The sequence below is a fragment of the Arachis hypogaea genome, chromosome 6, assembly GCF_003086295.3.
Source record: "Arachis hypogaea cultivar Tifrunner chromosome 6, arahy.Tifrunner.gnm2.J5K5, whole genome shotgun sequence".
NCBI lineage: Eukaryota > Viridiplantae > Streptophyta > Magnoliopsida > Fabales > Fabaceae > Arachis > Arachis hypogaea.
In genome coordinates this window covers 3,516,404-3,588,137 of record NC_092041.1, presented here as the reverse complement: position 1 = coordinate 3,588,137, position 71,734 = coordinate 3,516,404, and the positions used below count along the sequence as shown (strand labels likewise).

The 71,734-nt window shown below is 31.6% G+C and overlaps 6 protein-coding genes across 14 annotated transcripts; 3 read left to right on the top strand and 3 right to left on the bottom strand.

The window, feature by feature from the left end:
- The first annotated feature begins 7,105 nt into the window (after positions 1–7,105).
- On the top strand, positions 7,106–15,597 carry LOC112695398 (probable inactive histone-lysine N-methyltransferase SUVR2). 3 transcript variants are annotated; one of them, XM_025747734.3, is made up of 10 exons: positions 7,106–7,252; positions 7,372–7,458; positions 8,124–8,316; positions 9,482–9,908; positions 10,751–11,580; positions 13,682–13,950; positions 14,079–14,145; positions 14,254–14,304; positions 14,380–14,473; positions 15,028–15,597. In XM_025747734.3, exons 3-10 carry the CDS (start codon positions 8,134–8,136, stop codon positions 15,114–15,116), a joined length of 2,010 nt encoding a protein of 669 aa, XP_025603519.1. In that variant the 5' UTR covers positions 7,106–7,252; positions 7,372–7,458; positions 8,124–8,133; the 3' UTR covers positions 15,117–15,597. The 3 variants fall into 3 exon arrangements, 1 of the variants encoding a protein (XP_025603519.1); XR_011862081.1 differs by having other exon boundaries at positions 7,116–7,252; positions 14,079–14,155; XR_011862082.1 differs by having other exon boundaries at positions 7,116–7,252; positions 14,043–14,145.
- A 581-nt stretch (positions 15,598–16,178) lies between these two features.
- On the bottom strand, positions 16,179–17,961 carry LOC112695399 (peroxygenase). The gene is made up of 6 exons (XM_025747735.3): positions 17,571–17,961; positions 17,282–17,431; positions 16,949–17,034; positions 16,754–16,848; positions 16,553–16,678; positions 16,179–16,462 (listed from the first exon to the last, which is right to left on the bottom strand). Exons 1-6 carry the CDS (start codon positions 17,689–17,691, stop codon positions 16,303–16,305), a joined length of 738 nt encoding a protein of 245 aa, XP_025603520.1. The 5' UTR covers positions 17,692–17,961; the 3' UTR covers positions 16,179–16,302.
- Positions 17,962–32,461: 14,500 nt separating this feature from the next.
- On the top strand, positions 32,462–35,592 carry LOC112695397 (peroxisome biogenesis protein 12). The gene is made up of 8 exons (XM_025747733.2): positions 32,462–33,204; positions 33,303–33,543; positions 33,623–33,732; positions 33,975–34,049; positions 34,261–34,347; positions 34,716–34,802; positions 35,000–35,137; positions 35,258–35,592. The coding sequence occupies exons 1-8, from the start codon at positions 32,836–32,838 to the stop codon at positions 35,327–35,329; spliced, it is 1,179 nt and encodes a 392-aa protein (XP_025603518.1). The 5' UTR covers positions 32,462–32,835; the 3' UTR covers positions 35,330–35,592.
- LOC112695396 (uncharacterized) lies at positions 35,553–37,325 on the bottom strand. The gene is made up of 3 exons (XM_025747732.3): positions 37,185–37,325; positions 36,002–37,094; positions 35,553–35,872 (listed from the first exon to the last, which is right to left on the bottom strand). Exons 1-3 carry the CDS (start codon positions 37,271–37,273, stop codon positions 35,792–35,794), a joined length of 1,263 nt encoding a protein of 420 aa, XP_025603517.1. The 5' UTR covers positions 37,274–37,325; the 3' UTR covers positions 35,553–35,791.
- A 2,146-nt stretch (positions 37,326–39,471) lies between these two features.
- LOC112695395 (uncharacterized) lies at positions 39,472–43,054 on the top strand. 2 transcript variants are annotated; one of them, XM_025747730.3, is made up of 9 exons: positions 39,472–39,742; positions 40,018–40,292; positions 40,731–41,104; positions 41,253–41,502; positions 41,615–41,780; positions 41,850–41,952; positions 42,085–42,213; positions 42,328–42,543; positions 42,648–43,054. In XM_025747730.3, exons 2-9 carry the CDS (start codon positions 40,049–40,051, stop codon positions 42,927–42,929), a joined length of 1,764 nt encoding a protein of 587 aa, XP_025603515.1. In that variant the 5' UTR covers positions 39,472–39,742; positions 40,018–40,048; the 3' UTR covers positions 42,930–43,054. The 2 variants fall into 2 exon arrangements, with proteins under 2 accessions (XP_025603515.1, XP_025603516.1); XM_025747731.3 differs by lacking the exon at positions 39,472–39,742 and having other exon boundaries at positions 39,747–40,292.
- A 70-nt stretch (positions 43,055–43,124) lies between these two features.
- Positions 43,125–47,258, bottom strand: LOC112695394 (uncharacterized). 6 transcript variants are annotated; one of them, XM_025747729.3, is made up of 3 exons: positions 46,914–47,258; positions 44,393–46,469; positions 43,125–43,942 (listed from the first exon to the last, which is right to left on the bottom strand). In XM_025747729.3, exons 2-3 carry the CDS (start codon positions 46,055–46,057, stop codon positions 43,937–43,939), a joined length of 1,671 nt encoding a protein of 556 aa, XP_025603514.1. In that variant the 5' UTR covers positions 46,058–46,469; positions 46,914–47,258; the 3' UTR covers positions 43,125–43,936. The 6 variants fall into 6 exon arrangements, with proteins under 6 accessions (XP_025603514.1, XP_025603510.1, XP_072052656.1 ...); XM_025747725.3 differs by having other exon boundaries at positions 43,125–43,916; XM_072196555.1 differs by having other exon boundaries at positions 46,742–47,057.
- Positions 47,259–71,734: the final 24,476 nt, after the last annotated feature.

The following is a 71,734-nucleotide window of genomic DNA, read 5'->3' as shown; positions in this document are numbered from 1 at the left end:
CTCAAGCCGCAATAAACTGGAAAGGTCTATTCCTTTTTGGTTGGGACCGCCCTTTACATCAAACTAGGATGAGACAATAATCAGATTGAAGTCTATTTAGTATTTTCGCATAAGCCTCAGAAAATAGAGATAACTATCCACTATTGATACAAATCTGGTCAAGCCTTTTTGTCACCTCAACATAATTTTTCACCTTTCTGTACCAAGAAAATAGTCTTTAAAGAAAATAGATCACTATCCCCTAATAAGGCAGCAAAACTTATCTGCGCATCGACTCGAAAGAAGACAACCCTTAGATTCATGAGAGAAAAGGACTTCATTAAAATCACCAAGAATGATCCATGACCCACGAAAAGATGAGAATTGAGTCACAAGACAATCCCATAGAAGAACTCCAGTATTAAAATGAGGACTACTAAAAATACCACTACACCTCCAAATCACGTTATCTAACTGAACTTCCACCGTAACACACTGATCAAAAGCATCTACCTACTTGTAGCAAGCATCCGGCATTGTAGAAAGGAACCAGATACCTCCTTATGCCCTGTTGCCTCCACTGTACCAATAGAATGATAACCAAGTTTTTTCCAAAACAGTTTCAAGTGTTGAAAAGGACAATGAGTTTTAACAACAATAAAAAAGACAGGTTTAAATTTCCTAACAAGCTCTTTGAAATTCACATGGACTAACTTATTAGATGCACCCCTAATATTTCAAACTATCCATAATATAAAGATAGAATAATAGAACAGTAGTGAATATAAAATTGGTTCACCAACCTAAAGATGAGGCTTGAATCACAGGACAGACTCCCTCATCCTTGCCTTCCCTCATTGCATCATTCAACGGCAAGACTTTCATCCCTAGTGGTACTGTCGCAACAACAACCTTTGCGGAAGTGTCCACCATTGTGCTCAATGGCGGATCCAAAAATCTTATAAAGAGGGGGTCGGAAAAAAAAAATTAAAAGTGACATATTAAAACTGAAAGTTTTAATAAAAATATAATTGTATATTTTAATATTATTTTAAACTAAAATTATTTTTAAAAAATTATTTATATCAAAATTTTTTTCATAAAATTTTAATTTTTATCCTTATTATAAAAGATATAACATAAATAATATAAATTTGTTTCTCTAATAATTTTAATATATGTATTAAAATAAAATAATGAATATAATATATAAGATATATTTATATTAATAAATAATTTACTTAATATATTTTGATTTTAATATTATACAAAATAAAATTTAATCTAATTTATTTTTATGTATATATTTTCTTATTACAATCAATTAAAAATTATTATAAAAGCCAAAGTATTTTTATATAATAATAGATAAAAAAATTATAAAAAAAGATAAAAAATTATAAAAAAAACTTGAAGGAACATATCAAAAATTTTTTTCATAAAATTTTAATTTTTATCCTTATTATAAAAGATATAACATAAATAATATAAATTTGTTTCTCTAATAATTTTAATATATGTATTAAAATAAAATAATGAATATAATATATAAGATATATTTATATTAATAAATAATTCACTTAATATATTTTGATTTTAATATTATACAAAATAAAATTTAATCTAATTTATTTTTATGTATATATTTTCTTATTACAATCAATTAAAAATTATTATAAAAGCCAAAGTATTTTTATATAATAATAGATAAAAAAATTATAAAAAAAGATAAAAAATTATAAAAAAAACTTGAAGGAACATATCAAAATTTTTTTCATAAAATTTTAATTTTTATCCTTATTATAAAAGATATAACATAAATAATATAAATTTGTTTCTCTAATAATTTTAATATATGTATTAAAATAAAATAATGAATATAATATATAAGATATATTTATATTAATAAATAATTCACTTAATATATTTTGATTTTAATATTATACAAAATAAAATTTAATCTAATTTATTTTTATGTATATATTTTCTTATTACAATCAATTAAAAATTATTATAAAAGCCAAAGTATTTTTATATAATAATAGATAAAAAAATTATAAAAAAAGATAAAAAATTATAAAAAAAACTTGAAGGAACAAAAAAAAATAAATTTTAAATGAATAACATGGGAGTTGAACCCATACTTTGATGTATAGAATACCTCCCTTGAACCACTAAACTAGAAAGTATATTTGTCAAAACTTTTAAACATTATATTTAATGTATTTTAAGTTTCGAAAATTTAGGGGGGACTATGGCCATGTTGGTCCCCCCTAAATCTGCCTCTGATCATGCTTTCAGTCTTCTCCTTCGGTGAGCTTTGCAAGAACGGCGGTTTTAGTCGTTTCCAGAGAGAATAACTGTGGGGCGCTGGGGTTTGGTGAGAAGGCGGCATCGCAGATGCATCTCCATTCCTCACACGCGATCCACGTTGCTGGAGTATGGTTCAAGATCCAATCCAGACTCGTGATGAAGCGGACCCGTCAGCAAAATGAGCTGCAACGTGGGCCTTGCTTTCTTATCTGAATCTTTGCTTGAGTATTTCCTTCTCTGAACCTTAAAAATTTGCTTTTGTCCCAACTTATATTTCTCCTTCCTTAATACTTGATTCCGGCTTACTTCTTCATTCTTGCATGCTTCTTCAACGTGAATCTCATGCAAGTTATTAGTCCATGAATCATCATTCATATTAAGTGCGTGATCCTCGCTAACAACCACGCCTATCACAATATCATCCATTGCATTTGTTTTTTTAATTTTTTTTTTATCATTAATTGACATTAACTTTTCACCAATTTAGATTTTGATGGTGCTGGAATTAATACTCTTCCCTTTTGTGATAATTCTACCCAAATATTATGCCTTATCATGTTCATAACGTGCACAAAAAACACATAACAATATATTATCTTTCATACTTCAAATCTCTAATTAATTATATTATCATTTTTTTCATTTTATTTTAGGATATATGCTTTATTTAATTTTTAAATAGATGCATACGAGGAAAATAATTCAAATACTTGCACGAGAATGCATCTCATTATTAATTTTTCGATCAATCTTACATATTTAAATTTCTATAAATGACTGATTGATTTTCACTATATTTGTATTATATTCTTGAATTGATTATTTCTATAAATAAAATTTTTAACTTTTTACATTTTTATTTTTCAAATTATATCAGTATGAAATAACCAATTTTAAAACTTGTATCATTATTTTTGTTAAGAATAAATAGTATGATCACAATTCAATCAAACATATATCAAATAATTTGTTATTATTATTATGTTAAAATGTTAATATAATAAGGTTCTTGATTAAATTTAGGGATTTATCATTGTGATAGTGATCATAATATTGAGAGATAAATCTTTTATAATTTAATTTAAATTATTCTTGGTTATAAGATTATTAAAAGGACATTAATAATCCGAAAAGATCAATATATATAATGGTTTTTATTGGATGAAGATTAATAGATCTCAATTATTAAATTATATATATAGTACATATAGAGATATGATCATTGAACTGAATCAATTTGAGAATTTATAATGGTTATAATTATCGTATATTTATCGATAGGATATTTTCAAGATGAACATGGTAATAGACATGCGACTGTCATAGTAATTAATAATGTATTTATTATACTTTAATTTCGAACCTAATACCCTAAGGTGCTAGTTGAATGGATATTAGGTATGATTTAAATACTTGTAAAATTAATAATGACTAAAACCTTGGCCAAGAAAATTGAATAAATGAAGAAATTAGTTTCTTAAGTCATTCACAGTTCACTATAATAATGGTAACAAGTTAAAATTTGACAATTAAATCATACTCCAAGGGTTAACTAAGAGCTAAAAAGATAGAAGTAATTATACTTTGTTCTTCTAAGGTTCTTAGTAAAAAATATTACTTCATACTATCAGGTCGTTGAGGAGTGTTGCTAGACGTCAACCTTGATTAGTAAATTTAGTATGACTAATTTACTACCCGTTTAATATTAAACTTATGGGATCACACACTAACAAGTGTTCTAATTTTTGCTATAGAATTATTTAATTATTATTTTAATTTGATTAAATAAATAATTATATTAAATCAGATGAAATATTATTGTATTCTTTGCTAGCACCAAGAATATAATAATAATATGATAATTGAGAATATTAAATAAGATTAGAGAATAATTAATTATTCTATTTCTAAATTTGAATTATAAATTTGAATGAGATCCTAACTGATTTGATTTTAAATTGAATTATGATATGATTTATGAAAGATTTAAGTTTAAAATAATAAGATATAATTCAAATTTAAATTGAGATTTAAATTTAAAATCAGTAATATCATAATATATATATATATATATGTATATACGCCAAAAATAGAGAAAATAAATGAGAATAACACATAAGAGTTTTATTCTTTTACTTCTACACATGTAAATATATGTGAGCCTAATTCTTGGAGAAGAATTTTATGGTGTATAAAGAGTTGGTCAAAAAGTTAACAATAAAAATTGGTCTCGATATAAATACGTATAACATTTTTATACTATCAAAAAAAATAATTTTTATTAGCGTATACAAATATTTAGCTTTAATTTATATATTATTTATTTAAATAAAATTTAAGTACAAAATTTTTAGAATTATTTTCTTTTTTCTTACCGCGTGTGTTATGAGTACATAATAATCTTTTAATTCTCCTATCAAATAATTTTCTGTCAAATTCTACCTTTTCAAATGTATATATCTAGTATTGATTTTTATTAAATCTTAATTATATCTTTAGTTCATTCTTCTCTGAATAAAAACTACGAATTAATTACATTTTTTATTTATATCTTATGATTATAATTCTTTTAATAGTTACACAGAAGAAATTGATTAAAAAATTTGCATAAAAATAAAAAAAATATGCCACGTTATCAAGTTTCATTCTCAACCCTACCTATTAATTCTCTAAATCCAACATTGATTTTTGTGATATCATGGGAACCTCTTTAATTGATTTTTTTAATATATAAAATCTTGAATTTATTATATTTTTAATTATATATTGTGATTGATTCTTTCTTGGTTAATTTTATTATATCTAAATTAAATCACATAAATATATTTTATTTCTATTAATTCAAGTCTTTTTAATTGATTATATATATTCTCATTAATTGCATATTTTCTTTAATTTTGAGTTATACTCACGGAGTTAAACTTGTTTTTGTCTTTATTAGGTAGTGTTTGGTAGAGAGACAGAAATTAAAAGACTGAGACTGAGAAACAGAGACTAACAGACAGAGATCAAAATAAATTTCAGTATTTTGTTTGGTGTAAAGTAAGAGACAGAAATTGAAACAAGAATAAAACTCTAATTTAATTTGCAAAAAGAATAAAATTGGAATTAATTAATTGAAATGAGTGTATTTTAGGTATAAAATGTTCTTAAAATTTCAGTATCTGTCTCTAAAAATTTCAGTCTCTTGTGTCCCTACTTTTTAGAGGTACTGAAATGCTGAAATGAGACAAAAATTTTAGTACCAGTCTCTGAGCCAACAAATATGATACTATATCTTAATCTCCCAGTCTCTATCCCAATACCTCAAAACAAACGGTACCTAAATGTAAAAATCAACGCAAGTCTCGTTTTGGCACAACCTGATACCTATTGACATAGTGTACATATGATTTCTAAGAATTAATATTTGGAATTTTAAAATGTCCCTTAGGAGTAAGAGCTTACACATTTTTATTTTTAATATTGAATTAACAATAGTGTTTTTTTAAATTGTAATCTATTATGATATTTTTTTAAAATATGGGATGATTTAATTCACGGAGTATAAATTTAATCGTCTAATTTTTAAGAGGTATAAAAATACCGTTCGATTTATGTATTCAGACTGTTCGATTTGTGTTTAAAAAATTAAAAAAATTTAGAGTACACAAATCGGTCCAATTTGTTGTACTCCAAATTTTTTTAATTTTCTAAACACGCACCCCAAATTTTTAAAATTTTTTAAAATATATTATTTAAATATTTAAAGAAGAAAACAAATGAAAAAATAAAACAAAATGCTCATAAATGGTTAAAAAACACTTGATATATAATGTAAAAAAATATGATATAATTTTAAAATCATTGATAAATCTTAGTATAATTAATTACTAATATTATGCATTGGGCAATATTGTAATGGTGATATTTCATCGCTAATATATTACATCCTCTAAAATACACATTTTTAATTTCGTACATCCATTATCTTGCAAATATCAATAATTTATCTCCATTCTATAGAATGATTTTATTATTCAATAAAACGAAGTTGACCCTCAAAATTTAACTTGATATATTTTTTCTTAAATTATGAAATACTTATAAATGTTAGGTTATAAAAGTTAAAACAAAAAATTATACGGTACAAACTACATGAATCATTTTAATATATTTATACTGCGGTTGTATGCTAATTATAATATTTTAAAAAATATTATTAAAATTAAAATAAATAATTTTTTATTATTTAACAATGTTTTTTAAATAATATTATTAAAAATGTTATAAAATTATAAAAAAAATACAATTTTAATTGTAATAACACTTTATAATCACGATGAATTTCAATTCTTTAAATTTTAAATTTTATTTTAAAAAATAAAATATGATCTATTATTATTTATTTTATAAATAAAATTTAAAAAATATAAAAAATATTTAATAATAATTTTTTTTATTTTTTTTAAAATAAAAATCTAAAATTTAGTAGATCAAAATTCAATCACGATAATAACCCAAATCAAGTCCATAATAACCATTGGACTGGACGGGGCCAAGGCCGCCAATTTGGATAAAGTATGAAATCGATATTCTAGTAAAAAAGACAAAAAGAACGAGTATATTTTGAGGTGCAGCTCAGGTACAGAGAAGGGGGTGAAGTTTCAGAAATAGTAACCAAATGAGAGGCATACCAAGAGGCAGCCATCAAGAGATAGCATTGAAGAGCGGCATTCATATGTGCGTCTACGGTATTCCCCAAGTCCTCGCCATAGTGAATAGAAGCCCCTAACAAACTACCCAACCATTCCGCTTCCTCTCCTATAAAATTGTGTTGTACACACTCACGTTCATCAAGCCGTCACAGACTCACAGTACACATTATTCGAGAGATTTTGAACTCACCATTCCCCTTCCCCTTCCCCCTCCCCCTCCGTAACCAAGTAGGGCCGCTGGGCCACCACTCCGATAATCTCAGGTCTCACCTCACCCCCCCTCTCTCTCTCTCTCTCTCACTCTCTCTCACACACACACGCACATTCTGTGTTTTTTATTCATTCTGTTAACGACATTCTTCTTTATGTATAACTAACTCAGAATCAGAGGCATGGTTGATACTTGACGGTTCTCTCTCCCTCGCCAACACCATCACCAACACCACTCTCCCTCTCTTCATTTCTCCACGTAAACCTCTGTTCATTCTCTAATACGATTGTTTTCATAGTTTGCGAAAGCTCTGCTTATCTACTGTTTTATTCAGATCGATAATAATTTACTCGCTTTCTGCTATCAATTGTTCGTTCTTGTGACTTGCATTGCCACATTCTCTTTTATCAACTCGTGTTTAACTCTTTCCGTGCTTCAACTACTGGATTAAGTAATTCTGCATGCTATTTCCTTATACTACTCTGCATTATCGTTACTTCAAGATCAACTTATGCTAATCTCTACTTAGGTTTGCTGAAATTTATTATGATTCCTTATTATTTCTTCAGATGACATTTACTCACCTTGAACATAAAAGAGAGACTAGTGTTATGCTTAGAAAATACAATAGTGCAAAATGTATTATTATTATTATTATTATCTAATTTTGAAAGAAATCAATCTCTATCTTAAAAAATAGGGGGGAGTCTAGTTAAATTTTACTGAATCAAGTGAGTGTAGTTTTCATATATTATTCAGTAATTTCATTGGCAGGTTAGCGGTTAATATGTTTAATAAAATGAGCCTATATATAGGAAATGATTACTTTTTGTGGCATATAAATTTCTTGACCACAGTAAGCTTCTTAGAAAACATTTAGAGGATCTTATCAAGCATTTTTTTCCCTCTGGTTCTTGTAACAGTGTTGATCATATGGCTCCCAATCCAAGAGTTGTTCAGGCCTTTAATGCTATGAAGGCATTAGGAATTTCAGCTGAAGAGGTGAAGCCGGTGTTGGCAGAGTTGTTAAGAGTCTACGATAAAAATTGGGAACTTATTGAAGAGGACAATTATCGGACACTTGTAGATGCATACTTTGACTTCAAAGAAGATAAGGTTCCTCCAACTATGTTAAAAAAAATTTTAGAAATGAGCTTATTTGTATTGTTTCATTCTTTTTTTCTTCTCTTATTTTTTAAATTTTATTTTAAGTAGTATTGACTTACCTTTCATTTCTAAGTTATACTATGACATAGAAAAAGTGGTAGTTGAATTATTGGAAGTTGTCACTGAGAGTGTTTACATCTTCAGAAACAAACACAAATGAACTGAATAAAATTATCACCACTAGGGATCCAATTAAATACTGATGTGAAAAATTTCAATTTATGACCACAACAGTTTATCTCATCATGTAGCTTCCTTACCTGTCAAAAGGAAGGAGAAATGAAAGTTATTTTTAAGGATAAAATACTAAATTAGTCTCTTACGTTTGGGCATAAGCCTGTTTTGGTTTTTAAGGTTTAAAGTGTCTTATTTGAATTTAAAAAAGTTTTATTTTGCTTCAATATAGTCATACCGTGAAGTCAAAGTTAAATAATCAACAGAATGTCCTATATAACAGTAGTACAAAAACAAGGTTGATAATCTGGAGAACAAGTACAAGCTCCAAAGACACAAAATCAACCTTGATGCATCAATATATTTATTTATCATTCTCCTTAATTCTATAGAAAATATTTTATTTAAATTGTAAGAAGAATGATAAATAAATGTATTAATACATCTACGGTTGATTTTGTGTCTCTAAAGTTTGTACTTGTTCTCCAGATTATCGATCTTGTTCTTATACTGTCGTATAGGATATTCCGTTAATTATTTAACTTTGATGTCACGGTGGAACTACATTGAAATTAAATGAAACATTTTTGGATTCAAATAGGACACTTTAATCTTTAAAGACCAAAATAGGATTATGTCCAAATATAGGTGACCAATTTAATACTTTATCGTTATTTATATTTCCATACTTGTTCTTGCTGAGATCATTGTTCGGTAATAGGCTTAGGATAGATATACTGAGATATTAGAAGAGGCAAATATAAAACAAAAATTTTAGAACATCAATTACTTTAATCAACAGTTGATTTACACATCACATTCTTAATATTTCATTAATTTTTGTACACATATAATTGTTTGAAGCAATATATTGACCTTACAAATCCTTTCTCAAACTTTTGCTGTATATTTTTATAGTTACCTTGTTATATTCAAATAGGGAACAGATGCTAAGAAAAAAGTGTCTGTCAATTTTCATGCTCGAGAAAGACCAAAACAGAAGCTGCACTTGATAGATGATGATGATGATGATAACCAGGTTTTGTCAACAACAAATAAGTCGAGCCAAAAGTTATCCATTGCAGATAGGAAAACACCTCCAGGTAATTCTTCACAAGAAATCATTGAGCCATCTCAAGCTTCTAAGCAAGATAGCAAGCCCAGAACTAGTTCAGAAGCATCACATGCAAGGTTGATGAAGGTAGAAAGGGTTTCCAGTTCACCTTGCAACGCACCTAAATATAGAAAAACGTATTACGACATAGCACCATCTTCAGGGCACTCTGTTGATTATGAGAAAGAGCTAGTGAAACCCAGAACTAAGAAACCAAAGTTACAGACTCAGCCTATTTCAACAAATCATGACGGTAATCATGTTAATCTGTTAATTTTTCTCATTTCTAAATTATATTAAAAGAAATTGCTCGAGGTTTTCAGAGTGGTATGTAGAATGTAGGTTTGAGAGTTAAAAGTAGGAGGTCACATATCACTAGTTGCGTGGTTTTGATTGTCTCCATCTTGCAATGTTTTGTGGAGATGATAGGTGCTTTACAGATTTATGAGGAGCAGCTTTCTTCTGTCTCTCTAATGAAGCTACACATAGTAGGTCAAAATTTATGATGCAAGCAAGGGACTAACAGTGCACTTCAAGAGCAGCTGTTTCCTCAAAGAGAAAATCTTAATGCTTGCTATAGAAATATTCATATTCACTCATTGTTGGCTATTGAGTAAATTTACATCTTTCATTGTCAGCACTCAAACTTTCATTGTTAGAAATAGTATTTAGTATCAATTCACAGCAGCTGTAGAGAGGGGACGAACACCAAAAGCTGAAAGTGTTTTCTATCATGATGATATTTTGAAACGTTAAATGGTTCAGTCAAACATATCAAACTATTTAACAGTTAGCAATTCATGGAAGTATCCACCTTCTACCATAAGTGAATAAGGAGGCTCAACTAAGCAAAGTATATCAAACTGAAGATTTCTAATTAAAAGCGATGAAGAAATCTTCATAAAACTTTACACGAACAATTAAGTAGGAATTAGCTATGTACAATTTTTTTTTAATAAGGCCACCTACATCAAAGAGTCCTGTTGCCGAACTCATACAATGAGATGAATTTTGGCTGTTATTGTTTCATGTGTTCAACTTGGTTTAATATATATATAAAACAAAGATTGTTATTTAACTTCTTGCTGATTTTAGGATTATTTGATGCTTCCTCATCATGCAATAATAATGCCACAACTAGCACGGGAAATATCACTATTGCTTCTTCACCCCGTGGAGAAGTTAAATTGTCTTTAAACTGCAACTCTGCCTTGGCTCAACCGGACTTCTGTAATCCTAATTTGGATACTGTGATGAAGTTCATGGAGGAGAAGTACCTTAGCTCTTGCATGACTCAGGATCCTCAGTTTTCAATGGTGAAGCTACTAAATGGTTTATGCAGGAGCTATCTGATGTTGGGACATAAAAAACGTTCGAATTTCAGGTCTTCTTCCAGCAACTTGGCAGTTACTCAAGATGAAAGGAGTTCCTCTCAGTTTATCAATGACATAACAAGAGGTTCAGAAGAGGTGAAAATCCCATTAATAGATGAAAATGGCAGTGAGGACTTGCCAAAATTTAATTATATACCGCAAAATATAATATACCAAAGTGCTAATGTAAATATTTCATTGGCTCGAATTTCGGATGAGGGTTGCTGTTCTGATTGTTCAGGCAACTGTCTTTCTGCTTCACTGCCTTGTGCATGTGCCCGTGAAACTGGTGGAGAGTTTGCTTACACTCCTGAAGGTGTGTTGAACGAAGAGTTTCTTAAAGCTTGCATTTCCATGAAGAATGAACCTCAAGATCGTCATTTCGTGTATTGTCAAGAGTGCCCATTGGAGAAGTCTAAGAATGAGTTCATGCCCGAACAATGCAAAGGGCATATGGTTAGGAAGTTTATCAAAGAATGCTGGAGGAAATGTGGCTGTGACATGCGATGTGGAAATCGAGTAGTACAAAGAGGTATAAGATGCAAATTGCAGGTAAGTTAATATTCTCTAGCTATATGTACAGATTTTACGCATACATTAATCATGTATTGTGTCGTACATACATGAAGTAACATATACTATTGCGTAAATACTCAAATTAGTCATAACATTAAATTTTTTTAAAATTAAATTGGTCCTTCAAATATTGCGAATTAATCATATTTGTCTTTCAGTCACTTCATAGATTAATGTTGTAAAGCGTTAATTGATAACATATATAATACCTGATATGTTTAATTAGATATTGACCAAATATGTTTATGAAAATTTATTAATTTAGTCATTTTTTCCAATTACAAAAATCTTATATGACCTAATGACTAAATTGATAGATTTTTATAAACATATTTAGTTAATATCTAATTGAATATATTATGTGTTATGTATGCTATCAGTTAACATTTTACATCATTAATTGTTGACGAAATTGTGAGTGTAGTAACGGAAGGACAGGGACTAATTTAACTATTAACTCATATACTATCTATCTATAAATATATGTTATTCAACTTATTTTTAAGAAAAATACTAGAGGACTATTAGAATTTATTATTTTTATCTATCCGTTAGTCATCAATGTTTAAAAGTATAGGATAAAATATATTGTTGAATTACTAGACTAAAAGAATTAAGTTGATGATTAAGTAATAGCTAAAACTAATAAATTTTCATAGCTCTCTAACTAACACTTTTCTATTTTTAATATGTATTTTATATTTCAACATATATTTTGTGTGAATTGTTAATTTGGTAGCTAATTTTTAGTATATACATAATATAGTTGTTGATTGAATTATAATATATGCAATTTTAGAAATTTTATGTATTGAATATTAAAAAAAATACTAGAGAATTAGCATAATTTAGCTAATAGTTAGCTAGCAATATTCAAAAACTGTAGGCTAAAAATATATTGTTAAATTGTCAGACTAAAGGTATTAGACTGATCACTAAAAGTGTTATCAAAAATAATAAATTCTATTGGTTTAAATTTTTTTTTATTACAATCATGCTATGTATACACAAAAATTTAGTCACCAAATTAGAATATATGTTAAAATACGAAATACATATTGAAGATATTATATAGTTATAGTTTAATTACTTTATTAGTTCCTATAGTTTAATTAAATTTTCAATTTGATCTTTATACTTTTTTTATTATGTCCCTATAACATATCATATTTTATAATTAAGTTCCTGTCGTGACAAAAATGTTGGAATGAATGGAATATTATGTTAAACAAATGAATATGCCTAACACTTTTCTGAATTTCATTGATTCTAACGTTTTTGTTACGCTAGGGACTTAGTTACAAAATCTGATATGGTATAAGAACTCAATTAAAAAAAGAAGAGTGCTAGAGAGTCAGCAACTTTTGTGTTTTGTAACTATCAATTGGCCATCATTAGTATTTTTAATGGTGTGAGATTATATTCAATGGTAGGAGATCACTCTTCTCTTGATGATTAAGTGCTGGTCACAAAACATAAAAATTGCTGGTCCCTAAACTTTTCCTAAAAATATAAGAATCTAATTGAAAATTTAGTAAAATTATAAAGACTTAGAAGATAATAACTAGTTGATTTTTTGTATATACATAATATTTTTGTATTACTATAATGGTTATTACTATACAATTATTAAAATTAATGTTTTTTTTTCGCTATTTGAAAATATTTTTTTACTATAAAGAGATAGAAAAAAAGTAAAAAATATTATCAAAATTATATAGTTATTGTAACTACTATGATAATAGTTCATCATAGAATCCACCTTAAAAATTATTCTATGAATACTGAATTAATCACCAATACAATTTACAATGCATACTCTTATAATTATGAATCTATTTTACTATAAATGTAAATTTGATTATATTGTTTTTTAAGTTTGATTATAAGTGTCTGGTTTCATTATAAATATGAATTTGGTAGGTGGCCATTGGCCGACATATAGGGAACACTTATAGAGGAGGTGCAAAATATAATATTTCATATGTACGTTCTCTGTCAACGTATATGCAGAAAAGCTTCTGTGTAATGTAGATGCAAATTAGGCTAAATTTATTGCTCATTCTTTGTTATTCAGGTGTACATGACTCGTGAGGGAAAGGGCTGGGGCCTTAGAACACTTGAGGATTTGCCGAAGGGTACTTTTGTATGTGAATACGTTGGGGAAATATTAACCAATACAGAGTTATACGAAAGGAATGTGCACAGCAGTTGCAGCAATGACAGACACACATATCCCGTAACTCTTGATGCAGACTGGGGATCAGAAGGGGTCTTGAAAGATGAGGAAGCGCTTTGTTTAGATGCAACATATAATGGAAATGTTGGAAGGTTTATCAATCACAGGTATACTTCATATTGATTTCAAGCTTTATATAACGTGAAATTCAAGACAACAAATTTCTTTCCATGTCTCTATCCTTTTCATTTCTATGTAGATTTTTCCGATGAAATTTATTTGCTCGACATTCCAGATGCTTTGATGCAAATCTCATTGACATTCCTGTTGAAGTGGAGACTCCTGATCACCACTATTACCATGTAATAACTAGTTGAGTTTGCATTCATATAGTTCTCTATTTACCTTATTTGTTGTAAGGCAATGAAAACTAACTTCTTGTCATATGTTCATGATTTTTTGTTCTACAGCTTGCTTTCTTTACCACCCGAGATGTGAGAGCCAATGAGGAGTTGACGTGGGTAAGTTGATTCTGGTAACACTCTCTCCTTGTAAGATTTTGTTTTTCTCATTGACACGTGATAAATTTTCTACAGGATTATGGTATTGACTTTGATGATCATGACCATCCTATTAAAGCATTTCAATGTTCTTGTGGAAGCGCTTTCTGCGGTGATAAGAAGAGAAAAGGTAACTGGATAGCAGATAAAATGGACAAAAATACATGTAAAAAAGTTTAAAACACAAAAGAACACATTTATAAATATTAAAGTTTACTTTCGAAATTATTTTTGCGAACAAAAGTACACACTAAATATTCGTAAATATCAAATTCTTATTTACGGCATAACACTTTTGTCCACCGAAAACATTTTTGAAGTGTATTTTTATATTTCAGGAATCTTTAGTTATATTTTTTTCCACTTAAAATTTTTTTATGTATACTTTTGTCTATCAGTAATATTACATGATTAAATTATTTTAATAACTAAATTTAACTTAGTTGGTTCAATAGCTTAAGGATTGATAATAAAAAATTTTAATTTAAGAAAAAAGAGGAAAGGCTTAAAAAAATGACTTATTTGAACTTAGTTAAAAAAATAACTTCTTCACTTAGTATTTTTCTTTTTCCATTTACTCACTTTGGTATATCGTTAATTCGTTATATTGTAGGCGTATTTGTTGGATTATGCTGTTATCGGAACCAATATAGGAATTTTTTGCATTGATGTCTCATCTTGTAGGGAAAGGGAAAGTAGAAAATCAGGTCCATGTATCTGCAAGAACAAGTGTGTCTGAATTTGGAAGCAGCCGAAGCAATACCTGCAGCTAGTAGAATAGGGAGTAAACAAATTTCTTGAGGTACATGATTATCGTGCTTCTAGAATTCAAGTTCCACCTCCACCTGGTGGGTTGATGCAAGGAAGCATTGTCATATACGTTTCCTTCGAACCGTAGAAAGTAACTAGTTGATTCTCCTCAGTCCAGCCATTTTCCCTTTCAATCATGCCTTGTGAATCCGTCACTTACCTCAATGCTGCATTTGGTTCGGTTACGGTTTACAGATTTGATACATCCGAATTGACCATAAAGGATAAAGGACCACTTGATCAAATTGGTTTGATTTTTACACATTTTTTCAAAGTCCAGTTACCTGAAATTTGGGTTGGTCTAGTGATTACAATAGTAAATGATTTTGATTTTTGAACACTAACTTTTTGTACTCTTTGACAACAACTATTTTAACACACATGGATTTTAATGTGATCTCAACATTAAACTTTTCACATTAAACAAAATTTGATGTCCATGAACATATTTTGAGTGTAGAAACTAGAAATGTTGTAATTCAATTTTTTCCGGGCATAAGGCTAGTTTATTCCAAACAAAAAAACTAAGGTCTCTGTATAAAGACTCTGATAACATAAAGTTTGTCAGCATTTTTCCACAACAAATCAAACTTAATTAATTTGTCAGCTAGTTGCCACTATATGTTAACATTTAATGACAGCTATAGATTTGATTTCCCTTCTCTCTTTCCCAAAATGGAATCAAAAGTTCAGTAGCTGCAACTATTTTACCCAAAATATGTTTTGTTTCTGAAAGGGGGAAATTAAAACAGGAAGGTAATGAAATTTGTTCATTTAGCTTGAATGCTGCCCCGACCTGTAGCCACACTCATTTTGTTGAACAAGAACTGCAGGCTTTATTCGGTCTAGAACTAGAACAATATTGCAGTCAATTATATCCTAAAATTAATTAATATGCATCCTCTCTGGTTTAGTTTTAGTAGACCTAAAGTTGTATTTAGATTTGATATCTCAAAAGTGTATGAATATCATATACACGCCACACCTGAAATCAAACACGCAAATAGAAGACCTTACGCCTAAGAAGTCAGAACTCGAGATAGATTATTTCAAAAGTAACACCACATTTACTCTACCTAAATTGTAAACATGCACACATATGTCCTTATTATGAGGTAATTGGACCTTTACAAGAGGCTAGAGAGGGTGTCAAGCCATCTTTCCTGTATGATTATTACCACTACGCTTTTTAGCACAGTAGTCGAATAAGCTGCCATCAAAGCACCGTCTCACAGCTTCTTTTGCTAGAAAGCCTTCTTCATCTCTTGCTAGCAGATACAATACACTCCACTCAAATTTTGCCGCAGCCCTGCAGTAGCAAAAGGTTTCATTCACCCACTTTTTCTAATTGAGGGATACCTGTGAAGAACTAAAATGAGAGGGTGTGAGAAGAGAGGACCAGCCAAATACGTCATATGCAACAGCGTTTGCTTGTGTCATGTGCCACATCTCTCTTAACGTCAATTTATCAGGCTCTGTCTGTGCATACTTGCTAAACATGATTTCCAAATTTGCAGGAACGAATCTGAAAACCATCTTATGTCACCAGGCAATAAGAGGTTTATATTATTAATCTTAAATCTTAACCACACTTAATTACCTTCCCTCTGTGTCGTAGGTGCCTGTATCACTACCATGTTTGGCCTTGTGTATGTTTTCTATGTAAATTGGGAAGAAAGGTGAAGGTAGCCATGTCTGTGTTACATACAAGTCACAACATGTGCAAGTAAGTTGAAGTGGTAATTATACTAAGGTAACATATAATTGGATGGGATCCTTGTTGAAAGTGTCTCACCGGAAGTGTAAGATAACTGAGAGCTATATGAATAATAATCGCAATCACGAAGGAAGCAATAACATTAAAGCCTATTTTGCGTAACCCTGCAACATTATTAAAACAATAATCAAAGCTACAATCCAAAAACCCCAAAAGCAGGAATAGTCAAGGAGGCGTGCAACACAATAAGAGAAATGTTTTGTGTATTGATAGCATAGTGTACAGAGTGAGATTCACATGGGACGAGTATCACACCCAATACAATCCAATCCAATAATAACAGAGGAACGTGTGTTAGCTTAACATGAAGAAATCGCAGTAAGACTATTAATCTGTTATGAGAGTAAGTACCTCTGTAAGTCTCCCATGGATAGATGATACCATCCTTGTCAAGATCAAAGAAGGTAGCATGTTGTTGAAGCACGGACATGTTGTTATGCTTGTGACCCCATGTCCCATTCACATTCTGTGTGTCAGGTGCAACCAGTGCTCTTGGCATATCTGGACAAAAACATGATCCAATCAATAAGGGAAAAAAATAAAAAATAAAAAACCTTGATCAAACCCCATTAAAGTTTCCTACGCTATAATCTCATTTCAAGTGAAAAAGAAATGAACTTGAAAGAAAAATAGAGATTACAGGGTTTGGGGAGCTTAGTTTCCAAGTCCATAGGAACCTTCCTTTCAGCCGTTACCGGTGCCTTTTCGGCCACCGTTGCCATGGCTTCATGGGATTGGGATTGTTCCGGTGTTGTTGCCATTGTGGAGAGTGTTCTTCTCTGGAAGGAGAGAAGGAAGTTACTTTCTTTCTTCGTTTGGAGTGTGGCGGTGGCAGTTGTCAGATGCTCAAAAATAGGAAAGGAAAGAAGGCAAAGTGATTACACAAACAATAAAATCAAAGTGTGGGGACACAGAAATAGCAACAGATTCTTAGGGACTTGTGTGGTTGGTCCTTCCACACTCTCGACTGTTCTTGATTTGACACGTACCCTTGATCTAAACATTACATTAATTTGGTCCGATTCTGAAAGAGGCGTCACTAGAAGAAGCAAGGAGTTTTTATTTTAATAAATAAAATAATATATTAGTTATCTAATTAAATAATTTTAAAAATTATTATCGAAATCTGTCGCTATGCTTTATCTTGTGAATGAGATGATTTTACACGTATTTTGTTTATAGTGTAAATGAAATAAGACACATAGACGTGACACATGTATATATTGTTCACACTGTAAACGAGAACGAGACTTCATAATACGTCGGAGCAGTCGACTTTGCGGTTAGTTGTAATTTATTGAATTTGACGCAATTTTATATAGATAAATATGTGTATGTAGCTATAGTTAGGGTAGTAGTGAAGAAGTAGAATATAGTTTGTATAGTTAGTATGGAATAAGTCACGGGTGAAAATTTAGAACTCTCTTTTATTTCACTTGTCTTAAGTTGTTACTACATAATTATTAGTTTGAAATTCTATCTAATTTAGTTATTTTATCCCTTTTAATTTTATAATTAATTTTTTTTATATCAAATATATTAAAACTAATAGAATAAGATTTTTCTCAAAAATATGCAACTAAATATGTAATTACGTTCTTAATTATAAAATCTATAATTTATAAAAAAGTATCTATTTAAGTTTAATATTTTTTATACTGAAAAGATCTAATTATAAAACTAAAAATAGTGTAAGAATTAAAAAAATATAGACACCTATTTAAAAATTTAGTGACATTATAAGGACCATTAAACTTAAAAAAATCAATAAAAGATTTAAAATTACTTATTGATAATTGTGAACATATATTTTTTCTTCACAGGCCTCGCCTTTTACTGCCCCGACGAGTGAGTCATACCCTTCCTCCACTGGACGCCATCGTCCCGTATTTGAGGGAGGCTGGATTCGGTGACACGGTTCCTTTCAGGGACTTCACATTCAATAATGCCTTGATTACGATATTCGTGGAGCAATGGCATCCGGAGACACACACGTTTCATCTCTTGTGGAGTGAGGTTACTATCACCCTACAGGACGTTGCGTACCACCTAGGGTTATGCCCCCACGAGGACCCTGTTGGGGCGGTGCTTCCGTGACTTTAGTAGGTGGTACCAGACGGAGACGTGGCAGTTGGTGGAGCAGCTCTTGGGTGCCAGGCCTCTGGTGGCTCCACAGCAGGCAGCACAAAGGAAGGAGTCGTTCACGCTGAAGCTCGTATGGCTGCGGGATCGTGTCTGTCAGATGCCCGCTATAGATGTCGCAAAGACCCTCCGACAGTACGCTAGATGCTACATCATGTTACTGATCGGAGGATATCTGATGACGGACAAGTCGAACAACTTGATCCACCTGCGATGGCTCCTGCTTCTTCAAGACTTTGGGCAGTGCCGGGCGTTGTCTTAGGGCTTGGCCGTGCTGGCCTGGATGTACCAGTCACTATGCTTGGCGGCACACCGAGGCGTCACAGACATTGCTGGCTGCTCTCAGCTATTGATGTCCTAGATATACCAGCGATTTTTTCAGTGGTGTCCACTGGATCGAGCGATCTACATGTATCCTATGGCTGCGAGGTAACAACTGTTTATGTCTTTATTTAGTTATAAGTTTATAATTTCTTACGACCTTCTACATAATGAACTGCTTTTATTGTTTTGATTGGTGTCAGGTTGGTTGTACTGCAGCAGCAGAGTAGAGATCAGCATGAGGCCAGGATCCTGCATTGGAGAGTATCGATCGACAAGTTACGATTCGATGAGGTTAGTACCATGCTTGACTTAACCACAATTTCATTTTAGTCCTTTATGTTGCATTCGTTTATAAGTACTAATTATTTGTTATGTCACAGTTCTTTCAGTTTGTATGGAGGTCGTATGATGACCCTGCTCTGCAGGCTCTATGCCCTCCTTGGTTCATCGAGGAGGAGGAGTGGGGGACATGGATGTCAGTCATTTTTCTTGTCTGCTTCAATGTTGTGCAGTTTCACTAGGTTGACCGGGTGAAACGGCAGTTCAATGGAGAGCAGTAGGTGCCTGGCACTCCAGTGAACCATGACAGGTATTGCTGAAATCTTATTTATCTTTGCTTTACTGATTTTAAAGTTAAATCATTACAATATACATATGTGCCCCCAGACAACCCCGTCAGACTAGTTACTTATCTGTGTTTGTTCCGACAGGTTCCTGACCTCCACTGGCCGGGGTGAGGATGTGTGGTGGTCTGATAGACATCACAATTGGTACGAGGGATGGCGTACCAGTTTCCGTCCACGTCACAAGATCTCCATTATGAACACGTTCAACACCAAGCCAATGCAGGAGTATTACGATTGGTAGGGGTGGAAACAGGCCAGGCGGCCTGCCAGGGGCCTGCAGCCTGGCCTGTGTTTGGCCTGGCCTGATAGGAAATAGGCCCTGGCTCAGGCTATTAAAAAAGCCTATATTCTTTAAAAGGCCAGGCCTAGGCTTTTGATTGAAATAGCCTGTTGGGCCTGTCAGGCCGGCCTGAGCCTACAAATATATATAGAGAGTTTTATTATACTAGTAAAAATGCTATTGAAAGAATTTGAACTTGGATCTTCTATCTTATGAAAATACCTTTATCCACCCAGCCATTTGTCTCTTTAATTATATATGTGTATTTGTATTTTATAATTTTAAAAATTAAATTATATCTTAAATTTAATTATTATTAAAAAAACAGGCCTATTGACAGGCTTAAGGCCAGGCCAGATTTAACAATAGACCAGACTCAGTACTCATTAAAAATCCTATACCAAGCTACAAGCCAGGCTAAGGCCAATATACTCTATTACAGGCCTGGCCTGGCCTGGCCTGTTTCCACCCCTAAGGATTGGTAGCACGGGGCTTGCCGTGTTAGGTACCTGTCAGGCGAAGAGGTATTGGAGAATCCGAGACTTGTCGAGTTACCCACTGATGTACAGCCCACTGCCAGCCAGTCGAGGGACGATCTTCACCTTCCTCGGGGTGTGCCAGATCGGCGTAGCCGCGTAGGCGGGCGACTGAGGTTAGGACGATACCCGGTGACCTGCTCGGAGGGACAGGGGTGCTAGAGATCAAATACCGAGTGAGGGGGTTAGGAGGGAGAGGGTCAGGCCTCGTTGGGCGCGGCTGGATGTAGAGTCTAACGAGGAGGCAGAGTACGATCAATAGGAGGAATGGAAACCTCCCGTTAAACAGGTAGGATACACCTGCACCTCCACCTCCACCAGCCCACGCACCGCATCTTTCATCTGGTTCAGGAGGACCGCAGCATTGGGCCATCTGGGACACATCACCACTCAGCTGGCATGATCTAGGACCATCCTGTAGCCATTAGGAGGAGCAGATGGTGAATGAGATATTCTTTGACAATGCCTTCTAGCTTCACACCACTGATCCGGCATTAATGCAGCGCCTAGCAGAGTCATTCCGAATTGGGAGAGAGTAGGGTGTCAGACAGTACTAGCATCCATCTGTTCCCGCGTATACCTCGGTGTGGATGCCACAGATATCTCCTGCATTTGGATCATCATACGCGGCGGGGTTCATGCTGGTGCCCAGTATGCCACACCACTGTTGTACGACTATGGTATGTTGCTGACCTCATCACGGCCTCTAGTTACCCCTCCGTTAAATCCACCGTCAAAAAGTGTACCTTGTTCCCTGGTGTACTCTTTTTTCTGACTTCATGATTTTTTCCCAAAAAAAAAATTCCTGGAGGGGGTTTTAATGAGGCACCACAGCAAGGGCTAAGGATAAAAGAAATCCTTAGTAGCAAGAAAAGGTATGTAAATATTTTTCTCTTATTAATGATAACTCATTTTCTATCAATTTTCTCATTCAAACACATTAATTTGAGCTCAAAAAACTACGAAAATCATTGCCCGACCTGAGTGGTCGGTAAGATGAAGCGACGAGTTACAAATTAATGTAAGAAGTTATGCAAGCTTCGTGGTCCAACCTTAAAAGAGTCGAGCCTAAAAATGAAATTCAAGAATAACTTGATAAACTCGACTACTTAAAGTCGGAATGCAAACAATTAAGGGAAAATTAGATTTACAAGAGAAACGTCTAAAGAATGGCCGACTTACTTTACCGACGTCTTTTTCCACTTAATAAAAACCCAAGATTTTCAAGGCAGCATCTAAAGCTACCAAAATTATTTACAACTAAGTCGTAAAAGGCAAAAATAAATTAAGTAGAGGATGATAAAGAAATACTCATTCATTCAAAAGAACCACCACATATGCGAGTAGTGAAAAAAGGTATTTAAGCAAGGAGAAATAAAGTATTCCAACTACGACTATTACAAAACAAAAAATTGTTCATAAAGACCCACAAGTCGGGTCATTCAAAGCAACGAATTACAAAGGAATGAGCTATTTTCCATTAGTAGCATCTTCAGGCTAAGTGGAGGAGGTCAGAATAGCTTCAGAAGGAATAGGGAGTTTCTTAGGAGGAGGTATGATGGGCTCATCTTCCATCCGGGTTGGAAAGCTTTGAGAAGCTCCCTTAACTCGGACTTCTAAGGTCTTCAGGTCAGGCATGGAAGTGTCCTCATCGTCTTTAGGTGCAGGAATAATTTTTTCATCAACTACAATGTTGTTGGGGGTAATAAAGGAGAGGTCTGCCTCGGGAACAACAATCCGAAATTGAACCTTCAGGTTCTGTACCATCTCATCTAGGGGTGGCAATGGGTAGGGTAGAGTAGGGTTTGAACCCAACCCTAACCCTACCCGCAGGTTGAGTTTTTAACTAACACTCAACCTTACCCTACCCGCGGGTTGAGAAATACCCAACCCTAATCCTACCCGCGCTCAACCCGCGGGTATCCGACCCTACCCGCGAGTTAACAAAAAGAAACATTATAATGACACAAATATCTCATAAATAACACAAGTATCCTTGGTTCAGTGGCTAAGAACTTTTTGCACATACTTAAAGTCCTTGGTTTAACTCCCATATGTCAACGTCAGAATTTGCTGGGCATATTATTAATAATAAAAAAGAAAATAGGATTTATATTTTTTAATTATTAATTTTATAATTATTAAGGGTAAATTTATCGTTTTATTGACAAAAAATAATTTTAATATTAATGATAATTTTAAACAAAAATATGTTATAAACAATTTTAATTTCGACTATAAATTTTAGAAATTAAAAGAGTACCTATCCTAAAACTAAAAAATTACATACATTACAATCAGTACGAAGATTATAATACAATAACATTTTTGTTAAATAAAAAAACGGTAGAAAAAGGTAATATGTGGTCTTGAAGCCCTCTATATGGTGATTGGGTATCTTCATCCTTGCTAAATCAGATATTGAGTGTTTCGTTTTTTTTATTCTTTTTATAAGTAGGTGTTTGATATAACAAAGCTAGAAGGAACTGGCAAAAAGGCCATTTGTATACATACATCCCATCAATAAAATGAAAATATCAAAATTATACAACTAACTATTCATATAAAATACATATTAAAATATATAATAAAAATATATAAAATAATATGTATAAATATAGTGAATGATTTTTGTATGTTTTATAAACAAAATGGACTATGATATAGTATTGAGCCTACTTAATTAATTACAGGTTACGCTATAAAATTACAAATCAAGCAATTAGATTTGTTATTAGTCTGGAACACTAGCCACAAAACATTTTACCCAGTGATTATGTAGCACTTAGCACATAACAACAATTCTTTTGTATAAGGGTCAAGAGTTTGAATTAATGTTTAAATTTATAGTTAGCATTTATCCTTTTAAATTAGAGTAAACATCCAACTCGATTTCTGTCCAAAAAAAAAGGTACATTACGTCTTCTGTCTTTGTATTCCATGAGATATGGCGACTCTTCTGTGTTTTCCGGCGTTAAAAACAAATAGAATATGTATACGTGTCACTTAACGGTGATGAGCTAGCTGTTAGGTGTCCATTAAGTGTCAAGCTGTCAATTTAAAAATAGACAGGGATCAATCTGTCCCTGCCTCCCAAACAAAAATGCTGTCGTTTTAAGTGAGGGATTGGAGGTTCAAATGTTGCACTGCTTCATTATATACTCTGAAAATGTATCACTGTGTTTGACTGTAAACCCTTGGATAGCATGGTTGATAGTGAAGAACATGGGTCGACATCAAATCGGTGAAGTGGGAGAGTTGAAAACGAATCAGGTTGGAGTTTGAAAGCTACTGGGAGTGTGGGATCAAGGTGGAAGAAGAAGTGGGTTGCCCCAGAGTGTAATTGTGGAATTTATGCAATTTTATTCATGTCCGGAACCGATATGAACCTAAATAGACTATTCTTTCGATGCTCATACTTCAAGATAGGTTTATTAACAATTAAATTTTTGTTCACTTTGTTTTTCACTGATACTCATATTTTAAGGTAGGTTTATGAAGAATTAAAATTATGTTCACTTTGTTTTTCATTAGATTCATATTAAAGAATATTATTTTGTAGACTCCAAGACCTCATTACAAATATTTTTGTTGGCTTGATGATTATGTTGCATCATTCAATGAAGATGCTACAAAGACTCTTTTGTTTGGAGGTTTGAAGCTGAATTCGAATCATAAAGAAGATCATTCTTCTACAGATGCTAACAAAGTTAGGGAGCTAGAGGAAAGAGTGGTTAGCTTAAAAATTCATTTAAAGAAAGTTAGATTGAATTTTAGGCAAATTAGATGTACTAATGTTGGATGTGTTATGTTGGCATTTGTTGCTGGAATTGTAGTTGAAAACCTGTTTAGTGGTGTAGTTTAGAGAGATCAAATGTTACTTCTGGAGTATTGTGAAACATGGTGATCATGGTTGTTAAGTACTTAAATTGTTTAGGCTATGACATTTGTTATTGTTGATCACTTTTGATGAATGAATATTAAATATAATTAAGCTGCTTTTGTTTTTATATGTTTGTTTATTCAATTTTAAATAATGCAATAATGTACATGATTTTATAATAAAATAAGACATTATGAATTTGTTGAACAAAGTAAGAAGCCATCTGTTGAAAGTTGAAACTTAACACATGATACCATAATAATAGAATAAGGGAATCATCATAACAGTCCTTACTGATATAGTTATCCAAAAGAGTATTCAACTAACTATGTCACTGGTTGCATGTCTTAGCATCTAATTATATTATAACAAAAACAAGGGCAATACAAGGTCCCTAATCAACATAGTTGTCATAGCAAGTAATTTGATAACCAAAATAAACACAAGCTATTGTCCAAATTATCTATTATTCTGAGTCCCAAACTTTTAAAGCTAGGTCAACTACTCAATTCTTGTTGGAAGGCCTAATCCCTGGAGTGGGGATGAACTTAAAAAGTCTTGTTGCAGTCCCTGAAGTTACTGCAGCCATGGTCTCAACTGATACTGCTGTTGATACACCTTGGTTAGTTGAAGTAGATTGACCTGAACCAACAGATGGGGTTGGCTGTAGGCTCATTCGACTTGAGCCTTGTGCTATTGGAGCAGTGGGTCTCACAATTGGTTGCTTCTCTCTAAAGTATGGTGCAGAGTTAGTGTTGAATTTTGTTGCATGCTATCCACAGAAAATATCATAGTAAAGGTCATAATTAAATTAAATAGACATTACAAATTTAACTTAGGAACATTTTTTACCTCATCTGCTTAGGGTGCAGACTGGGAGACATTAATTTTCTCCCATTGACTATGGTTCATTGATTGTCCTCTTGCAGATGTTTTGGGAAGCTTCTTTTTGTTCTTCTTTGCCTTAGCCTATCATAAATGGTAACTGTTAGGGCAACAAATAAATTAGTGTTATGCCAAATAAAGATCCTAAATTGGCATAAACTCACAGCAACATCTAATGTAGTTTCCTCAGCATTGGCAGTTGAGTTGTTCTGTCCTGTTTTCTGAACCTGTTTTATCATCAAAACACAAGATTGGAACACAACAAGGCTCAACCAATTAGGTTACTTAATTCCTTAACTATATATTTATAGGACAGTTATCATATTAAATATATTTTGAAAGTAAATCATCACTTGTTGAATTATATCTGCTCAGTGTTAGCCTGACTTGACTCTACAAATTGCAAAGGCCATTTCTTTGCCCTTCTCTCCTTCTTTGTCATGAGTTTTCAATTCAGATCTTGGGATGCATTGGTACAAGTTTTGTAGTAGTGTCCTAACTGACCACACTTTGAGCAAGTGACTTGAAAAGTTTTTCTATATTTGTTTGGATTCACCTCTTTCTCAACCGGGTCTGATCTTCTCTTCGTTTTTGGCCTATGAGCAGCTCTTTTAATTGGAGGAGGAAGAGTCTTAGAGGCATTCGATTGTACCCAGTACTCTTCACTATTAACCAATTTGATGCAATGTGAGTATGTAGCTCTTACTGCTTCCATTGTAAGCCACTTATGCACAAAATCTTCAGGCCTAAGGCCCATCTTAGATATGGCTGCCACTGCATGTCTACAAGGCATACCTATAGACATGAATTCAATTTATCACATGCAATGAATTTTATGAAACAAGTATATAGTTTTACAAATGCAAAATAATATTCAAAACAAGTTTACCAGTTAGCTGCCACAGATTGCATGTGCATGTTCTTTCTTCAAGATTAACTCCAATCTTGTGATTTCTACAGTGCACTTCAAAAAGAACTCTTTTACTATATATAGTCTATCAAACAAAGGGAGAGACTCTGGCTGAGGTATCACATCTAATATTGCAGTTAAACTTGGGTTTGTCTTATGCAGTTCCATCAGGTAATTCCTAATCTTACCATATTGTGCTCCTTCATCGCCAATTACCTCCTCCCTAGCTGCCTTTAGTGCCTTGCTTATCATTTTTCCACTCATTTTGATGTTGTAGTCTTGGACCATATATTTCGTAGCCTGCTTTGGCTTCATGTCTGGCTGAGTAAGAAGTCTCTTAACTAACTTCGATGTTACCCATTGCCTATCAGCAAGGTTGCTGCTAAAATCCCTCCCACAATTATGCTCATTGAACAATATTTTTACTTGAAAACATCCATTTGCACTATTCCATGATGTCAATATTAGCCATGAACAATTTTCACTAGCACATGCTATCCTGACCCTTTGTTTCTCATTCTTTAGATACATAACATCTTTACCCTCATATACGAAATAATCCTTCAATGCACTCTTGAATGTCTCCATTGTAGTGAAGATTTATCCAACTTTAAATTCAACATCCCCTTACTCAATTTCTTCATTAAAGGCATCGTATGCAGTCCTCCCTTCGTCCTCAGATGACACTGGACTGTTAAATGCTTCACTTTCATAATCATATGGTTTGTCATAATCCGAATTCAATTCCTCAATAGTTGGCCCAACATTCCCAGATGTGCCACCCAAACTAGTTCTAATGCCACTTAAACCACCACCTGTAGTCTTAGTCTTACTTCTATTATACCTTCTATCTCTCAGAATATGTCTTCTTCTAGTGCCCTTATACTTCTTAGAAAGTCTTTTTTGGACAGACTTTTTTTTAGTTGTGTCCATACTATCCTTTTCACCTGAACCGGCCCAACCTCCACATTTAGGCCAGTGCCAACTGTCATATTTAGGCCAGTGCCAACCTCCACATTTGGGCCAGCCTTATCTTGAATTTTTGGGCCATGACTAGCTTTCTTTTTAGGTGAAACTCTCTTCTTCTTCTGAATATTTTTTTTTCTTTTCCAAACTCTCATCACTGCTGTCTGTATCCTCAAAACCAGAAAGAGGAGGATTATAAGGCTCATATTCTTTGGTCTCATATCCATCATCTGAAGATGATAATGATTCACTCAGCATAACAGTATCACACTTCACACCATCATCAACAACTTCAGGAATATCTATCGGGTGATCAAAGTAAAGATAAAATTCATTATTGCCCTTATTTCTCTTCTGAGCATCCCTCAGTTCATTTATATCAGCATCACCTTTAATAACATGTAGCCAAACTTCCATGTCATCAGCAATGTTGTCAAACTAATACATCTCCTTATATGTTGTATACCCTAACTCCTTAAATAAAATTTTAGATCAAAGAAGTTAATATAGTCTAAATCTATGGGTAGATACTTATGCAATTTTCTAATAAGATAACATAATACCTCCTCTGAATTTCTCTTAAAACTTTTTCCATAATGAAATATAGGAACAACCATAAAATCATCCATCTGAGACAAACAAAGTAAATAATATTTTATATTACAACCTTTATATAAATAATTGTGATTTTAATAGAGTACATGTAGTTAAAGTATGTATACATTTTAATAGAGTACATGTAATCAAAATAAGTAGGTATATATTTACTGCCTTCTTTTTTCATGAGAGTACATAAACATTTGCTAAGGTATATATTTGCCTTAAACTTTAATAGAAAGTTGCTGTGAACTCTTTTATAAACACTAATCATAGCAATGTTTATATATAATATTGAAATTTGAATAAAGATAACTATATCTGTTGGAGTTTGTGATTTTAATACAAGTAAATTGATACATTCTGAACCCACTTGCAAACTATATATGAATTCCATTGAACCCTACTTTCTATATATGAATTCCGTTATAGGAAGGGAAAACATCTTTATCTGTTGATGGCAAAATGCCTCAAAATTAGCCATAATAGCCTATATATGAATTCCGTTATAGGAAGGGAAAACATCTTTATCTGTTGATCATAATTGTCTGATTGATATCCAAAAATCTAACCATAATAGCCTATATTACTACCATTAAAAGCAAAAAGAGGGACTTAACAATGAAACCAACCACAATGTTTTTAATGGCAATAAGAGAGTCCTATACAAAAAAATATGGCATTAGCCCTAATTACATAAGGATCAGAAATCAGCATCAAATAAGTTTATCCTTCTTCTTAGGAGGGTTGAATCCTGAAGTAGGAACAAAAGTCATATAATCAGCAAGTCTCTTGATAGTGGTAGAGCTAGTTTCCCTAATGGTTTCAGCAGAAAGAGGAGTTGTTGATGCTGCAACAACTTGGGGGAGGCATTTCTTCTGGCGCTTCCCTTTGACAACTTTCAGTTTTACGGACCTTGTAACACTTTCCTACATAATTTCAGCAACAATTTCATCCAACATTGAAAAATGATTTCAGTTACAAATATAAACAACAACATTTAATTTTTTCCAGTTACAAATGCAACTTGTTCTGAGTTTTGTGTGTATTATGTTAATGGGTAGGCATCTGTCTAGCTAAATTTTTTATCGTAGTGAAACACAAATGTCATTAGAGATTCTTCCATCTACAAATGAATAAAGATAAAACTTAAAATAAACTCAAAATCATAAACAACTCTATACTGTACATTAACTTATTACACGAGCATTAACTCTATACTGTACATGAGTAATAGCATACAAGGAAACTTATCTATTTTGTGTTTTTCTCTGCAGCTACTGATCCTCGTTTATTTTATTCTATTTACCAATCAATTCTAAACAATGATGTAATCTATTTTATAATAATAACAATAATATCTACCAGAAAACTTATTTCAGAAGAAATTAATTTAATCTACTTTATTCTGAAAAAATTTTTATGGATGGAACTTACTTGACAGAGATATTATACATTGTTGTTTCACATAGTTCTGAACAAATCTTGGAAAATAGGTGGTTGTGCCAAGAATTGGTTTCATATTACTTAAAACATGAAGAATTTTTTATCTCCATTTTTAATCTAACCACAATGCATGATCTTATTCTTAGAAGAGCAACACAGGTAATTAGAAAAAAATTGAGGCCTTTGTAAATATGATTTCAAATTGAGAAAAATTAGCATTTATATTCTCTACAGTACGTAATTAGAAACAATACATTCCATTAACTCTGTTTTCAAAAATTTAGCTTAACACATGTTTCACTTTGTGGATCACAATACGTAAACCCTAAACCGTATACCACCTACAAAATCAAACCTTAACACATTCAAAAGAGTCTATTCACCACAACAAACACATTACTATCAAAAAACAAAAAAGAGTTATCTACCCTTTTGCAAACCAAATCACTAGGGCACAAATAACACTAGGATTTTCATTCAAACAAAAAACAAGCAGAATCTCATCCTCTCTTTTGCAATCAAAGATAGCATATAGGTGAGAAAGAAAAAAGTATTTTATACTTTGCAGTAGCGCCGAAAATGCTGCCTTCCTTTGAATTTGGTTTGCGAAATAAGAACCTACACTCGCCGAAGAAGACACACACGACACCCGCTGTATAATCGCATGTCAGAATTCTTCCACGGAGCTTTGTCGATGGGTTTAGGGAGGAACAAAGATCAAGGGATTTTGTTGGGTAAGGATTCGATGGTCCCAAAACGTTTGGATTATTAAATGATTCCATAACAAAATATGTTTTTTAAATTTTTTTAATAACTGATAAATAGTTCTTTTCTAATTTTAATTACAAATTAATCTCATATATTTTATTTGATTATAAAAATTATTTTTTATTTTATAAATTATTATTTTATCATTCATCTATTATATTTATTAATAATCAAAATAAAAAATAATAACGAATTAGATCTTCTATTGATTGTAATAAATTTTTTGGTTATTCCAATCGATTAAAAGTTTATATTTAATCCGTAACATTCGTCCAAGACTATGAAATCGTGTTTTTTTAAAATTCAATCGATTGAATGTTTCAAAACAACCTGAGGTCTCAAAGCTTTAAAGCAATGTGGATTTGCCCAATTCAATCGATTGGTTGTGTTACCTAATCGATTGAAAGCTTTTATAATTTTTCTCTATTTCTATGCACTATAAAGATATCTTAGTTTAAAAAACTCATATTTTTATGATGAAGTAATGTCATTTTCATTTATTATTTCAAAAACAATGTCATACAAATTTTACGTCTTGTGAATTATATTTTATTTTATATAATTAATTTATATAAAAAATTTCATATCTTTTTATTTGTTTGCATTCTATTTTGTTCTTTTCATTTGTTCAAGATTTGACCTCTTTATTGAATCTTGACAAGAAAAAAATACCATGCAATATATATCAAAGCATTTTAATAATCTGTTCATATATTGGCATATTGCTAAGACATATATAAAGTATATATATTACAAATTTTTAATCAATTCTTCCTAGATTAACAATGGAAGCCCCTTTTCAATCCTCCGTTAGAGCGATAGGACTTTTAGACTTATCATCTTCAGATTTTACAGTTTCCTCGAGAGCCGTTCTAATAACGTTACTTTCATGTTGTGCTCTACATTCTGAGTCTCCAATATATCGAACATCTGTTTCACAGCTTCGGAGATGACACCAGCATCACTCGACAATTCGCTATTCTGCACGATGAAGAGCACAAAAGGATAATTAGATTTCAATACAAAATATTTGAGCAGACATAAAAAGCAATTAAAACAGGGGAATATTGAATATTTCCTGCACCGTCGATATTCCCTATCCCACCGGTATTTTCAGTTGGGAGTGTTTGATATAAATTTCTCAAGAAGAGGAACATTTCAAGCAACGGTTAAAAATAAGAACATTCATTACCAGTCAACATGATTTTAAAAAACGGTAAGTCAAGAGACATTATAATTACCAAGCATTGAGTCATAAGCCTGCACCACTCTCTCATGATACATAAAGAGATTGATATACGATTCTAATGGTGGAATTGAATAATTGGTGATAGATTATTCACCAATTTATAATGTTAATATTAAAGAAAAGATAAGATTAAAGTATTTAAATCAAAATAAAGTCTTAAAAATTGAAGATAAAATTTTAAAGTTAAGATAGATGAATAATAAGATAATAATTTATAAAAATAATAAGAAAATTGAAAATGGCGTAGTACACAATTTAATTGATTGGGTAACACAACCAATCGATTGAATTGGCAAATCCATATTATTTTGATGACTTCAATCGATTGAATTGTGAGACCTCAAGTTGCTTTGGAGCATTTAATCGATTGGGTAGTATAAGAAATCGATTGAATTTTAAAAAACCAACATTTTAGTCATCGTTCAATCAATTGGGTAATATAACCAATCGATTGATTTTTGCGAAAACCATGCTGCCTTACAATTTTCAATCGATTGTTTTGTGATAACTTGTAGTCCAATCGATTGAGTTATGAAACCTGAAATTCAATTTATTGTTTTGATAATCCAATCAATTGATTTTCAAATAAACACAATTACGAATGTCACGGATTAAATATAAACTTTTAATTAATTGGAATGGCCAAAAAATTATTTTTTTATTGTTAATGAACATAATAGATTAATAATAAAATAATAATTTATAAAATAAAAAAATAATTTTTATAATTAAATAAAATATATAAAATTAATTTGTAATTAAAATTTTAAAAAAATTATTTAATAATTATTAAAAAAATTTAAAAAATATATTTTGTTATGAGAATATTTAATTTAATAGTCTAAATATTTTGGAACAATCGAATATACTGCTGAGTTTCTTTGACTAAGAGTGAAGAGAAGTGTGTTTGAAGTGTGAGGGATTAGTGTTTTGTCTTCCTTTCTAACAATCTAAACGGCGTCGTTTAAATTGGTTACGTGTATTTCTAACGTGCCAGTTCAGCTTCCATCAACAGTGTTAATGAGAAAAATGACAAAGAACTAACGCCAGGATTAAAATAGAGATCGCGTGATCTTTTAGAACCATTTTAACTATTTACTCAATTTGATTCGGTAGCAGAATCACTTTTGCGCAAACGCAAAGGAGGAAGGATCCTTCCATCCCTACCAAGAAACAATCTTCGAGCATAGAGTCAGTAATCACGAATGAATTTTGAGTAAAAGCTGTAAGCTCAAACATATATGAACGAAGACGCAAGGCGGTGCAAGAGTAAGAAAGAAAGGATAAGAAGATATGCTGTTTCAGGTGGGGGGCCAAGGCAGCCGCCCCACGTTCTTCGAGATGGCGGCGGCCCAGCAGCTCCCCGCCAGCCTACGCGCCGCCCTCACTTACTCTTTGGGAGTCTTTGCCCTCCGCCGCCCCTTCCTCCACCGCCTCCTCGACTACGAACATGAATCCTTCGCCCTCCTCATGCTCATCCTCGAAACTCACAGCTTGCGAACCACAGATGCTTCCTTTGCTGAATCTCTCTACGGTCTCCGAAGAAGACCCGTCAATGTTGCCCTCAAGATTGATGCTTCCACCGTTTCCCCCAATTCCGATGACGCTGCTCCCAATTCAGGTTTACAAAGGCGCCAGAAAGTTCTCTCTGTTGTTTTTCTGGTAACCCTAGTTCTCTCTTTCTTCCTAATTTGCTTCAATTGGAGAACATTGCTGTACTATAGATAGTGGTAGCTAGCTGAATCTGCGTGTGTTTCTAGGTTGTGTTGCCCTATTTGAAGTCTAAGTTGCATTCAATCTACAACAAAGAAAGGGAAGCTAGGCTGCAGGCTACCCTCTGGGGTGATGATCAAAATGAAGGCTTTGATGCCACCCTCGGCTTCGAAGAGTCGAGGAGAACATTGGATTCTGATGCCAATGCATCTATTAGGGAGCGCGTCAGGAAGAGAGTTCAAAAGATTGTGGGGTTTTGCTACCCTTGGCTACATGCTACTACAGAGGGTATGTGTGTTCTGCTGTTTGTTATCTTGCTGAGACTTCGGATTCACTGATTCTTAATATCTTAACAATGTCACTGCAGGTTTGCAATTTGCTTACCAGCTATTATACCTTTTGGATGCCACTGGATACTACTCATTTGCATTGCATGCAGTTGGGATACAAGTGTGCCGAGCTACAGGGCAAGAGATGGTACATATTTAGGATATTATAAAATCTGTCACACTACATTACTTTTATGTAATCTGGTTATCTGTTATTTCTACTTTCTTGTTTGGATCAATTGTTTCCAAGCTTGCCGTATATTAGCAAACATTGTTACTCGTGTACTTGAGTGCTGTTTTGTGGTGGGTGAATGAGAATAGACATGTTGTTTGCATTTTTTCATTTCTTGTTTCACTGAATTGGGTTTTGTTCCTTTCATGGGATTATAGATGGATACCTCTTCAAGAATTTCAAAGATACGTAGCCGAGAACGTGAGAGACTTCGTGGTCCTCAATGGTTGAAGGTATTTATCAATTAAATGCTAATTTAGATCAGTTTATTTCGTATTTAAAACATCAAAAGCTTTTTTCTTTTTTGTTATTTTATTCATATTGTTCTGCCTATCCAAAGTCAAGATTCATTTTAACATTTGCAATCTTGACTTTGAATAAATGTTATGCTTTTTGTCCACATGAATCACCTTATATGATTATGTGATATATGTCACAATGCAGACCTTGCAAGGAGCACTGCTCAGCTGTATGTACACTGTACTGGATTATGCGCAAACTGGTTTGATTGCAGCTGTGTTCTTCTTTAAAGTGAGATGTCTTTTTCCCTCTTGATAAGTTTTGTTACTTAATATAGTAAAACAGTAAGCCAAAAATAATACTCAATCTTCTTAAACTTTGGTGTGTGTTGTAGCTTGTTTTATATATTGTTTGTTGGCTTAGTTTTCTTCAAGTCAACAAAATTAACAACACCCACTATGGTATAGCCAACAGAGTTTTGGTTGGTACTATTGCCTGGGTGGTTCAGAAATCTTTTTGAGTGGTCTGTGTTCAACTTCTTCTGTCAAGTGGTACTTAAGTAATCTACCAGTGATGTGTGGTTAAATATGTTAGTTTGAGGAACATACTAGTTGAGACAGAGCACAATCATTAACACGTAATTTATGTGGAACATATAGATGATGGAATGGTGGTATCAGTCAGCCGAGGAGCGAATGTCAGCCCCGACAGTATATCCTCCACCCCCTCCTCCTCCTCCTCCAAAGGTAAAACGTTTTGTTTTTCATCTTCTTTCTTCGTCAGTGTACTTCTATACATGTAAAATTGGTGTTTGAATCATACTGATTGAATAGGTCTACTTGCATCCTCTCTATGAACCGTTCAAAAAATTGTGTTGGGCCATTGGCTAATATATATTCATACAACCAGTGGGCCATTGGCTAATATATATTCATACAACCAGGTAGCGAAAGAGGGAATCCCGCTGCCATCTGACAGAACAATTTGCCCCTTGTGCTCACAGAAGCGTGCAAATCCATCTGTAGTTACAATTTCGGGCTTTGTCTTTTGCTATGCTTGCATATTTAAGTATATTACACAGGTGAGAATTCAATCTTGTAAGAGTTGGCAGGACGTAACGTTTGTGATGTCAAGTGTTAAATTCAACATGTATCACTTCTATTCCCTAATTTGTTTTGTTTATTGTGGTTCCTCATTACAGTATAAGCGTTGCCCAGTTACGCTGATGCCTGCAACAGTTGAGCAGATAAGGAGACTATTTCATGATGTCTAGGTCTCACGTGGCTACAAGATTCTCAATTGTGGTTTTAGTTATATGTACATCTCTCTTAGTCTCTTCTATGTAGGGATGGGGGGTTTCACCTTTAGTATGGTAGGTACACGATGCAGAAGAGGAATGATTTTTGTTATTTTCCTCGTATTCATCCGCATAAAGTTCCAGCTATAACGAGCATGAATGTATGTATGTATGTTACTTATAAAGCAATAAACAATAGTTACTGCAAAAAAGCAAAGGCAAGATTTGCTTGTCCTTAATTATAGTTGCGCTTATAATATATCATTAGCAGCAGCAAAACTGCGGAAGTAATAATCTTGAAACTATGTACGCATCAAATGCTCCAAGAGTACTCATTAAGATTCCTTTTTTTATTATTAAGAAAAATGAACCATATTATTCTAAGGCTAACCACGCTTCATGCACAACGAAAGAACGCAAGAACCATGGGACGCGAGCTCAAACTTCACAAACACTTTCTTCGAACGCTCTTTCTAGTCTTGTCTTACATGTTGAAGAACTTGATTTCAGTTTTGCATCCTGCAACACCAGCAATTCTCTGGTTAAGTTTAATAAAACTTTAATTCAACTAACATACAGGTTTATTATGCACTATTGATATATCAACTACCTAACCTAATTATCAACTTATAACACTAAATGTAGTACCTTTCTTCCACTGTTGTTCAAGCTTGACTCCATGTCCTGACCAGTATGAGTCCAGTAGCTGCCAACAGTACCTATGATGGGGGTCTCGTCGGGGCTCTTGCTTCTAGTCCTTCTTGAAGATCTTGATAGGGAATGCATCCTGATCTCTTCAACTGTCAATGCTCCTAGAATTGGTCTATCCTCATTACTCCATGAGGATCCTCTACCTCCCTTTGGTGTCTGTTCTCCCACTGAACTTTTGTTCACCGAAACAGGCGTGCCTTCGGGTTCAACCAACCAGCTGGATAGGCTGGTGTCAACGCCAATCTCTAGCTTGTTATCATTCGCCTTCTGCCTTGCCTTGCATTTTGAGAGCTTCATATTTGGCTCTGGACTGAGGGATATTGCTATGTCCTCCACTGCTGAATTGTTGATGTTTTCTTTATCATTGTTCTTCAGTGACTTAAGCAATGTGGATTTGGCCACCCTCCCTTGTGTATCAACATTCTCAATTGGATTCAACACAGAGGAAACATCATAAACTCTTTCTTGAGTTTCTTCTTTCTTGTCCTGCCTCAGGCTATTAACTTCGGTCTCCGCTATTTCAGCCGATGAAATTGGTTTCCTATAATCAGTCGACAGCGAAAACAACGACTCTGAAGACTCTTCTTGAATTCCATTGACATCACCACCTTCTTCTCTGGCAATGCAATTTTGTTGCTCAGCAGGTTTTTCTATGTCTGCTTCCTTGTCGGATGAAAAGAATCCAGCCGGCTTGGACGAGTTCCCTTGAACCTTTTCCCGAACAGTTGGTGTGCTTGATCCTAATGCTTCAGAATCCTCGTCTCTAACTCCAAGAAGAAGTTGTTGCTGCTGCTGCATTGGACTGTTAACTTCAGTAGTGTCAGCATTTTGAGCAGCAGAAATCTGTTTAGCGGAGCCAATGGAGAGAGAAAACAACGACTCCGAAAACTCTTGTTCTCCTTCTCCTTCTCCTTGGCGTTCATCTTTCTTCTCACCTCTTCTTCCAAGTCTCTCTTCTTCATCCTTGGTAGGTGTTGCCGCATGAGCTGCTTCAGCACTTTGATTCAATAATTCATATTGCAATTCGATTCTGATATGAAAATGACGGATAAAGAAAGTTCAAAATAAATAAAGGAATAAAACAAAATAAACAAAAAGCATGGAAAGCTAGCAAGCTTACTTGGAATGAAGGGACTGTGTAGCAGTTGGATTGGAGCGTTTAGAGCGTTTGCAAGAACCAAAACAAGTAGGTAGAAAGCACCTCATCATGAATGGATATAGTTGAGAAAAAGGTCACTTTCTAAAGAGAAAGAAAAAAGCGGAGAGGGGATTGAGGAACTGAAATGGAAGAAAAGAGGGAGGAAGGTAGCGAGCTTTTGAAATTTGACCGTTGAGATTCTCGTCTATCTCTGGGCCCACCCATTTATGTGGACTCTACTACTTGAACAGGTTTGACTTTGACCACTCACTCCACTTCAATTATTTATTCATAATCATACATCTGTTTTTGACACAAATAGTAGGTATTAATAACTCATTTTCCATCAAGGACAAAAGGGAATAATTTTGTAGCTCTGGATTTTGTTAAGGGAAGAAATGTTTCTCAATGACTTATTTCAAGATGGACAACTGATATTTAACACTATTTAATAATGTTATTGACAATTTTTATATGAAGTTAATTAGAGAATGGAAATTTTTTTAGTAAATAAATTTTAATTTTTTTTAAAAAATTAAAAATTGTAATAAAAAATAACTGATATAAAACTAATTCTTTATAAGTCAAAAAGAATTATCTAGCACCGGAGTCTTTTTTTTTTGTTGGACTACTTTTTCGGTTGGTGCAACTTTGCTAATTAATATGATTTTCAAATATGCTTTCATCTTCTTTCATTAAATTGAATAATAATAATGAGTGACAAGTTATATATTTCAGTGACACAGTTATATTCACAAGTTAAATGTACAAGATTTACCAAGGGCCCTATTGCGCACTATCCTGCAAAAGCCAAAGAGGAATTTTAGATGACAATTTTTGGGACTCCAAATCCATGCAGATTCTCTCGCTTTTCTCTCATACGTCCATTCCCATCTCATTTCCCAATGAAAAATGACGAAAACAAAATCACCCATCATGTTATTTGAACTACTTTAATCAACTCAGTTAATATTATATTCTGCTCCTCATTTATTAATAATTATATCACACCTGATATTTTGTGTAACTATGGTATGCTTATTACGTAAAATAAACATTTAATTTGAAGTAAAAAAAATACAAAATTAATTTAACCCCAAAATTTTCAATATTATTTTGAAGCAAAAGAAATACTATTATATTATACATTAATATGAGGGGGTGTTCAAATCTAAATCGATCCAAATTAAATCGTCCATCCAATTCAATTCAAATCAAAAATCGATTAAAACCGCACTAATTCGAATTTGATTGGATTCTATTTTTTACAAACTGCTGGATTAGATCGGATTTCGGATCTATTTTTTATAACCGATCCAATCCAATTCAAATCGCACAATGTACTATAATATTATTATTTTATTATTATATTTACAATTATACTTATAAGATGTTCAATTTGTTATACATTTTTCTATTATTCATGTATTATTATTATTTAATAAAAATTTTATGTTCAAAATGTTATTTATTTATTTATTTTAACTAACCTATAATTTTATTTTTATTGTTATGTTATGTTGATTTTTTAAGATATTGTTAAGACTTATTATATTATTGTTGGTTATTTAAAATTTGATGTTGAGACTTGTTATATGTATTTAATTTTTTTATTTAAAAAATCACAAATCTAAACCGCTTGTAATCGGATCGTATTTTCAAAAAAGTTCATCCAATTCAAACCGTCACATAAATTAAAATATTGGATGGCTTTTTTCTTTAAAATCGAAGCAATCCGTAAACACCCCCTAATTAATATGGTCTTTGGAGTAGTAAGGACTAGGAGTACTATAATTGATAATTTTCAGTTCAAGATCCAAAACCAGCATCCAAGTATCCAACCCCCTTTTAAATGAATTTTATTATAAGCCAGAATAAAAATATTTAATTAGAAAAAGAATAAATAACCATAATTGAAAAGCAAAAAGAAGAAAGGAAAAGTGTATCACAGCCAAGAGGCTCTCCAAAAAGAGAACAACTCTATATTCGTTTTGTTTTAACTAATCACAATTAGAGCTCACATAATTTTCAAAAAGAGAAAGTCAACATAGCATGCATGGAAAGTTTGTGTGTGGTTCCATTCCTTCTGTCCATATCCAAAAACCACCATAACAATTAGATGAATGACTGTTGTAATTAATAATAAGATTAAAGAAAAAAAAGGATTAATTAATTGGAGGCTTAGCTTTTGGTTGAGCTGAGGGAAGTTCATCTAGAAATGTGAGAGGGGACCAGCCATACATTGCAACAAAGCATAGAGCCATAGATTGAGTGAGTGATAATCATCAGAATATATAAATCAAGTGGCAACTTCACCAGCTGCCACCAAATCTAACCTTCTTTCTTTCTTTCTTTATTTCTTTATTTCCATTGGAGATTGGTGTTACTAACTCTTACTATTAATAATAATAATATTAAAAGCACAAGAAAGAAAGGGTGTGCAGGTAAAAATCAGGCTCCACAGACACTGTTTCTCTAAAAAGTTGTTGCCACTCACATTCTTATCTTGTTTCACGGATTGTGTTTTTGTTTTTTTCATGGTACGTCACCTTCTTCCTCTTCTTCCCCTCAAAACTTTGCTTGCTTATGCCGTATTATAAAAGTATTCTCCTCTTCTTGGGTGATTAATTATTTAGTGATTATTAGACATTGTTCTTTAATCTTTACACTTAAAGAAGAAAACTATGCATGTGAATTCTATTTCCTTATTCCTAGCTCCATCCAAAAGTAGCGGGGATGCTTTTCTTGCTCCATCAACATCATTGACCTCTTTAGTCTTTCCCTCTCTTCATAGACTTTTTTTCTGCCTTTGAAGCTTCTTGAAGGAGCCTAATTGCCAGAAAACCATGGAGGCAGTGAATCAGAAATCTCTTGAGAGAGCGGTTTCAATGAGAGCCTTGCAAATGGGAAACTCATTTCCATGTATGGTTTGTGTTGTTGGATTCCTCTTTGGAGTGTGCCTTGCCTCTTTCATCTTGGCTGCTCTTACTTCCACTGGAACCTTTCAGCTTGGCATTGGTCGCTTCTCATTCTCAATGCTTAATTTAACATTCCATTCTGACTCTCTTTCTCACTCTAATAATACCATAAGTAAGTCAATCTTCTTCTACTTTTGATTATCTTTATTTCTATGTTTCTGTTTTTGTTTCTACCATTTGATGATGGTTCTTAATTGAAGTGGAACATGACAAATTCAGTACACTTTGTTAATCTTGTTGAAAAAGGAACAACAATTATTGGCTAAATTTAAAGCAAAGAATATTGGATTCTTCAATTGATGATTAGATGAATGAATGAATAAATTCTAAGGCTTGTACCTGAAGCAACTTGAAATCATACCAACACTTTCTTTAGGCTACTCTGTCCGAATATGGCACATTATTTTGCATTGCATAATCAATCAATATTAAATTTTCTTGGGACATTCTTGCAGTTATCAATTTGGATATGATCAATTTTATAGGGGTCTTAGATTATATAAATGTCAAATGTCATAATTTATTTTTTCTCTTATGGTGACAAGAACAGACTGCAATGTTAATGCTAAGGGAACACAGAGGCTAACAGATTTCAACAGCAGAAAAGATAAAGAAAATGAGGATAGTGTCTCTATGCTTTATTCAGGTTGGAGTTGTGTGTTAACTAAATCTGAAAGTGAGGCAAATGAGTGCTTGCACAAACTTGGAATCAGTAGGTCCATTTTGCCTTATGCCCCACATTTGGAAGACTGCAAAGCCAGGACACAGCTATTCGAACGTCTCGATAAGCGAACAGGAAATGAGAACTTCCCTCAATGGACAAGTTGGAAAGGATTTTTGGACATGCACCATGTTGCTACAACCAGTGACCAGACTCAAAATTTCAGGCATCAAGCTGTAACTAAGGGTGCTTATCCACCTTGGGTATGTCTTTTTAGTATTTGTGCCATATTGTTAGATTTCTTCGGCATAAGGTCGAATCGCGTAAGCTAGACTCACCAATTATAATGTCAACTACTTGCCGGTTCAAACTTCAAACTTAAACCATTTTCTTATTATAAGCTTTTGGCAGATTGCAGGATCTGATGAAGAAAATTACCCATTGACTAGGAAAGTGCAACGTGACATATGGATCCATCAGCATCCCTTAAACTGCAGCAATCCGGATGTCAAGTTCCTTGTAGCTGACTGGGAAAAATTACCAGGATTCGGCATTGGTGCTCAGTTTGCTGGAATGAGTGGACTCCTTGCTATTGCAATCAATGAAGGCAGAGTTCTTGTAACTAAATATTACAATAGAGCTGACCATGGTGGCTGCAAAGGTATAATTAAAAAGACCAATACAGTTGCTTGCTTCATCTCTTCTGATTTAGGTTCAATTCAGTTTTAACAACTTTTGCATACAATCATTGTGAACATAAAATGTGTATGCAGGGTCTTCCCGGTCTAGTTGGAGTTGTTACTTCTTTCCAGAAGCCTCCCTAGAGTGTCGTCGACGAGCATTAGAACTAATGAAAAGCGAAGATGCTTGGAGTAAAGGAATTTTGACTGTGAAAGAAAATTACACATCAAAGCATATATGGGCAGGGCCAACTCCTAGGTAGGTTCCAACTACAACTGCAGTTATACATTAATGATTACTTAAAGAATTTTAGTTTTTATGGTGCAGAATATGGGGTGAACCGTGGAGGTATCTGCAACCAACAACTGATATAAATGGCAGCTTGATTACTTCACATAGAAAGATGGATATGCGGTGGTGGAGGGCACAGGTAGGGTACTCATAAGAAATGCATAAAAGAGTTATGTCCACATTTTCCCAATTTTCTTCAGTGATCAGTTTCCCTCTTATTTTGTGTGACTGCTTCATGAAGTCATGTTGATGCCACAAATATTGTTTCCAGGCTGTGCGTTACTTAATGAGGTTCCCAACTGAGTACACATGCAGCCTATTGAATGAAGCTCGACATGCTGCATTCGGAAAATTAGCTGCGAAAATGGTGCATGAAGGTCTTGCTGGAGACTGGACAAAGGTTAACTTACTAAAATACTTTTTGGGACAAAAAAGACTGACTTAGAGAAGAATATACATGACCATGAAAATTGCTTTTGATTTTGTTATAATTTTGCTTCTGGTGGTATTTCAGGGAAGTAATAATAAGCCAAGATCTGAAATTGATGAATATGTGTGGTCCAATCACAAGCCATGGGTTCCTAGGCCTCTTCTAAGCATGCATGTAAGGATGGGAGACAAAGCATGTGAAATGAAAGTGGTTGAATTTGAAGAATACATGCATCTTGCTGATAGGATTAGGAGGCACTTCCCAAACCTCAACAACATTTGGCTCTCCACTGAGATGCAGGTACTAGTACTACTACTACTACTACTACTACACATCTACTTAATTTTTCAAACGTTGTTCTTGTTAAAAGTGTCTGACATTACTAAGAACCTAACTTGATTCAGGAAGTCATTGACAAAACCAAAGAATATTCTCATTGGAACTTTCACTATACAAAGGTAAGACGCCAAGACAGGATGAATGTGTCAATGGCTGAGTATGAAGCCAGCCTTGGGAGGGAGACCAGCACCAATTACCCACTGGTTAATTTCCTCATGGCTGCTGACTCTGATTTCTTCATTGGAGCATTGGGTTCTTCATGGTGCTTCCTCATAGATGGTATGAGAAATACTGGGGGGAAGGTAATGGCTGGCTATTTGAGCGTTAACAAAGACAGATTTTGGTAGAATAATTCTACCTCTTGTAAATTAATATATAGTTATTAAGTCTTTTATTTTTGTTGATATGACATGGATTCTTTGTAGTATGTGTCAAAAATAGTTCGTGGAAATAAGATTAAAGTTCTTTACTATTTCCGGTTTATGATGTTTCCTTTTCAAAAGAAGATTCAAATTCTTGATGACAGACAGAACAACAAACAATGAAGAGAATGCCACTCTCAAAAGTGTAATCTAGATAATCATTGACATAGGTGTAGATACAAATATTGGTGACTAATGAAAATTAGAATGAAGCCACGCGATTGAAGGAGGAGTATAAACTCTTCCTCTTCAATTTTCACTTCACATGACAATACAACAATTTCTAGAAGAAAAAGCTTTCTTCGCCAAACTTGAGAAGAAATAAAAAAATAAAGGCACATTTTTCTTAGCTAGTAACAAACAATTGGTTGCCCAAGAAATCTCTAGTAGAATATTCTTGGAGAAACAATCCAATGCAGAATGAGAAAGTCAGCTGTGGCTGTTTGCACAAAAAAAGACTCTTTGTGCAACAATTATCAAAGTGGAAATATACCCAGAGACCGTGAATCCATGTTGTTACTATTATTCTTCAAGGTCTTCAGTTCCTTGATGCAAAGCACCACCCTCACTACCTCTTGCTGCTGTCTGCTTCTTATTTTTCTTACTTCTGGCTTTCTTAGCCTTCATTCTGCGTTTCTTCTCATTGGCATCCACCCATTTGTAGTCCGAAGGTATGTTGAAAGGGTCAACTTCATCTTTGTATCTGTGACTATCGGAGTCGCTGGACTGCCCTCCGCGACTTCCTTTCATCCATGAAATCCACGATGTTGAACCCTCCGGTTCCTTGGATTTCGCATCCTGGAAATGTGCTGGGCTGGAGAGTGGAGTTGAAAACTCCTCTGTTGGCTGAAGCTCCTCAAACTTTGTAAAGGTGACGAGAACCCGAATGGTAGGGACTATTGGGATAGCAACCTGAGTGGCACCAGAGATTATTATCGCTGACAATGACAAACCAATTAACCATCAGGTTAAGACCCAGACAGGCAGAAATCAGGCACTCCACTCGCATTTTAGTAACTTATGTTTAGTATAGTATAGCTTGAAATCTAAATCAAATTAGCAAATGAAATCCATGAAGTGAGAAGTCAAAACATGGCCAGAACTACTTGTCAAACAATTAATCAAAACGAAACGAAAAAATGAAAGGGGCAAACCGCTCCAATTCATTGTTTTACTCAGACTATGATAGATAACACTAACAGCAGTATCATGTCATGTCATGCACAAATACCAGTACAAGAATAACCAAACAATAGAAACAGAATCAAGTCACATGAATCTCCTCAATATTCTGAAGCTTTAAGTTGCCAACTCCAAAATAATGCAATGTACAGAAAAATGATGCCTAAAAAATTAAAAACCTATAGTTATTATGGTAATATGATTACCTTGACGGGAAAAGTTCCAAGAGGAAGCTTAGTTGTCAAAAGCTCCCTCAGTCTTCTAACAGCCTTAACCTTATTTGCTAAGATGTCAAGTAGAGGCAAAAGCTCATCCGTTTTCAAAGGGAAATCTGGTGTTAACCACAAGACAGGTCTTAAACCTTTTTTATACTCACTCTCATTCTTAGACTCAGCAGCTGTTCCTTTCTTCTTCTTCTTCTTATTGCTTTTGTCTTTTCCCTTCCTAGTGTCTCCACTATCTTCCTTCAAGTCAGATGCTGACTTTTGCTGATCACTTGACTTCTGGTTGCTACCTTCTGAGCCAAACTTCGAAACTTTCTTCAAAGTTTTTGACTCCTCAGGATCATCACTGCTACTCTTGATGTTTTTCTTGTTCCAACCAAACCAACTCTTCTTCTCTTTAACCACACCATTGCCTTCAGGATTCTCAAAGGTAGCTGCTGAGCCATTTTCTTGACTGTCTCCATGTTCCTCATCATCACACACCATATCAGGATTCCCCATACGTAGTGCAGAATCCAGTTGCATTCTTTCCTCAGCAGTCAATACATCATCATACTCATCATTGTTTTCCCCATTTATCATACTTTCTCCATCCTCCACAGCAAAAAGCTCTTCGTCTGACATAGCACCTGGCACCCGTCTTGATTTCACACTAACCATCACATGAAGCATGTCATAAACTTTTGCCTTCCAGTTCCCAACCATCTCAGTCTTCTCTTGGCGCCTCCAATTTAAATGGGGAATAAGCTCAGCCTGCGTAACATCAATACCCGGCCTATACATATTTGTCTGAGACATCAAGGAAACTTCATGAGCAACTTCAGCTTCTGTTGGTTGTGTACCAGCACCTTCCAAAGCATTTGTTATTTCCTTTTCTTTATGAGAAAGAGCAATCAAAGAACCAGGTGGCAGAGTTACATTACCATCCTCAGAAGCATATCCATCTCCAAGAAACAAAAATGTCTGGTCTGATCGTTGGATGCGTAAACCGTCAAAACCAGCAAGTGTCATATCAGCACGAAGATTAGAACCACGCTTCCAGATGCGATATGTGTCTGAAGGAGCTATGCGTCCAATAAAAGGAATGACAGAGCTCTCAAAATGGAAAGTTATCTCCATATAAAAGTCACGTATGCGAGCTGCCGAAGCAATGATGCGGGGAAGTCTACGACACCATTTAGCCCAAGCCAGAGGTTGATAATGCCGCGCGATAATCATGGCAATTGCTTCCTCCCTGGTGCACACTGCTTCTTGGAGAGCACTCCAACCATTCTCATTCTGAAGACTCCAATCTGCGCCTGCAGCCATCAATATCTCAGCAGAGATTGGATCTCTGAGACGTACTGCAAGGTGAAGAGGGGTCTCCCTACCAGGAACATCACGTCGATCAATAACTGCAGAGACCTCATCAGCTCGAAGCTCAGCGGCAAGAGATTCAGCCTCTGTATTCACCTCACCAGCCTTGGCAAGCCTAGGCAGGGTGGAAACAATGCGCTGTAAGGCAACATGGTCGCGCCTGGCAACAGCCAAGTGGGCAGGACTATGTGCATATTTAGCTAAATCTTCCACTGATTTGTCCCCTATCTCTCTCTTTTCTCTCCTAGCCCCTCCTATACTACCATCATGAACAATTCCATTTGTTTCCATGGTTGGTCAATCTTGTGTTACGATGCAGAATTGCCACAGGCCTCACTCACACCATTGCTTTGCTTTTACGATTCACAAACAGTAAGCAATTGCCATGGTTTAAATTGACTAGGGAAGACCACCAAAACGGGGTAACTTGTGCCTACTTGAATAGTAGTATAAATTTGTTGCTCTCCCCTGCCACGATGAAGCTCCACTATTAAATTGGCAGGGACTACTTGAACTGGGCAAAATTTTTTTGAAGAAAGAACAACAATAAATATAATATTTTGGGGAACTGTGCTTTGCTTCAAATTCCTTCACCATTCCTGATTCTCCCCCCAAAATTCGAACTCGAACTCCCAAGTACAAGCGTGCAAGGGGGTGATCTTGCGGTCCATGGAAAAGGAGCTCCAATCAAATCAAATTAAATCTGCAAAAAAAAAAAACAAAAAAAACTGAGTCGAGAACCACCGAACAGTAACAGTAACAAACAAGGATTTATGCATAGTATAAGCTAAGATCAATTCCACCCACTACGCGGTTCTTAGCAGCACCCCTCCAATTGTAACCGCAACGAGTAACATGGGGTAAAAAATATATATAATTTTAAATAAATAAATAAATTATAGAGCAGGTTGATGAAGTTGAAAGCAACAAATTTGAGAAATTGACAGGGGGGAGTTGGGAAGATAGAGAGTAAACCTAGAAAATTTGGTAGCATTTGGGAGGGTAAAGTTAAAGTGTCTGCATCAATGGAAGAGGAAGAAGTGAAAGATCCGTGAATGATTAGTGTCTTTTAGTTTGCATGAATTTCCGAATGAGTTTTCAGCAAACAAGAATCCAAGAGAAAAAAAAAAAAAAAAGTACTACGTACCTGACTCTGAATTATCACAGCAAAATTGAGAGAGAAACAGAGCGATCTAGTTCAGTGTGAATGATTGTAGTAGCTCCCGCTTCAGCTTCTTAGGGTTGTTCCTCTTCCTTCAACTTCGAACTTCAAAGTTCCCCAAATTGTTTGAAAAAAAAAAGAAAAAAGAAAAAGAAAATAAGAGGAAAGGAAAGGTGATCGGACGGTGGATATGAAAGAGGAAGATGGGATCTGACGGTGAGGATTGGATGGACCATTAAATGGTGAAAAGGGACAACACAACTCAAAAGGAAAGAGAGGGGGACTCCCGCTGGACTCGCCTCCTATATTTTCTCTGACAAGGGTCTTCTTAAAAGTTAAAACTGTAATCTAGGAGAGTTATTTAAAAACTTATTAATTAATTAATTAATTAACTAATATAATGTAATATACTACTGTTATGCCATTAATTTAAAAGTTTTACTTTTACACTCAAATTTTAGAAATAGTAAAACAACTTTTATATTACCATTAGACATTGTAATAATGTGGTGGTGGTTGTTGTGCGTTGCATTTGCAGTAGTGAAGAAACGGGATTCTCCCTCTACTTTTAAGGGTGTGTTTGGCAAACCCGTTTGAGAGTCTTTGAACGCTATTTTTTAATGTTTAGCGATCTTTTTTCTCTAAACGCAGAAGTGATTTTGCAGTTTAAAAACGCGTTTACTGAAAGCAAAAAATTGTTGCTTCTGCATTCACTTCAACGGGAGTTCACATTTGATGATTATTATTGGTTTTTTCCAAAAGAATTTTCATATTTGTTTCAAGTCATTTCAAATATTTTAAATTTTTTTTTAATTTTTAGTTTTTTTTTATATTTTAGTTTTTTTATTAAATTTTTTATTTTAATTCTATTATAATATGAATTATTGATCTTATTAAAAATGATAAAGTAAATAAAAAACTAATCATACATAATAATGAAATCATAAGTAATACTTAATAATAAATAAAAGAATACCGAAAGTACTAATAAAATTATAGAATATTTTTTGTTTGATATTGTAAAATTTATTATTATAATTCTTGTTCATTGTTTATTATTCTAATTTGTTATAATATGTATTATTGTTCCTATTAAAAATGATAAATTAAATAAAAAATTAATTATAAATAATAATAAAAGCATAATTAGTAAAAAATTAGAATCTAAAACAGTAAACAAAATAAAATTACTGAGAGTACTCATAAAAAGTACTAAAATATATTATTTTATATGTTATTTTTAATTTAATAAATAAATATTAATTTTTATTAAAAAATTATAATAAACTAAAGTAAAATTTTATAAAAAATATTATATAAAAAATATACTAAAAGAAGTATAAAAAAAGATTAAATATATTAAAAAACAATATTATAATTTAATATTATATTTTTTTAGTAATTAACTAATTATCTATCTAAAAGTGATTTTAATTAATATTATCCAAACAATTTCATTTTATTAAAATCAATTTTAATATAAAATTGCCAAACATAAATCATGTTGGGACAAACTCACTTCTATCCAAAATCAATTTTACAAAATCACTTTTATTCAAACTCCAGTTTGATCAACTCTAATCCAAACACACACCAAAATTAACAAAATTTTTCCTGTAAATGATTAAATATAATTCCCTGTTTTTTATTTATAGAGTAATAATCCCATTTACTTTTATGCCTTGCCATGTTCGGTGGAACTAACTCAATTTAGTTTACTTTGTTGATGAGTTAGTTACTTTGAAGAGGATCCCCTGCAAGATTACTTTTCTCATGGCTATTGATTGTAGCTCCAGCAAGGGTAAATCATTCATGCTTTCTTCCTCTCCTTTTTTTTTAGTAAAATGGTAAATAAATTTTTTAAAATTTATATTTCGAATAAATTAGTTTTAAAAAAAAATACTAGTAAAATTTTTATGATAATAAATGTGAATAATTTATGTTCAAATTAAATTTTTTCACATTGATTATGGGAGTTAATATGATAGTAATATATCTATATTTGCTATTGTAAAAAACTCCATTCATATTTTTTTTAATTTTAATATGTCTAAAGTGTAGATCTTTAAAAACTTATTTGTTATTTTACTTTTTTTTTTTGTTCAAGCTCTCTTTTTAGTAACATCTGCTTTAGTTTGAATAATTATATAAAAAATAAAAACTTTTAACATAAATTTAAAGTTACTTTAATTTTGTAATTATAATAAAACAAAAAACGATATCTAAACTTTAAAAAATGCTGTTTATACTTTGTAGTATTTACAAATAGGAAAGTTTAGGAACTAACACTTTTACTAAATTTTAACCAATATTTAACCAGTAAAAAAAATAAGTAATCTCACACTATTAGATGTAATCTCACACAATTAAAAACATCAATAATAATAATTGATGGTTACAAATTACAAAATCTGATGGCCTCCTAACATTCCTCTAAAATAGGCTTCTATTATTTTATTCACTTCTTAATAATTAAGAAGAAAAAGTGAAAAACTGTGTCCCTCAAAATTGTTTTAGGACTAACTTTTTAATTAAAACAAGTGAATATAATGAGAAATAAATGGTCGAGTTAACTAGTATCAAAGAGATTAACAAATTGCAGTAACTTAAAGCGATAATTACATGCATACCTAGCATGATTTCGTTTCTAGTTACTGGCTTCACAAGAGTTCATCATGAACCATCATTGTTTACGTACGCGTACGCTGAAATACTTGTTATTGATTGCAATGAAACTTCAAATGAAAAACTTTCTTATGTGCAAGAATTTCGCTTGAGAATATATAGCAAATATTCCAATGCTATTTGTGAGAGACTAATTATAACCCTATAACTAACTCTTTAAAGCAGGGCAAACAAATAAGGCAGAATTATAATAATTGTGGGAGAATACTCGAAAGAGATTAACGTCAAGTTAGACGAAAATTTTCAAATTTTCCAATAAAATTGTAGATGCGAAATTATTAGTAAGGGTCAGTCTTTGTTCTTTTGATTTGATAAAATTAACGATGAATTATTAGTCCTTTGGAGGCATAAGTATTTTATAGCAATGTGTTTTTTTTTATTAATAAAGTGATAAATAAATCTCCGAAAATTTAAGTACATTTTGGATAAATTAATACTTAAAAAAAATATTAATAAAATTTGTTAGAATGACAGATGTAAATATATTTTTTTAAATTAGTTCTTTATAATTAAAATAAAAAATTTAAATTTAAATTAATTTATTCACGTTTGTTAATCTAGAGAATTTTATTTAGAATAAAATTAAAATATCTAACAAGAAGCTAAGATGTGTTTGTCTTTGTCCTTCACTTTGCAGTCGAATTTCCAAGTTGTGGCGGTTTAGACGAAGTCTTAGTATGCCGTGGGGTTTCCTAAGCACTCTACAAGGAACAAGCTTTGTCATGCGTTGATATTTTCTCCATTATATGAGTTCTATCTTACATTTAAATACCATTTGATCATAAACTTTGTTAATTGCAAAAGCATACTACCATGCATAATGCATTATTTGGTAATTAACCCAATCTCGTTATATACTTGAAGGATAAATTACTAATTGATTATATCTTTACATTAGCACTGTTAAAATGGTGAGGGCTTATATTCACAGGGCTATTTATTTAATTTTGGTTAACTAGGATATGAGTTTAATTAGGAAATTAATTTTTTGTAATTATTTTAGTATTTTAAATTTTAAATTCTAAATTTTATACCTAAATTTTAATTCTAAATATTACACCCTTCAAAAAATTAAGAGTTAAAAAAATAATTTTACAATAAAAAAGTTGATTAATTAAAAGTTCGATTATATTATGGAGATAATAGTCAAAATTATCTTATTTAACTTAATATATATAACATCTATAATTACATACTTATTATATTTATATAGAATATTACTCAATTGTTCTAATAATAATTAGAATACAAAATAAAATAAGTGATAATTAAGGAATGCAAAATAATATATCGTTGAATATTTTTTAAAATAAAAGAGTTCAATTTACTAAAATAGAACAAGAAAAAAAGAACAATAAAAAAACATAAAAGTGATAAAATTAAGGATTTAGTTAATATGTATCTTTAAAACATATAATAAACTTACTACTAGTAAAAGATTTTAAATATTTTCATTTAATGAATACAAAATAAATATATTAAAAATTTAAATTTATTATATTTTCAATGAAAAATTTCTCTTAAAGCACATAATAGATAAATCTTAAAACTAAAAATGTAAAACATATTGCTCACTCTTGGGTTATCTCTGTCGTTATCATCAACAAGTATTAAAATTGATAATTGTTCACTCCTGCATTATCTCTACTATTATTATCAACAAATATATATTAAAATTGATAATACTTCGCTTGTAATTTTTAATCGATGTAACAACGACTTTCATAAATATTTGTTTTAAAAGATCATTTGATTTCTTTTTAATCAAACACTTAAAATGCCACAAAAAAAAAATCAAACACTTAAAATGACAGAAAAAATAAATCTATTAACCATTTTTTGCGGTCTTCCTTTAAACTACTTTACGTTAGTCTTTTATTAATTTTTTATAATTATTAAAAATATATTTCATTCCTAAAAACCAGGATTAAATTTAAAGCTAAAAAAGTGAAGTTTAATTTTTTTTTATAACCGTTAAATTTTATTAAAGGCTTTTGTGAGTTTGTCAGCTTTGTGGACCATACTAGGGGTGCCATATCCCATATGCGTTTATATTAGTGAGTTTATGATAAAATTTAGAAGACATTCTGGTCTTGTGTTTGTCCTATTTTTGCTTGAGACTCACATGCAATGCATCGTAAGTTGTTCTTGGTCCCCGTTGCTGTTGTGGGCCTAATTAAGCTCACTAATAAAACTTTGTTTAGCCTCTTTTAATGTTTTCTTGGCCTTCTTTTTCTTATTTACTGCCTTGAATCTCTCGCTCTAGCAAGTAGCAACTATAGTATAGGCAATGGAAACAACTCAAGATCTTAGGACTTAGGAGTGCTTGCTTTCACTAGTCCCCACCTTAATTTGTCCACAATATTCTTTGTTATTATTTTTTGTACAATGTCACTGTCACATTGTAGGATCTATCGGACATGTTACAAGTTACAACTTATAACTCTGTTAATTAAGGCTGCATTTGTTTATAGAGATAGGACACTGAGACACAAAATTGTGTTTGACAGAGGAGACATAGATAGAGACAATGTGTCCAAAGATACTGAATTAGTGTATTTTGTGTCCATCCAGACACGGAGACACTAACAATGACACAATTTTTTTTATTATTCTTGTTAATTTTTCATAATTATATTTTTTATTATTATATTTTTCATCTCAAATTTTTTTAAATAAAAAAATGAGAATAAATTAAATTTTTATACTTTGTTCTAGTTTATCATCAAATAAGATACAAAAACACAAAATTTTGTATCTCTATCCATCAGTGTCTTATTATATCTTATTCTCAATCTTGTCCTGTCTTATTTTTGAAAACAAGCGCATCCTAAGGTACACAGAGGCAAAGGCAGAGCTTAATACTAGAAACTATATATGAAGTGACAATAAAAACATCAATGTGTAATTTGGGGTCACTGAACCAACAAATTTAGTGTGTTTTGATTAGACTTCTACCGAGATTCAAAATCAATATTTTGGTCAAAAGGTGATGGTTGTAGTTCCTGCATGTTCCAGGCAGAGACTCATGCAGTAGACCTGTTTGTATATTCTTGAAAAGTCTTTTGCGCATGCAGAAATTTTCTGTGTGTTCTTGAACCTTTTTTAACAGATTTTGAAGACTCTATGGGGGTGTTATATAATTTTATCAGTACTCTTATACATAAGGGGTCCAGTAGTTGTGTTAATGAAGAAAAATGACAAGACTTGCTATTACTCTACTTCAAATCTTTGATTTGACACAAGAAAATACCCCTTTTTAAGGGTAAAGTTGTTGAGGATGATAAGGATGACGTGTACAAGGATAAAATAGGGAAAATTTGACTGTTTATTGATTTACAAAAGGTTAATAATAGAGATAGAATTAAAATTTATTTTAAATAATAAAAATAAAATTAAATCAGATTAACCGTAAGTTATATTTTTTAAATTTTAGAGTAAATACTCAATTTGATCTTTGTCTATTTTCATGAAGAATAAGGTAATTTTTGTCTAAAAAAATGAACACTTCAGACTTCAACCTTTTTATTTTAAGACAATACGATCTCTCTATTAAAAAACGTTAAATAGTAATAAAAATTAATTTTGTGAGAGTTTTATTTGTAATTTGTGAAAATTTTAAACTTTCACAAACTATTAATAATTTTGTTTTTGAAAAATTCTTTTACTAATAGTAGGTAAGTGGAGAAAGATTATTGATGGAAATGATGTCATAAGAAAAAAAAATAATTGTGGTACGAAAACTTAAAAAAAAAACATCGAATAAGGAATAAAAAAGAAAATATTAATGTTGATGATATTGGTATTAGTGATGATGACGATAAAGGAGATAACAATGATGATAAAATATGATTACACAATAGATATATAGAAGTAGAAGTGATAATAATGAAGATGAAGAAGATGGTGGTCAGGGGCGGAGTTAGAAATTTTTTTAGAAGCGGCGAACATAAAAAATATAAGTTAAGAAGAGAGAAAAATTAATAATTAAAAGATAGTTAAACTAAAAAATTGGAAACTTAGGAGAAGCCACTAATGATGGTAATAACTAATAAATAATGGCCTATGGTCATAGTTGATCATATTGTTAAAAAAATTTTGGGGAAGGGGAGGTTAAACCTCCACAAAATACAAAATAAAACCTTCCATAAAATATAAGTAAGATTTCTACAAGAGTAATTATCGCAAACTTTTTAATAGAAAAATCGTATTGTTCAAAATAAAAAGGTTTATGATTAAAATGTTTTTTTAATAGAAATTGCTTTATCCTTCATAAAAAATGGATAAAGATCGAGTTAAGTGTTTATTCTAAATTTTATTAAAAAAAAGTGAAATTTATTTACACTAAATAATAATAAATTTTCATGTTTTGCTTGCTTACTAACTACTTCTATCTTCTCTTTAGCCTCAACATAAGTAGAAGAAACTGGGTTTGCTCTAATTAGGAAGAAATTTTAAGAAACATACTACCAATCAGTATTATTATATGATATTTTATTATGTATATAACAACAACAACAAAGCCTTGTCTTATTAGGTGGAGTCGACTACATGAATCAAACGGCGGCACGGCGCTATTGAGCTATGTCATGTATTATGTTTACAAAGAGACCATTTACATGTAGATCTCGTTTGACCACCTCATGGATTGTCTTCTTAGGTCTTCCTCTACCTTTCACCCTTTGTCCATCTTCCATCTCATCCACTCTTCTAACTGGGTGTTCTGTCAGTCTTTTTCTCATGTGTCCAAACCACCTGAGACGCGATTCTACCATCTTTTTCACAATTGGTGCTACTCCAACTCTCTCCCTTATATTTTCGTTCCTTATTTTATCCAATCACGTATGACCACTCATCCATCTCAACATCTTCATCTCTGTCACACTCAACTTATGTTCGTGCTCCCCTTTGGCCGCCCAACACTCCGTACTATAAAGCATAACCAGTCTTATAGCAGTGCGATAGAATCTACCTTTAAGTTTTAAAAGCACTTTTTTGTCGCATATAAAACCAGATGCACTCCGTCATTTTGACCAACCTGCTTGGATCCTATGATTTACATCCTGTTTAATCTCTCCATTATCCTATATGATGCATCTAAGATACTTAAAACTTTTAAATTTTTGTAGGATGTTTTCTCCAATTTCACCTTTATATTAGGATTTTTCCTTTTCAGACCGAACTTACATTCCATATATTCCATCTTGCTTTGGCTTATGCACAGATCATACACTTTTAGAGCTTCTCTCCATAAGTCTAACTTCTTATTTAGGTCTTTCCTTGACTCTCTCATAAGGAAGATATCATCGGCAAAAAGCATGCACCATGGCACAAGCTCTTGGATGTGTGATGCGTGAGCATCTTCTCTATCTTTTTCCTAGTGAATTTGCATTCAAATTGTTGAATTTAATCAAGATTTAATTACCTTTAGCCACTATGAATGCTACTTTGAGTTGTTTGCAATTTCTGTTTATTTCAGGTAGCATTCGAATGGATTTGACAAAATTTTGTAGCAAAAAAGGAAGAAAACGAATGATGCTGTCAACTAGGGGTGTGCAAAAAAACTGGTTTCACTGAACTGAATTGAAACTGAATTGAAACTGTTTTAAATAAACCAGTTTTTTTAAATAAAAAACTGAACTGAAACCATAGTTTTTATGAAAAACCAGTTTATTAAAAACCAGTTTTTATGGTTCAGTTTAGTTTTAAACCAAATTAAAACTGGTTTTATTTAAACTCCAAAATTAATTTTACATACTCTTTCTTTCTCTTTCTCCCTTCACTCTCTCTCTCCCCTTTCTCTCTCTCTCTCTTTCTCTCTCTCTCTCCCTTCTCTCTCTCTCCTCTCCCTCTCTCTCCTTTCCCCCTCTCCCTCTCCCTCTCCCTTCCTTCCCCTCTCTCTCCTCTCCCTCCTCTCTTTCTCCCACTCCTCTCTCTCTCTCTCTCTCTCTCTCACCCCCTTCCTCTTTCTCCTTCTCCCTCTTTTTCCCCTCTCTCTCCCCCTCTACCTCTCCTTCCCTTTCCTTCTTCTCTCTCCTCCCCTCTCTCTTCCTCTCACTCTCCCCTTTTTTTCTCTCTCTCTCCCTCCCCTCTTTCTTCCTCTCTCTCTCTTCTTCTCCTCTTTCTCCCCTTCCTCTCTCCCTTCTCTCTCTCTCTATTCCCTTTCTTTCTTGTCTCCCTTCTCTATCTCTCTCTCTTTCTCTCTCTCCCCCTCCTATTTGTCTCCCTCTTTTTCTCTCTCTTCCTCTCCTCTCTCTCTCCCCCTCTCTCTTTTTCCTCTCTCCCTTCTCTCTCTCTCTCTCTCTCTCTCGATCTCCTTTTCCCCCTCTCCCTCTCCCTTCGTTCCTCTCTCTCTTCTCTCCCTCCTCTCTCTCCCCTCCCCTCTTTTTTCTCTCTCTCTTTCCCCCTCCTCTTTCTCCCTCTCCCTCCATTCCCCCTCTCTCTCCCCATCCTATCTCTTTCTCTCTCTCCCCCTCTCCCTCCACCTTCCTTCTTCTCTCTCTTCCTCCCTCTCTCCCTTTTTTTTCTCTCCCTCCTCTCTCTATCTCTCCTCCTCCCCTCTTTCTTCCTCTCTCTCTCTCCTTCTCCTCTTTCTCCCACTCATATCTCTCTCTCTTTTCTCTCTCTTTTCTATCGCTCTCTCTCTCTTTTCTTTTCTCCCCTCTCCCTCTCTCTCCCCCTCCCATCCCCCTTCTCTCTCTCTCCCTCCCTTCCCCTTCTCTCTCTCTCTTCCTCTTTTCCCTCTTTTTCCTTTTGTTTCTCTCCTCTCTGCCCTCTCTCCACCTCCCCTCTCTCATCCTCTTTCTCTCTCTCATTTTTCTCTTTTTTCTTTCTCTTTCCTATTCTTCCCTCTCTCCTTTTCTCTCTCTCATTTCCTTCTTTCTCTATCCTTTTCTCTCTCTTTTTTCTCCTTCCTCTATCTCCTTATTCTCTTTCTCTCTTTTCTTTCTCTCTTTTTTTCTCTCTCATCCTTTTCTCATTCTATATCCCTCTTCTCTTTCTCTTTCTCTTTTCTCTAAAATAAGAGAGAGAAGAAGGAGAGAGAGGAGGAGGAGAAGGAGAGAGAGGAAGAGAGAGAAGAGAGGGGAAAAAGGAGCATAAGGAAAGAGAGGAGGAAGAGAGAGGGAGAAAAATTGAGAGAGATAGAGAGAAGGAGAGAGAGAAAGAGAAACAGGAGAGAGGGATAGGAGAGAGAGAAAAATGAGAGAAAGGGATAGAGAGGGAGAAAAGGAAAGTGAAAGAAAGGTGAGGGAAAGAAAGAGGGGCAGGGGAGAGAGAGGAGTGAGAGAGAGATGGAGATAGGGAGAGAGAGGGTAAGAGAGAGAAAAGGAAAAGGTGGAGAGAGAGTGAGGAAGACAAAGAGAGGGAGGGGGAGAAAGAAGGGGAGCGAGAGAGAAGAGGAAGAGAGAGGAGGGAGAGAGAGAGAGAAGGAGAGAGAGAGGGAGCAAAGAAGAGAAAGAGAGGAAGAGGGGAAGGAGAGAGAAAGAGAGAAAGAGAGAGAGAGAGAGAGAGAGGGAGAGAGGACAGAAAGAGAGGGAGAGAAAGAGAGAGAGAGGAGAAAGAGAGAGGGAGAGAGGAAAGGAGAGAGAGAGAGGAAGAGGGATAGGGGGAGAGAGAGAGAATGAGAGAAAGGGATAGAGAGGGAGAAAATGGAGAGAGAAAGAGAGAGGGAGAGAGAAGAGGGAGAGAGAGGAAGATAAAGAGAGGGGAGGGGAGAAAGAGGGAAAAAGAAAATAGAGAGGAGGAAGAGAGAGAAAGGAGGGGGAGAAAGGGAGAGAAGAAGATAGAGAAAGAAAGAGAGAAAAGAGAGAGAGGGAGAGGAGAAGAGAGAGAAAAAAGAGAGAAAGGAGAGAGAGGGGAGAAGGAGAGAGTGAGGGAAGAAGAGAGAGAGAGAGCAAAAGAGAAAAAGGAGAGAGAGAGAGGAAGAGAGAGAGGGAGGGAGGGAGAGAGAGAGAGGGAAGAGGGAGGGAGGGAGAGAGAAAGGGAGAGGAGAGAGAGAGAGAGTGAGAGGGGAGAGAGAGGGGAGAGAGAGGGGGGGAAAGAAAGAGGGAGAGTGTGAAAACTAGTTTTAGCCTATAAACCAGTTTAAACTGGTTTTTTTAATTAAAACCAGTTTTATTTTTATGAACTGGTTTAAACTGGTGCACTGTATTATAAACTGGTTTAGAACCAGTTTCATATGTGACAAAGCAGTTTGGTTCAGTTTTTAAACCATTTAAAATGGTTTAGTGCAGTTTCAGTTTAGTTTATAGAAAAACTGAACCATGCACACCCCTACTGTCAACCCCGACCTCTTTGCACTCAAACAAAAATAACTTGAGTTACAGAGATCCAATTGATATGTTTTTAGCAGCATTGGAAATCTAACTTTCAGAACTTTCCAACGATATATAATAGTATACCATTTTCTTCCATTTTGTATGGACCACTCCATGCCAAACTTGGATTCCCCAAATTTGGCGCCACCAAGAAGCTCCAAGGAGAATTCACACTGCCATCTCCACGCCAAACTTGAGTTTTCTCAAGTTCGGCACCAAATCAAAGGCTCCAAGAAAGGCTTGCACTGCCATCTCCACGCCGAACTTGAGTTTTCTCAAGTTCAGCGCCAGCATGAAGACTCCAAAGAAAGCATTGCGCACAATCTCCACGCCAAACTTGGATTCTTCCAAGTTTGGCGCCAAAATGAAGAATGCCAAGGGAATATATGCTGTCCACTCCACGCCGAACTTGGATTCTTCCAAGTTTGGTGCCAACCCTAATTCAATTGGTGGTCCCCAACCTCGTTCAACAAAGGTTGCACAAATCCTTCGATTAAAATCTGATTAAATTTTTATTTTATTTATAACTAGGAAAATATATTATTTAGTTTAGAAAATATATTTTGCATTTATTAGGATTAGATATAAAATGGAAAAGAATCAGCCCTTTGGGCTCATCTCTTCTCTTCTACCTCATTCCGCAATTTTACAGTTTTTACGAATCCTAGTTTTCTCTTTGAACCATGGCAACTAAACCTCCACTGTTAAGGTTAGGAGCTCTATCTATTGTATGGATTGATACTATTATTTTTCTATTTTAATTCATGTACTGATTTATATTTCAAAAATTATTTTCGTTCTTTATTTTATGAATCTGGATGGAACGGAAGTATGACATTGGTTCTAATTGAGTTCTTGTATAACTTGGAAAAGCTCTTTACTTGAACAACAACTTGAAAACATATTCTCCTAAATTCTAATTATCTGGACTTAACAGGATACGTGACGTATAATCCTCTTATATTTGGGTAATTAGAGTCTTTGTGGCATATAAACTAGAATTGAACTTCACCCTCTAATTGGAATTAAGTGACCAAGGAATTAGCAGTTGATGAATTTTAGAGGAGACTAAAAAGGTCTAAGGAATTAGGGTTTAGTCACATATAGTTTGCCATGAATTAAATCTTGCATGATTAAAATATTTAGTAAAAAAAGTCAATCCGAAAAATAGATATATCTAAAACCTTAACTGTTTCTCCATATATTATTCACAACTTGTTTACTGCCTGCTTTTTGATATTCTCTGATTTACTGTTTAATGCAATTGAACTCTCAAAACATCATTTTCTATTTGTCTCATTAAGTAATTCATTTAACCATTGTTTCTTAATCCATCAATACTCGTAGAATTGACCCTCATTTACCTGAGGTACTACTTTGTGATTCTAATAAATGAAATAAAAAATAGAAAGTTTGGACTGTGCTAAACAAAATATTAATGTCTCCTAAATATTTTTTTATCATTTTAGTAGTTTACTCGTGATTAAATTAGGTCAAACAACTTCGAATAAAAATCTAATTGCTAGTGTTATCTTTTAATGATATTATTCGATTGAATTTGTCATACATAATCTCAATCATTCTGTCTCAGTCTCAATCTCTGAAAATAAATACTATCACATAAAATTTACTATAATTTTGTGATAATATAATATACAACATCGGTTCACATAAATGAGAGTGTAACACGCTACAATAACATTAAGAATACAAGACACGTTTTAAGACTTTTATTACCATTAATAATAAGCCTTAAAATCAACGTTTTTATTCATTAGAAGTCATAAAATAATATGAATTGCACTAATGGTATGAGCGCATAAGTGGAGGGCAAATAATGTGTGTTATACTAATAAATTAAATAAAAAATAGAAATTTTGGACTATCCTAAACAAAATTTAATGTCACTTAAATATTTTTTATCATTTTAATAGTTTACTCGTTATTAAATTAGGTAAAACAACCTCGAAAAAAAATCTAACTGCGAGTATTATCTTTTAATGATATTATTCAATTGAACATTTCATACTTAATCTCGATCCTTCCGTCTCAGGCTCAATCTCTAAAAATAAATACTATCACACAAAACTCACTCTAATTTTGTGTTAATATGATATACAACATTGGTTCCATAAATGAGAATATAACACGTTACAGTAACATTAAGAATATAAGACATATTTTAAGGTTTTTATTACCATTAATAATAAGCATTAAAACCAACGTTCTTATTCATAAAAGCCATAAAATAATATATATGAATTGCAATAATGGTGGGAGTGCATAAGTGGAGGACAAATAATGTGTGTTATTCTAATAAATGAAATAAAAAAATAGAAAGTTTAGACTATCAAAAACAAAATATTAATGTCTCCTAAATAATTTTTTTCATTTTAATAGTTTACTCGTTATTAAATTAGGTAAAATAACCTCGAATAAAAATCTAACTGCGAATGTTATCTTTTAATAAGATTATTCAATTGAACTTTTCTTAGTTAATCTCAATCATTGTGTCTTAATCTCAATCTCTGAAAACAAATACTATCGCAGAGAATTCACTCTAATTTTGGGCTAATATGGTATACTACATTGGTTCACATAAATGAGAGTATAACACGCTACAGTAACATTAAGAATACAAGACAAGTTTTAAGGCTTTTATTACCATTAATAATTAGCCATAAATCAATGTTCTTATTCATTAGAAGCCATAAAATAATATGAATTGCAATAAAGTTATGATCGCATAGGTGGACGGAAAATAATGTTTGTGATTCTAATAAAGGAAATAAAAAATAGAAAGTTTGGACTATCCTAAACAAAATATTAATGTCTCCTAAATATTTTTTTTATCATTTTAATAGTTTACTCGTTATTAAATTAGGTAAAATAACCTCGAATAAAAATCTAACTATTAGTGTTATCTTTTAATGATATTATTCAACTGAATTTGAAATACTTAATCTCAATCATTCAGTCTCAGTCTCAATCTCTGAAATCAAATACTATCATAGAAAATTCACTCTAATTTTGGGCTAATATGATATACAACATTGGTTCACATAAATGAGAGTATAACACACTACAATAACATTAAGAATATAAGACACATTTTAAGACTTTTATTACCATTAATAATAAGCCTTAAAACCAACGTTCTTATTCATTAAAAGCCATAAAATAATATAAATCGCAATAATGGTAGGAGCGGATAAGTGGAGGGCAAATAATGTGTGTTATTCTAATAAATGAAATAAAAAATAGAAAGTTTGGACTATCATAAACAAAATATTAATATCTCCTAAATATTTTTTTCATTTTAATAGTTTACTCGTTATTAAATTAGGTAAAACAACCTCAAAAAAATCTAACTGCGAGTGTTATCTTTTAATGAGATTATTCAATTGAACTTTTCTTAGTTAATCTCAATCATTCTATCTCAGTCTCAATCTCTGAAAATAAATACTATCGCAGAAAATTTACTCTAATTTTGGGCTAATATGGTATACAACATTGGTTCACATAAATGAAAGTATAACACGCTACAGTAACATTAAGAATACAAGACACATTTTAAGACTTTTATTACCATTAATAATGAGCTATAAAATCAATGCTTTTATTCATTAGAAGCCATAAAATGATATGAATTGCAAAAATGTTATGAGCGCATAGGTGGAGGGAAAATAATGTTTGTGATTCTAATAAAGGAAATAAAAAATAGAAAGTTTGGACTATCCTAAACAAGATATTAATGTCTCCTAAATATTTTTTTTATCATTTTAATAATTTATTCGTTATTAAATTAGGTAAAACAACCTCGAATAAAAATCTAACTGTTAGTGTTATTTTTTAATGATGTTATTCAACTGAACTCGTCATACTTAATCTCAATCCTTCAGTCTCAGTCTCAACCCTGAAAACAAATACTATCACAGAAAATTCACTCTAATTTTGGGCTAATATGGTATATAACATTGGTCACATAAATGATAGTATAACACGCTACAGTAACATTAAGAATACAAGACACGTTTTAAGGCTTTTATTACCATTAATAATAAACCTTAAAATCAACGTTCTTATTCGTTAAAAGCCATAAAATAATATGAATTGCACTAATGGTATGAGCGCATAAGTGGAGGGCAAATAATGTGTGTTATACTAATAAATAAAATAAAAAATAGAAAGTTTGGACTATACTAGACAAAATAATAATGTTTCCTAAATATTTTTTTATCATTTTAATAGTTTATTCGTTATTAAATTAGGTCAAAAAACCTCGATTAAAAATCTAAGTACTAGTGTTATATTTTAATGATATTATTCAATTGAACTTGTCACATTTAATCTCAATCTTTCAATCTCATTCTAAATCCCTGAAAACAAATACTATCACAAAAAGTTCACTCTAATTTTGGACTAATATGGTATACAACATTGGTTAACATAAATGAGAGTATAACACGTTTCAGTAACATTAAGAATACAAGACACGTTTTAAGACTTTTATTACCATTAATAATGAGTCATAAAATCAACATTTTTATTCATTAAAAAATCATAAAATAATATGAATTGCAAGAATATTATGAGCGCATAAGTGGAGGAAAAATAATGTTTGTGATTCTAATAAATGAAATAAAAAATGGAAAGTTTGGATTGCGCTAAACAAAATATTAAAGTCTCCTAAATATTTTTTTATCATTTTAGTAGTTTACTCGTAATTAAATTAGGTCAAATCAACCTCGAATAAAAATTTAATTGTTAGTGTTATCTTTTAATGATATTATTCAATTGAACTTGTCATACGTAATCTCAATCCTTCTGTCTCAGTTTCAATCTCTGAAAACAAATATTATCACATAAAATTTACTATAATTTTGTTCTAATATATTATACAACATTGTTTTACATAAATGAGAGTGTAATACGCTACGGTAACATTAAGAATACAAGACACGTTTTAAGGCTTTTATTACCATTAATAATGAGCCATAAAATCAATATTCTTATTCATTAAAAGCAATAAAATAATATGAATTGCAATATTGGTATGAGCGTATAAGTTGAGGAAAAATAATGTGTGTTATTCTAATAAATGAAATAAAAAATAAAACCTTTGGATTATGCTAAACAAAATATTAGTGTCTCCTAAATATTTTTTTCATTTTAATACTTTACTCGTTATTAAATTTAGTAAAATAACCTCGAATAAAAATCTAACTGTGAGTGTTATCTTTTAATGATATTATTCAATTGAACTTGTCATACTTAATCTCAATACTTCAGTCTCGGTCTTAATCTCTGAAAACAAATACTATCACATAAAATTTACTCTAATTTTGTGCTAATATAATATACAACATTGGTTTACATAAATGAGAGTATAACACACTACAGTAACATTAAGAATACAAGACAGGTTTTAAGGCTTTTATTACCATTATAATAAGCTTTAAAATCAACGTTCTTATTCATTAAAAGTCATAAAATAATATGAATTGCAACAATGGTGTGAGCGCATAAGTGGAGAGCAAATAATGTGTGTTATTCTAATAAATGAAATAAAAATAAAAAGTTTGGACTATCCTAAACAAAATATTAATGTCTCTTAAATATTTTTTTATCATTTTAATAGTTTACTCGTTATTAAATTAAGTAAAACAACCTCGAATAAAAATCTAACTACGAGTGTTATCTTTTAATGATATTATTTAATTGAACTTGTCATACTTAATCACAATCCTTCAGTCTCAGTTTCAATCTCTGAAAACAAATACTATCACATAAAATTTACTATAATTTTGTGCTAATATAATATACAACATTGGTTCACATAAATGAGAGTATAACACGCTACAATAACATTAAGAATACAAGACACGTTTTAAGACTTTTATTACCATTAATAATGAGCCATAAAATCAATGTTCTTATTCATTAAAAGTCATAAAATAATATGAATTGCAATAATATTATGAGCGCATAAGTGGAAGAAAAATAATATTTGTGATTCTAATAAAGGAAATAAAAAATCGAAAGTTTGGACTATGCTAAACATAATATTAATGTCTCGTAAGTATTTTTTTATCATTTTAATAGTTTACTCGTTATTAAATTAAGTCAAACAACCTCGAATAAAAATCTAACTGCGAGTGTTATTTTTTAATGATATTATTCAATTAAACTTGTCATACTTAATCTCAATCCTTCAGTTTCAGTCTTAATCTTTGAAAATAAATACTATCACAAAAAAATTCACTCTAATTTTGTGCTAATATAATATACAACATTAGTTCACATTAATAAAAGTATAACACGCTACAATATTAAGAATATAAGACATATTTTAAGACTTTTATTATCAGTAAGACTCACGGATAAATTTAAGAATGAAATCATTATATTATTCTACAATCATTATATTCTGACTTTAAGTATGCTAACGGGACACGGTATTCTGGTACGAGTATATTTGTTTCTCTCTTTTGTTACTTATTTTTAGAAAATCAACTTAAATTATTCTATTTATAAATATTTAATAATTAATTATTTTAAAATTTGTCTATAATCATAATATTTTATGTCACGCTTTTTTAATAATTATAATGATTCTTTTTTATATCTCCATAAACATTATATATAATTATATATATAGAGTGTTTCATTTACTATTTATAAGTGTAAGTTCTTAAATTAAAGTATTTTATTTTTATTTTTTAATTATTTTATATAATAATATTATATTTTTTATTATTATTGAAATTATTTTTTTAAGATATAAATTATCCTTTTTTATATTATTAAAATTAAAATGTATGTATTAATATTTTAAATCACCTAACAATAAAAAAAATACATGATTATATTATTTTAAAAGAATAATATTCTAATTTATTATAAATTATACTAAACATAAATTACTCAAATTATACATTAAATTATACATAATTATTTTTTCTTGAATTAAAGAATCAAGTTATTATATTATTATCTATCGTTAAGTAATATTTTTTGTTCTAATTTCAATAGCATTATAATTAAATGCATTGACTCTGACAGAAGAGTAAATATATTAGTATGTTAAATAAAGTTTTTAAATTAAATATAATAAAATAACATTTCAATTTTTTTTAAATTCATAGTTTGTTTTAAATAGTTTGAGAATGAATTGTTATACACGGCTGAGATTTAAACTCTTAATACTTATATAAACAGACGAATGAGATAATTACTTAATCAATCTAAACTGATTAAGATAAATATTAATTATTTATAATATTTTTAATATCAAAAATCGTTAAACTTTGATTTTAATTATAACTTTATAAAATATTTTTAGTGAAAATTAGTATATATCTTTTTGTTGAATTTTTTTAAAATAAAAACTTCATACATTTTAATGTATTATCTCGTACAGGATACAGGAACATACATTAATATTATTAAATTTTTAGTCTTTGACTTTAATATTATTAAATTTTTATTTTTTTGAAAGGACTAAAATTTTATATTCATCTTATCACCAAATACACTATTGAATCTTAATCCACTAATTTCAGTCTCAATTTCTAAAAACAAACGCTATCACAACAAATTTACCCTAATTTTGTGCTAATTATAATATACAATATTAGTTCACAATAAATGAGATATAACACTTTAAAGTAAGATTAATAATACAAAATACGTTTTAATACTTTTATTATCATTAATAATAAGTCATCAAGTCAATGTTCTTATTACTAATTTCTTACTAATTACATGCATTAAACATGATTTATATAAGTTGTATTTTAATCATACATAATTTTGTAAAATTAGAGAATTAATTTATTATATAACAATTGACATAACTACTAATGACGTTTGAATATTTAGTTTAATGTATAATTAAATATAGTATTATCTGAAGTTTTTACATATGTTTTTTATTTTTTATTTTTATTTAGGTATGATTTTATTAGAAATATCAAAGTAATGCTCGCATAAAGTTTGAAAACTTAAAGTTAGAGTTATATTTCGATTGTAGAGAGTAAAACAATTTAAAATGCGGACACAAAAAATTCACATCCAAATTGATCTAATTAACAGAAGTAATTATAATTTATATATCAATAATAAACCAATTATATATCATGTACAATTCTTAGTTAATTCTTTCTTTCCATATTATTTTACAAGGGTGCCCTATATAGTACATCATTAAAGATTTAAATATATCTTTATTTTAAAAAAAATATTTAAAACTTTTTTGATATAATAGCATCGGTCAAAATAAAATTAAATTCAAATTAATTAGACACTGAATATATAATTTACTTCAAAAAAAATATTATTTTATAGTCAATTGAAGATTCTCTAATTTTGCCAAATTCTTTTTTACTTTGAACCAAACAAAAAAAATATTTAAAAAAAATTATTCATACTTTTAATAGATAATAATTATACAATTCATATTTAAATTAGTTTATTTAAATATAAATTATTTAAAAATAAAATTTTGTTCTTCTAACTTATAGATATAATAAGACTTTTAAGTAAAAAAAATTAAAAATTTATAATAACTTTAACGGTGTAATATTTTTATTGTGTGGAATTTAATGAGTAAATTAAAATTAATTATAAAAATATTTTTAAATTTAACGTAAGAAGTTGTTTTTAAATTTATTTTAATATATTATAAAAAAATTTAGTTGAGATTCACATTTTATAAAAATTTTATCAAATAATTCATCAAATATATATAATCACATTAATAAAAAAATATATTTTAAATATAAATATAAAAAAATAAATATTTTTTTGTGCATCACAAGTTTATTTACACTAGTTGCGTATTAATTCACGTTGTAGAAAAAACAAAGGATATATACCGATAAAAAAGGTAGAAAAAATGTTAGTGGTATATGTCATATTTTGATTGAGTTTTGAATTACGAATATGATTAGGAGTCCTCACAATATATGACTTTTCATAAAATACGACACTCATAAAATAGGCTAAAATTTTTAGATATGGAAATAGAATGAGTGTTAAATTTTCACTTAATAATTTTTAGTGTTTTTTAAAACTATGAAAAGTACATAAATTGGACGTGTTTAAAAATTTTAAAAATTTGGGGTTTACAAATCGGATCCTCTGATTTGTGTTTAAAAAATTGAAAAAATTTGGAGTACACAAATCGGACGGTTCGAGTACAAAAATCGAACGGTTCAATTTCTGTACATTTTAAAAATCAGACGGTCTGATTTGTACTCCGTAAAATAAATCATCGCACATTTTAAAAAAATACCACATTAGATCACATTAATAAAAATTTTACCAAATAATTCATCAAATATATATAATCACATTAATAAAAAATATATTTTAAATATAAATATAAAAAATAAATATTTTTTTGTGTATCACACACGTTTATTTACACTAGTTGCGTATTAACTCACATTAACTCACATCATAGAAAAAACAAAGGATATATGCCAGTGAAACAGGCAGAAAAAATTTTGGCGCTACATGTCACATTTTGATTGAGTTCTGACTGACGAATATGACTAGGAGTCCTCGTAATGTATAACTTTTCATAGAATATGACTCTCATAAAATAGGCTAAAAAATTTAGATATGAAAATAGAATGAGTATTATATCTTAACATGATAATTTTTAGTTTTTTAAAACTATGAAAAGTACTTAAATTGAACGTGTTTAAAAATTTTAAAAATTTGGGGTTTACAAATTGGACCCTCCGATTAGTGTTTAAAAAATTAAAAAAATTTGGAGTATACAAATCGGATGGTTCGAGTACAAAAATCGAACGGTCCAATTTCTGAACCTCTTAACAATCGGACGATCCAATTTGTACTTCGTAAATTAAATCATCGCACATTTAAAAAAAATACCACATTAGATCACATTAATAAAAATTTTAACAAATAATTCATCAAATATATATAATCACATTAATAAAAAATATATTTTAAATATAAATATAAAAAAATAAATATTTTTTCTTGCATCACACACGTTTATTTGCACTAGTTGCGTATTAACTCACATTATAGAAAAAACAAAAGATATATGCCGGTAAAATAGCCAGAAAAAATTTTGGTAGTATATGTCACATTTTACTTACGAATATGACTAGGAGTCCTTACAATGTATGACTTTTTATAGAACAAGACACTCATAAAATAGGCTAAAAATTTTAGATATAGAAATAGGATGAGTGTTATATCTTAACATGATAATTTTTAGTGTTTTTTAAAACTACGAAAAGTATATAAATTGGACATGTTTAAAATTTTTAAAAATTTGGGGTTTACAAATCGGACCCTCCGATTTGTGTTTAAAAAATTAAAAAAAAATTGGAGTATACAAATCGAACGGTCCGAGTACAAAAATTGAACGATCCGATTTGTACTCCGTAAATTAAATCATCACATATTTTAAAAAAATACCACATTAGATCACATTAATAAAAATTTTACCAAATAATTCAACAAATATATATAATCACATTAATAAAAAATATATTTTAAATATAAATATAAAAAAATAAAAAAAATTTCGTGCATCACACACGTTTATTTACACTAGTTGCGTATTAACTCACATTATAGAAAAAACAAAGGATATATGCCGGTAAAACAGGCAGAAAAAATTTTGGTGGTATATGTCACGTTTTGATTGAGTTCCGACTTACCAATATGAAAAGGAGTCCTCACAATGTATGACTCTTTTATAGAATACGACACTCATAAAATAGGCTAAAAATTTTAGATATGGAAATAGGATGAGTGTTATATCTTAACATGATAATTTTTAGTATTTTTTAAAACTATAAAAAGTACATAAATTGGACGTGTTTAAAAATTTTAAAAATTTGGGGTTTGCAAATCAGACCCTCCATTTGTGTTTAAAAATTAAAAAAAATTAGACTACAAAAATCGGACGGTATGAGTACAAAAATCAAACGGTGCGATTTCTGCACTTCTTAAAAATCAAACTGTCCGATTTGTACTCCGTAAATTAAATCATCACACATTTTTAAAAGATACGACATTAGATCACATTAATAAAAATTTTACCAAATAATTCATCAAATATATATAATCACATTAATAAAAAATATATTTTAAATATAAATATAAAAAATAAATATTTTTTCGTGCATCACACACGTTTATTTACACTAGTTGCGTATTAACTCATATTATAGAAAAAACAAAGGAGATATGTCGGTTTCTTGCGAATATGACTAAGAGTCCTCACAATGTATGACCTTTCATAGAATACGAAACTCATAATATAGGTTAAAAAATTTAGATATGAAAATAGGATGAGTGTTATATCTTAACATGATAATTTTTAGTGGTTTTTAAAACTATAAAAAGTACATAAATTGGACGTGTTTAAAAATTTTAAAAATTTGGGGTTCACAAATAGGACCCTTCGATTTGTGTTTAAAAAATTAAAAAATTTTGGAGTATTCAAATCGGACGGTCCGAGTACAAAAATCGAATAGTCTGATTTCTTTACCTCTTAAAAATTGCACTGTCCGATTTGTACTCCGTAAATTAAATCATCACACATTTTAAAAAAATACCACATTAGATCACATTAATAAAAAATTTTACCAAATAATTCTTCAAATATATATAATCACATTAATAAAAAATATATTTTAAATATAAATATAAAAAAATATTTTTTTGTGCATCACACACGTTTATTTACATTAGTTGCGTATTAACTCACATTAACTCACATTATAGAAAAAACAAAGGATATATGCCGGTAAAACAGGCAGAAAAATTTTTGGTGGTAGATGTGACATTTTGATTGAGTTTTGACTAACGAATATGACTAGGAGTCTTCATAATGTATAACTTTTCATAGAATACGACACTCCTAATATAGGCTAAAATATTTATATAAGAAAATAGGATGAGTGTTATATCTTAACATGATAATTTTTAGTATTTTTTTTAAATTATGAAAAGTAATGTGACGTGTTTAAAAATTTTAAAAATTTGGAGTTTACAAATTGGACCCTCCTATTTGTGTTTAAAAAATTAAAAAAATTTGGAGTATACAAATCGGACGGTTCGAGTATAAAAATCGAACGGTCCGATTTCTGAACCTCTTAAAAATTGGACGGTCCAATTTGTACTCCGTAAATTAAATCATCACACATTTAAAAAAAATACCACATTAGATCACATTAATAAAAATTTTACCAAATAATTCATCAAATATATATAATCACACTAATAAAAAATATATTTTAAATATAAATATAAAAAAATAAATATTTTTTCTGCATCACACACGTTATTTACACTAGTTGCGTATTAACTCACATTAACTCATATTATAGGAAAAACAAAGTATATATGCCGGAAAAATATGCAGAAAAAATTTTGGTGGTACATGTCACGTTTTACTTACGAATATGACTAGGAGTTCTCACAATGTATGACTTTTTATAGAATAAAACACTCATAAAATAGGCTTAAAAATTTAGATATAGAAATAGGATGAGTGTTATATCTTAATATGATAATTTTTAGTGTTTTTTAAAATTATGAAAAGTACATAAATTGGACGTGTTTAAAAATTTTAAAAATTTGAGATTTACAAATCGGACCATCCGATTTGTGTATAAATAATTAAAAAAATTTGAAGTATACAAATCGGACGGTCCGAATACAAAAATCGAACGGTCCGATTTCTGTACCTCTTAAAATTCGAACGGTCCGATTTGTACTCCGTAAATTAAATCATCACACATTTTTAAAAAATACCACATTAAATCACATTAATAAAAATGTTACCAAATAATTCATCAAATATATATAATCACATTAATAAAAAATATATTTTAAATATAAATATAAAAAAAAATTTCGTGCATCACACACACGTTTATTTACACTAGTTACGTATTAACTAATATTAACTCACATTATTGAAAAAACAAAGGATATATGCCGATAAAACAGGCAGAAAAAATTTTGGTGGTATATGTCACGTTTTGATTGAGTTCTGACTTACCAATAGGACAAGGAGTTCTCACAATGTATGATTTTTTATAGAATACGACACTCATAAATTAGGCTAAAAAATTTAGATATGAAAATAGGATGAGTGTTATATCTTAACATGATAATTTTTAGTTTTTTTAAAACTATAAAAAGTACATAAATATGACGTGTTTAAAAATTTTAAAAATTTGGGGTTTACAAATAAGACCCTTTGATTTGTGTTTAAAAAATTAAAAAAAGTTGGAGTACACAAATCGGACGATCCGAGTACAAAAATCGAACAGTCTGATTTCTATACCTCTTAAAAATCGAAATGTCAGATTTGTACTCCGTAAATTAAATCATCACACATTTTAAAAAAATACCACATTAGATCACATTAATAAAAATTTTACCAAATAATTCATCAAATATATATAATCACATTAATAAAAAATATATTTTAAATATAAATATAAAAAAAATAAATATTTTTTCGTGCATCACACACGTTTATTTACACTAGTTGTGTATTAACTCACATTAACTCACATTATAGAAAAAACAAAAGATATATGCCAGTAAAACAGGCAGAAAAAATTTGAGTGGTATATGTCAGATTTTGATTGAGTTCTCACTAACGAATATGATTAGGAGTCCTCATAATGTATAACTTTTCATAGAATACGACACTCATAATATAGGCTAAAAATTTAGATATGAAAATATGATGAGTGTTATATCTTAACATGATAATTTTTAGTATTTTTT

Bases quoted from the DNA above. Each gene is read 5' to 3' on its own strand.
- LOC112695396 (XM_025747732.3), bottom strand. From the start codon at position 37,273: ATGATGAGGTGCTTTCTACCTACTTGTTTTGGTTCTTGCAAACGCTCT. The intron at 37,095-37,184 runs GTAAGCTTGCTA...TTTTCATATCAG, and splicing joins ACACAGTCCCTTCATTCCAA to AATCGAATTGCAATATGAAT. The intron at 35,873-36,001 runs GTACTACATTTA...CTGGTGTTGCAG, and splicing joins TGAACAACAGTGGAAGAAAG to GATGCAAAACTGAAATCAAG.
- LOC112695394 (XM_025747725.3), bottom strand. From the start codon at position 46,057: ATGGAAACAAATGGAATTGTTCATGATGGTAGTATAGGAGGGGCTAGG. The intron at 43,917-44,392 runs GTAATCATATTA...GGTGCCACTCAG, and splicing joins TTGGAACTTTTCCCGTCAAG to GTTGCTATCCCAATAGTCCC.
- LOC112695395 (XM_025747730.3), top strand. From the start codon at position 40,049: ATGGAGGCAGTGAATCAGAAATCTCTTGAGAGAGCGGTTTCAATGAGA. The intron at 41,953-42,084 runs GTAGGGTACTCA...TATTGTTTCCAG, and splicing joins TGCGGTGGTGGAGGGCACAG to GCTGTGCGTTACTTAATGAG. The intron at 42,544-42,647 runs GTACTAGTACTA...AACTTGATTCAG, and splicing joins GGCTCTCCACTGAGATGCAG to GAAGTCATTGACAAAACCAA.
- LOC112695398 (XM_025747734.3), top strand. From the start codon at position 8,134: ATGGCTCCCAATCCAAGAGTTGTTCAGGCCTTTAATGCTATGAAGGCA. The intron at 9,909-10,750 runs GTAATCATGTTA...TGCTGATTTTAG, and splicing joins TATTTCAACAAATCATGACG to GATTATTTGATGCTTCCTCA. The intron at 13,951-14,078 runs GTATACTTCATA...TCGACATTCCAG, and splicing joins GGAAGGTTTATCAATCACAG to ATGCTTTGATGCAAATCTCA.
- LOC112695397 (XM_025747733.2), top strand. From the start codon at position 32,836: ATGCTGTTTCAGGTGGGGGGCCAAGGCAGCCGCCCCACGTTCTTCGAG. The intron at 34,803-34,999 runs GTAAAACGTTTT...TCATACAACCAG, and splicing joins CTCCTCCTCCTCCTCCAAAG to GTAGCGAAAGAGGGAATCCC. The intron at 35,138-35,257 runs GTGAGAATTCAA...TCCTCATTACAG, and splicing joins TATTTAAGTATATTACACAG to TATAAGCGTTGCCCAGTTAC.
- LOC112695399 (XM_025747735.3), bottom strand. From the start codon at position 17,691: ATGGCAACAACACCGGAACAATCCCAATCCCATGAAGCCATGGCAACG. The intron at 17,035-17,281 runs GTACTTACTCTC...ATAATGTTGCAG, and splicing joins TCCATGGGAGACTTACAGAG to GGTTACGCAAAATAGGCTTT. The intron at 16,849-16,948 runs GTGAGACACTTT...TATGTAACACAG, and splicing joins TCAGTTATCTTACACTTCCG to ACATGGCTACCTTCACCTTT.